General features: G+C 34.6%; 3 protein-coding genes and 1 long non-coding RNA gene across 4 annotated transcripts; 2 read left to right on the plus strand and 2 right to left on the minus strand.

The window, feature by feature from the left end:
- The first annotated feature begins 23760 nt into the window (after nucleotides 1–23760).
- On the plus strand, nucleotides 23761–25365 carry LOC139855132 (large ribosomal subunit protein eL37x). Its single transcript, XM_071844378.1, has 4 exons — nucleotides 23761–23835; nucleotides 23980–24115; nucleotides 25059–25160; nucleotides 25257–25365. Exons 1-4 carry the CDS (start codon nucleotides 23833–23835, stop codon nucleotides 25301–25303), a joined length of 288 nt encoding a protein of 95 aa, XP_071700479.1. The 5' UTR covers nucleotides 23761–23832; the 3' UTR covers nucleotides 25304–25365.
- A 986-nt stretch (nucleotides 25366–26351) lies between these two features.
- Nucleotides 26352–28481, minus strand: LOC139853065 (GTP-binding protein At2g22870). The gene is made up of 4 exons (XM_071842433.1): nucleotides 27839–28481; nucleotides 27197–27266; nucleotides 26889–27051; nucleotides 26352–26604 (listed from the first exon to the last, which is right to left on the minus strand). The coding sequence occupies exons 1-4, from the start codon at nucleotides 28293–28295 to the stop codon at nucleotides 26386–26388; spliced, it is 909 nt and encodes a 302-aa protein (XP_071698534.1). The 5' UTR covers nucleotides 28296–28481; the 3' UTR covers nucleotides 26352–26385.
- Nucleotides 28482–65664: 37183 nt separating this feature from the next.
- LOC139855004 (uncharacterized mitochondrial protein AtMg00310-like) lies at nucleotides 65665–66012 on the plus strand. Its single transcript, XM_071844268.1, has one exon. It carries the CDS (start codon nucleotides 65665–65667, stop codon nucleotides 66010–66012), a length of 348 nt encoding a protein of 115 aa, XP_071700369.1.
- A 1210-nt stretch (nucleotides 66013–67222) lies between these two features.
- Nucleotides 67223–69851, minus strand: LOC139855844 (uncharacterized). Its single transcript, XR_011761579.1, has 2 exons — nucleotides 69658–69851; nucleotides 67223–67559 (listed from the first exon to the last, which is right to left on the minus strand). It is a non-coding gene; the product is annotated as an uncharacterized lncRNA (long non-coding RNA).
- Between the last annotated feature and the right edge of the window lie 2238 nt (nucleotides 69852–72089).

Raw genomic sequence — 72089 nt, forward strand, 5'->3', positions numbered from 1 at the left:
ACTCCATTCTTGTCCGTTTTTGTAGGAAAGGATTTAATGGTACGACGGTAAGCCTCGAGGATCCAAATCTACAAATAATTTGTTTTAACAATATCAATATATATATTATCTTTAAATAATAAAAGTATTTGAAATCAAACATGTCGTTACCTTAAATGCCCACATAAATCCCGCCAAAGTGTATGCCTTGCCGCTCTCTAATTGGCTTTTCCGAACACCAAACCCTTCACTAACCGCTTCGTAAGTCGGTTCCCATATACGAGACCCCCATGGGTACTTATTAACACTTGAAAAATCTTCAACTAAATATAAGAACTTCTTGTTCACCACATGGGCAGATTGTTTACCCATAAAAGCTCTCTCTACAACTAATATGATTGCTAGTCAAACCACATCATCGTCCGAAACACCAACCCGACTACTTTTTAGAAGCTTCTTTTCAATATCACCAATCAAAATGTTTGTGCTCTCTTTAATGGACGGAAATAAACGTTTTCTAATTGGAGCCGTCTCTTTTTCATAATCTTTAGGGATGTAATGTGCCATATCCGTACGGGTACCGAACAAAAACCCCGTTACTAGACAAAACTCTCAGCGACAAATCTAATAGAAAAATTAGGCTTAAATCTAAACCATATGTCATCTTCCTCCTCTGGGTACTTAGCATCATCAATTCTTTCCGGCCGTACAGTTTTACGTTGGAGCATTGCATGTACAAGTCCGGGATCGTTTCCCATGTATTCAAGATCTAACCATACACCAAAACACGTTTCTTTAAATATTTTAATTTGATTTCCAGTCATTACTTTCTTCACATCACCTATAATACTTATTTTATTCTTCATCGTCAGTTTACCTTCAACCCATCCCTGTAAAATTAACAATAACAACATCAGCATAGGATACGCAAAGGCGCAAGATTGGTTTTGCGTGTTAAACCATTGGTACACAAGGTCGCAAATTTGGTCTTGTGACCAAATTGTGTCCGGAACGCAAAGACGCAAAATGATCCTTGTGCCTGGACAGTCAAACTAATTTGACGAGCAACAAATTGTTGTTTCACCAAATAACTATACAAACCAAGAGATAATATACCCCATTATTAAAAAAAGAAGAAGCAAGAATACGGTTAAATAATGATGATTATCATAGAGACATTTCATCGAACAATAGGTGTGCACGTTTTCACATTTATATATGAACATATGAAATTTATATACAACTCCCATATAACTAACATTATAGTGAAGGAAGAACTAACCTGCGGATTTGCCATTGTTATTAGGTTGATTTCTTGATTTCTTTCTTAGTAAAAATGAAGCAGACGAAGACGATGGTGAGGTAGTTGGTGACGTAGACGCTGGTACGTGGTGGTGTTGGTGAATACGATGAACTGGGGGTAGTGCAGGTGGTGATGGTGGTTACGATCTACTGTTCGAACGAGAGAGAAGATGATGGAGCTTTGCGTATTTGCGTTTGACTAGGTTTGACGTATTTTGCTTCTCTACGTCTGGGGATGTGTGTGTGTGTCAAGTGAATGCTGAAAATAGGTTTATAACCTAATAACAACAAGCGCAAGACGCAAAGACGCAAGGTCGCGAGAACCACAGACTTTGCGTCTTGCGTCCAGTTGCAAGGTTTGATTTGCGTCTGTGCGTATAGTATGATTAATATTTTATGTTGCTGCTGTTTGAGTTTTTTTTTATTTGTTTAACTTCTGTTAATGTATATGTCCATCTATGTTTACAAATATTTATCTAGTGCTCAAGTGCAAGTTTATAAAAGTTATTGACCAAATTACTCCCGTCGTCCTTGAACTTGTACTGAAATTAAAATAAGCAATAAAACAGATAGGCTAAAATTAAAATACCATTAGGATATTTCATTAACCCGAAAGTAGTACAAAAGGCCCTACGACCTAGTTTATTACATGATCAACCCAATTATAAAATTTAAGCAGCATACATAATCTCAGCATTCAACACCTCCCGATCAGAGGGATACACCAACTCATCTTCATCAGCAAAGAAGTTGTTCAACAACATGCCATAGGGCAATCCTCTCCCACCAGCTGCAGGCAATCCCGCCATCCGATTAGCTGTAGTGACCCGAACTTTTCCATGTTTATAAATATATTAAATGAAATTGTTATTTACATGATTAAGTGTTTCCAACATGTTAAGCAATCAAACTTGTTAAGACTTGATTAATTGAAATAGGTTTCATATAGACAATTGACCACCAAAGTTGACCGGTGATTCACGAACGTTAAAAACTTGTAAAAACTATATGATGACATATATATGGATATATATATAGTTAACATGATATTATGATAAGTAAACATATCATTAAGTATATTAACAATGAACTACATATGTAAAAACAAGACTACTAACTTAATGATTTTGAAACGAGACATATATGTAACGATTATCGTTGTAACGACATTTAAATGTATATATATCATATTAAGATATATTAATATATCATAATATCATGATAATATAATAATTTAACATCTCATTAGATATAATAAACATTGAGTTAACAACATTTAACAAGATCGTTAACTTAAAGGTTTCAAATCAACATTTACATGTAACGACTAACGATGACTTAACGACTCAGTTAAATTGTATATACATGTAGTGTTTTAGTATGTATTCATACACTTTTGAAAAACTTCAAGACACTTATCAAAATACTTCTACTTAACAAAACTGCTTACAATTACATCCTCGTTCAGTTTCATCAACAATTCTACTCGTATGCACCCGTATTCGTACTCGTACAATACACAGCTTTTAGATGTATGTACTATTGGTATATACACTCCAATGATCAGCTCTTAGTAGCCCATTTGAGTCACCTAACATATGTGGGAACCATCATTTGGCAACTAGCATGAAATATCTCATAAAATTACAAAAATATGAGTAATCATTCATGACTTATTTACATGAAAACAAAATTACATATCCTTTATATCTAATCCATACACCAACGACCAAAAACACCTACAAACACTTTCATTCTTCAATTTTCTTCATCTAATTGATCTCTCTCAAGTTCTATCTTCAAGTTCTAAGTGTTCTTCATAAATTCTACAAGTTCTAGTTTCATAAAATCAAGAATACTTCCAAGTTTGCTAGCTTACTTCCAATCTTGTAGAGTGATCATCCAACCTCAAGAAATCTTTCTTATTTACAGTAAGATATCTTTCTAATACAAGTTAATACTCATATTCAAACTTTGATTCAATTTCTATAACTATAACAATCTTATTTCGAGTGGAAATCTTACTTGAACTTGTTTTCGTGTCATGATTCTACTTCAAGAACTTTCAAGCCATCTAAGATCCTTTGAAGCTAGATCCATTTTTCTCTTTTCCAGTAGGTTTATCCACAAAACTTGAGGTAGTAATGATGTTCATAACATCATTCGATTCATACATATAAAGCTATCTTATTCGAAGGTTTAAACTTGAAATCACTAGAACATAGTTTAGTTAATTCTAAACTTGGTCGCAAACAAAAGTTAATCCTTCTAACTTGACTTTTAAAATCAACTAAACACATGTTTTATATCTATATGATATGCTAACTTAATGATTTAAAACTTGGAAACACGAAAAACACCGTAAAACCGGACATACGCCGTCGTAGTAACACCGCGGGCTGTTTTGGGTTTGATAATTAAAAACTATGATAAACTTTGATTTAAAAGTTGTTCTTATGGGAAAATAATTTTTCTTATGAACATGAAACTATATCCAAAAATCATGGTTAAACTCAAAGTGGAAGTATGTTTTTCAAAATGGTCATCAAGACGTCGTTCTTTCGACTGAAATGACTACCTCTTACCAAAACGACTTGTAACTTATATTTCCGACTATAAACCTATACTTTTTCTGTTTAGATTCATAAAATAGAGTTCAATATAAAACCATAGCAATTTGATTTACTCAAAACGGATTTAAAATGAAGAAGTTATGGGTAAAACAAGATTAGATATTTTTTGATTTTTGTAGCTACGGGAAATATTAACAATTCTATACAAATCATATCCTAGCTAACTTATATTGTATTATACATGTATTCTAATATATTATGTAATCTTAAGATACCATAGATACGTATGCAAATGTTTTGACATATCATATCGACCCATGTATATATATTATTTGGAACAACCATAGACACTCTATATGCAGTAATGTTGGAGTTAGCTATATAGGGTTGAGGTTGATTCCAAAAATATATATACTTTGAGTTGTGATCTAGCCTGAGACGTGTATACACTGGGTCGTGGATTGATTCAAGATAATATATATCGATTTATTTCTGTACATCTAACTGTGGACAACTAGTTGTAGGTTACTAACGAGGACAGCTGACTTAATAAACTTAAAACATCAAAATATATTAAAAGTGTTGTAAATATATTTTGAACATACTTTGATATATATATACATATTTGTTATAGGTTCGTGAATCGACCAGTGGCCAAGTCTTACTTCCTGACGAAGTAAAAATATGTGAAAGTGAGTTATAGTCCCACTTTTAAAATCTAATATTTTGGGATGAGAATACATGCAGTTTTATAAATGTTTTACGAAATAGACACAAGTAATTGAAACTACATTATATGAGTGAATGATCGAAGCCGAATATGCCCCTTTTGCTTGGTAGCCTAAGAATTAGTAAACCGATCTACTAATTGACGTGAATTCTAAAGATAGATCCATTGGGCCTAACGAACCCCATCCAAAGTACCGGATGTTTTAGTACTTCGAATTCGTTTTTATCATGTCCGAAGGATTTCCCGGAATGATAGGGGATATTCTTATATGCATCTTGTTAATGTCGGTTACCATGTGTTCACCATATGAATGAATTTTATCTCTATGTATGGGATGTATATTGAATTATGAAATCTTGTGGTCTATTATTATGATTTGATAATATATAGGTTAAACCTATAATTCAGCAATATTTTTGTTGACGTTTTAAGCATGTTTATTCTCAGGTGATTATTAAGAGCTTCCGCTGTTGCATACTAAAATAAGGACAAGATTTGGAGTCCATGCTTGTATGATATTATGTAAAAACTGCATTCAAGAAACTTATTTTTGATGTAATATATTCTTATTGTAAACCATTATGTAATGGTCGTGTGTAAACGGTATATTTTAGATTATCATTATTTGATAATCTACATAATGCTTTTTAAACCTTTATCGATAAAATAAAGGTTATGGTTGTTTTAAAAATGAATGCAGTCTTTGAAAAACGTCTCATATAGAGGTCAAAACCTCGCGACGAAATCAATTAATATGGAACGTTTATAATCAATATGAACGGGACATTTCATTAGCAAACACATATGCCAGATTAATTGGGATTTGTTCGAGCAAACACATCAAAAATCAAAACTTCGGTTACATATAGCTCCACATCAGCATCATCTCGAAACATGACATTCCTCTTGATGACCGTCATCATCTGTTGATACTGGTCCTAAATATGTTCTTCCCTGACAATGACATGACCACTGTTTGGCATGTCAAAATCAGGTTTACATAGTCCCAAAACAAACCCAGAAGATGAGAATGAATTTCCTGTAGCTGACCTCCTCGGGGCATTTTTCACATCCTTGCTAAGACTGAAAAACTTGAAATCTCCATCTGGAATATCCAGAATCTCAGCAAACTCCTCCAAAGTCCAATCGCAGGAATAACCAAACATGTTCACGTGAACACATTTCAATTTACGTGGATCAAACACATAGTTTGCATAGAATTCCCTAACAAGTCTGGGATAGTACTCATTATCTCGATAGAGAAAAGCTCCAGCATATATTCCCCGCCAGTACGCAGAAAAACTACCTTGAGCAGCAACGTAAAGACCAGTAAGAATAGGACGTTCGGCTAATAGTCATCGTCTTTCAGCAACTTGTTGTTCTGACTCTCCTTGTGAAACTCCGTGTGAAGCTCTAGCTCTTCTGTCCATGAATATTAACTGAGATTAACTGTAAATAACAAAATAATTAAAAATAATCATCATTAACACAAATAATAAATATTAAAATTAGTGAAGAAAATGCTTAAATTAGTACCTTAAAGTGCCTTTAATCAATGAATTGCACAAGGTTGGAATTGTTATGAGACTGTGAAATCGAAGTTCCAGGGTCATACTATAAATAGGGTAAAAATCTTATCCGACAAAAATCTAGGAAATCTTACTAAATCTTATCTGAAAATTCAACATCTGATCAGATAAGGTCGCAAGCTCGCAAGGCGCAAGGACGCATGCTTGCGCCTTGCGAGGGCAAAACGCAAGTCTTCTTGCATCTTGCGAGGGCAACCTGATAATTTTTTTTTTGGGCTCCAGCGCAAGACTTTGTTTGGGAATGGGCATTTTGGCTATAATCCCTAATAGTTATGCCTTTTTTTTTTTTTTTTTTTTTTGAAAAGCAAGAATATATTGATATAATAACAACATACAATTCATGTGTGGGAGATGGCCTGTGAAATGACTAAACCGCCTGTTGGAAAATTTGGATAAAAACAAGTGTGTGTTTTCACCAATTTTAGACACAAATAATTATATGGTCGAGTGACATATATTGATAACAATTTAGTGGGTTTTGTAGTCCTTGACGAGGGCTTTGAAACGAGCTAAGGAGTGTCCAAAATAGATTAAAGGTGAATGAGATATTGAATCTCAAAGTTGATTGTTTGGTGCAAACTCTAGAAAGTTTTGGTATTTGTCGCACATCGGAAGTGGGAGTTTGGCCTTTGTAGAAAATACACCAAAAATTTAAAGCATAAGCACAATTAGTTTTTCCTCTAAGCCGCAATAAGGTCTCCCCGTGTTCAAGTCCGGCATTAAGCTGCTTCGGACTGGTGTACCCTGGGAACAGACGGAGAATCTGTTTATAGGAATTGTGTCAAACACAAGCCCGGTGCAACCTAATTTTTTTTAACGGAAAATTTTCGCATCGAATACTCTCATTTGCGACACACACACGCTAGGTAGGAAACTCCAAGGATTGACCTGGGTTGCTTGGCAACTAATCGCGGGTTATGGGTTGCATGGCAACTAATCGCGGAAGTATTCCTGGAAAAAACCTCCCCTTATCGGAATTGAACCCGGGTTGCTTGACAACTAATCGCGGGGCCCCCTACTAAGGCTTGGAAATCACTCAGGCAATACCTCGGTGGTAGTTCAACCTAATATCGGTTAGATCGTTCTTAACTTTCTCTTTTTGATTATTTATTAGTAATCTGATTATTACGTTTGTGATAATATGTTTAATTGTTTTAGTTTCGTATATATGTTACTAACAAAACCCACCCAAATTAGCACATGATCACGAGATATTACTGGTTTGCGAGTATAACAAACCCAAATTACAACACAAAATCATGACCATTCATATTCGATATTGCCTACCACGTTAGAACATGATAGGAAATCGTACTTTCATGGAGAGTTTTGATTGGTATATATACTCTAATTACAATGTAGCTAGAGTACACCAATTATTTAATTATTTACAGATTAAGAATGTTAAACTTACTACTTAATTAGCGCTACATTTAAACTTACTGCATTAGTTAAATTAATTGTAAGGTATGATTATTCAATTTTAATGTAAATTTTTCTTATTTAAATTTGATATCAGTATTCTTTATATATAATTTCAAGTTATATATAAACTTACTGCATTAGTTAAATTAATTGTAAGGTATGATTATTCAATTTTAATGTTAATTTTTCTTATTTAAATTTGATATCAGTATTCTTTATATATAATTTCAAGTTATATATAATGAATTAGGTTAGTATCTAGGCTTCGGTCCGGACTGATGCAAGCTTGCCTTTCAAAAAAAAAAAAAAAAAGTATCTAATAAAGTTAAACGTACGTAGCTCTAAGAATTACGTTTAGCATTCTTTCTTCTTTATATATTAATAAGGTTAATGATCATCTAAATCATCATATGAATTAATGGGAAGTAAAAAATTAATTGGAAGCTTCAATTTGAAACACTACAAACGCTTTATGTACTTGCTATACGTTCCAATTTCAACTACTACCATACTACCTACTAGTGTATAATACAGTTAATTTTTAATGATACAAGCTAATCGTACGTAGAAACTGAACTACGGAGTAATAGATGTTTATTGACTCGGTTACGTTGATCTTTGGTTACATAAGCATCATATCGATCGTGTTTCATAAAAAAACCAATGAATTTTGCTTTGATTTCATACTTTTAACATAATGTGCAAGTAATTAACGACTGATTGTCCAGTAATTTATAGTAAACGACACAAAGGGGTACAAAATATAGTATGGATTCCAGATGTTGTTGTTAAGACGTGAGGGAAATTAAGAAGATGAAAATGAAAGGAGATATGAACATTTATTTGGACGTTGGACTTTTGACTCATAATACTAATTACCAAATACATAAATTTATTGTGGTTGTTGATACTTCATATCACTCCAACTAAAAGATACGGAGTAACAATCTTTTTACTATCTACATCCTATACATCTTAAGTGAATTTTTTTTTTGAACATCAAAATTTATTAATAAACTACCCACCTATCAAGCAGCTAGATGGATAAAACACCAAAGATTACACAGACTTTATAAGTCAATCGTTCCAAGAAACATTACATTTACTTCTACTAGAAAACATAAAAACGACATAGAACAAATAGAATCAAATAACTCGTCTTTCCTCATGTTGTCGGCGGGAAAAACGATGCTATTTCTGAACCTCCAAAGAAACCAAAGCAAGGCTGCTACTATCGCGTACGTCTTGCACTTCGACTCTTCGTTCGACTCTTCGTACATCTTAAGTGAATTGATTCTTGAATCGTGTTTTCACTTTCTTTATAAAGTATTTCAATCCAACGATTGTCTCGGTTTCACGAAATCTTTATAGAAATAAGAAAAGAACACAATTTGTGTTTTTGGCAACGAAATCACAAATCAGATTATTAGAGGAAGGAGAATTATGTGTGTCGTGTGTGTAAGCAAAAGTGCCAAAAAACGAAATCAGATAATTTGTTAATTTGGCAGTTACAAATGAAAGGGTGCAACCCTTCATATATTTTTAGCGGGAAAAAACTGTTACACGAAATAATGCAACTTTTGACAGAAAACCCTTGGCAGACACCTTTTCAACATAACATATAGTGTCATTTCAGTTGAGGTTTCGAGGCGCTGCCCCTTGGACCCCGCAAGAGGGCACAACCCCCTTGACCCCGCTATTTATCGCCGCATTATTGAGTCAACGCTTACGGGTGTGCACTCCACACTCACGTTATTAAGTATGACTCAATAGCCTTTACTTACATGTAAATTGCAATAACCTAAATTAACCGTTGGATGACATTAAAATCACCAACATCTTACACACCTTATCTCGTCAGGATTGAATATTGTTCTTGATATAAAAAGATGGGTGATGATATTTTCACATAATTTTTTGATAAATCCACTCATATCTGTGCATTACAGTTTGCACAGTACAATCAAAAGATGCATTAATTTAGTGAATTTATCAAAAACTCATGTGGAAATATCATTAGACAATTGTAATAATTTTATATTTGCTTATTGTTATAAAGCGCCACTTTTCTAAAATTATACAACTAATTTATTACGCAAACTATGAACTAATTTAGTGTATTGGATTACCATTTTAGTTACCAATTGGCCTTGCAAATAAGGTTCTAATGATTACGAGGAGGGTGGAGACGAGATTTGAAGTTAATAATATTATACGATAACTCTATGATTATACTGGTATAGGTATAGTTCATAATATCTCGTGATTGTTAATACATTTTTTAATCATGACATACTTTCTCACTAGCTGCTACATCATCATCACATCAATACTTCATCACTACGACTAACCGAGAACTAATTCACTCTCAACCACCACATATTTCTTCATTAATTTTAATTATATTTATCGAGATGAGTTTGTTTATATATAGTATATAAATATAAATAAAAAATAATTAATGACAGCTTTAGCTTTTAGGACGGGATTATAGCCAAAATGCCCATTCCCAGCAAATTTCTTGCGCTGGAGCCCAAAAAAAAAAAATGTCAGGTTGCCCTCGCAAGACGCAAGGTGCCTTGCGAGTTGCCCTCGCAAGGCGCAAGCTTGCGTCCTTGCGTCTTGCGAACTTGCGACCTTATCTGATCAGATGTTGGATTTTCAGATAAGATTTAGTAAGATTTCTTAGATTTTTGTCGGATAAGATTTTACCCTATTTATAGTATGACCCTGGAAATTTGATTTCACAGTCTCATAAAAATTCCATCCTTGTGCAATTCATTGATTAAAGGCACTTTAAGGTACTAATTTAAGCATTTTTCTTCACTAATTATAGTATTTATTATTTATTTGTATGATGATTATTTTTAATTAGTTTGTTATTTACAGTTAATCTCAGTTAATATCCATGGACAGAAGAGCTAGAGCTTCACACCGACCATCACAAGGAGAGTCATCACAACAAGTTGCTGAAAGACGACGACTATTAGCCGACCGTCCCATTCTTCCTGGTATTAACGTTGTTGCTCAAGGTGGTTTTTTCGCGTACTGGCGGGGAATAGATGCTGGAGCTTTTCTATATCGTCAAGTTAATGAGTACTATCCCAGACTTGTTAGGGAATTCTATGCTAACTATGTGTTTGATCCACGTAAATTGAAATGTGTTCACGTGAACATGTTTGGTTATTCCTACGATTGGACGTTGGAGGAGTTTGGTGAGATTCTGGATATTCCAGATGAAGATTTCAAGTTTTTCAGTCTTAGCAAGGATGTGAAAAAGGCCCCGAGGAGGTCAGCTACAGGAAATTCATTCTCAGCTTCTGGGTTTGTTTCGGGACTATGTAAACCTGGTTTTGACATGCCAAACAGTGGTCCTGTCATTATCAGGGAGGAAGATATTCAGGACCAGTATCAACAGATGATGAATGTCATCAAGAAGAATGTCATGTTTCGAGATGATGCTGATGTGGAGCTATCTATAACTGAAGTTTTGATTTTGATGTGTTTGCTCGAACAAATCTCAATTAATCTGGCATATGTGGTTGCTAATCAGATGGCCGGAATGCCTGCAGCTGGTGGGAGTGGATTGCCCTATGACATGTTGTTGAACAACTTCTTTGCTGATGAAGACGAGTTGGTGTATCCTTCTGATCGAGAGGTGTTGAATGCTCAGATTATGTATGCTGCTCCAATTTAATTAATCTTGGTTGATCATGTAATAAAGTAGGTCGTTGGGCCTTTTGTACTACTTAGTTTGTGTGTTTGTAGTATGTCATTCTGGCTAATGAAATGGTATTTTAATTTTAGCCTATCTGTTTTATTGGTCATTTTAATTTCAGTACAAGTTCAAGGACGACGGGAGTAATTTGGTCAATAACTTTTATAAACTTACACTTAAGCAGTAACAAATAAAAAAAACTCAAATTTAATTGAGTACCAAAAACTTTTATAGATGGACATATACATTAACAGAAGTTAAACAAATAAAAAAAACTCAAACAGCAGCAACAAAAAAATATTAATCATACCATACACAAAGACGCAAATTAAACCTTGCGACTGGACGCAAGACGCAAAGTTTTTGGATCTTGCGTGCTTGCGTCTTTGCGTCTTGCGTTTGTTATTATTAGGTTATAAACCTGATAATAACATTCCCTTGACACACACACACTTACCCAGACGTTGAGAAGCAAATTACGTGAAACCTAGCCAAACGCAAATACGCAAACCTCCATCATCTTCTCTCTCGTTCGAACAGTAGATCGTAACCACCATCACCACCTGCACTACCACCAGTTCATCCATCGTATTCACCACAACCACCACGTACCAGCGCCTACGTCACCAACTACGTCACCATCGTCTTCGTCTGCTTCATTTTAACTACGAAAGAAATCAAAAAATCAACCTAATAACAATGGAAAATCCTCAGGTTAGTTCTTCTTTCACTATATATGTTAGTTATATGGGAGTTGTATATCAATTTCATATGTTCATATATAAATGTAAAAATATGCACACCAACGGTTCGATGAAATGTCTCTATGATAATCATCATTATTTAACCGTATTCTTGCTTTTTTTTTCTTAATAATGGGGTATATTATCTCTTGTTTTGTATAGTTTTTTGGTGAAAAAACAATTTGTTGCTGGTCAAAATAACTTTACTGTCTAGGCGCAAGGGTCATTTTGCGTCCTTGCGTTCCGGTTTGTATATGGTCGCAAGACCAAATTTGCGACCTTGCGTACCTGTAGTTTAGGACGCAAGACCAATCTTGCGTATTTGCGTATCATATGCTGATGTTGTTATTGTTAATCTTACAGGGATTGGCTGAAGGTAAACTGACGATGAAGAATAAAATAAGTATTATAGGTGATGTGAAGAAAGTAATGACCGAAGATCAAATAAAAATATTTAAAGAAACGTGTTTTGGTGTATGGTTAGATCTTGAATACATGGGAAACGATCCCGGACTTGTACATGCAATGCTCCAACGTAAAACTGTACGGCCGGAAAGAATTGATGATGATAAGTACCCAGAGGAGCAAGATGACATATGGTTTAGATTCAAGCCTAATTTTTCTATTAGATTTGGTCGCCTTGAATTTTGTCTAGTAACGGGGTTTTTGTTTGGTACCCGTACGGATATGGCACATTACATCCCTAAAAATTATGAAAAGGAGACGGCTCCAATTAGACAACATTTATTTCCGTCCATTAAAGAGAGCACAAACAATTTGATTGGTGATATTGAAAAGAAGCTACTAAAAAGTAGTCGGGTTGGTGTTTCGGACGATGATGTGGTTCGACTAGCAATCATATTAGTTGTAGAGAGAGCTTTTATGGGTAAACAATCTGCCCATGTGGTGAACAAGAAGTTCTTATTTTTAGTTGAAGATTTTTTCAAGTGTTAATAAGTACCCATGGGGGTCTCGTATATGGGAACCGACTTACGAAGCGGTTAGTGAAGGGTTTGGTGTTCGGGAAAGCCAATTAGAGAGCGACAAGGCGTACACTTTGGCGGGATTTATGTGGGCATTTAAGGTAACGACATGTTTGATTTCAAATACTTTTATTATTTAAAGATAATATATATATATTGATATTGTTAAAACAAATGATTTGTAGATTTGGATCCTCGAGGCTTAACGTCGTACCATTAAATCCTTTGCTACAAAAACGGACAAGAATGGAGTACCGAGGGCTCTTTTTTCGAAGCGTACAACAGCGGAGACTTTTGGAATCTCTGATTACATTAAACTCTTAGATATTCAGGTCAGTTGCATTTAATATTTGGAATTACCATTGATTGGTAATTGACTATTGAAACAGAGAGGAAATGGCAAGGACGCAAGACCATTCCTGCGTCTTTGCGTCTTTCTTAAGCTTGGACGCAAGGTTGTACTTGCGAATTTGCGTACGTGCTACATTGGAGACGCAAAGCTTTGTTTGCGTCCTTGCGTCTGTTTGACCAGAAAAGTTCCAAGTATTTTTTGTTATCTTGTGTATAAAGTCGTGTTTGATTATGCAGGATGATTGTCCCAAGAACAAGAAACCTCTACGTGGTCTCTTCCCCACTGATACTGTGATGACCCAGAAATTTCGACTAAATTTAAACTTAATCTTTGTATGATTAACATTTCCGACACGATAAGCAAAGTCTGTAAAACTGAATCTCAAAATTTTTGAATTACTTTTATATATTTAAATACCTTCGGTTGTTTTCGACGATTCGCGAACAATTATATGTAAAAAGATACATATATACTATAACATGAAAAGGTAACAATGTATTAATTGTTTGATACCGTACATTAAACTTATTGGTTTAAATATCTATTTGAATGTATATGATAAGTTGAAATATTTATTATTAAAATTTATTTATAAATAACGTCCAATGTGTATTTAAAAACTGATTTATGTATATTAAAAAGATATATACATATATATAATAAACGATAGTAACATTCGTTTATTGATTCAATTGATATTTAGATAAGTTAACTAAAGCGTTTAAGATGAACCAGTTAAACACTAATTTGCTACAGTGTTTTCAAATTGCCACATTACTCAAAATGCTACAGTGTTTTCGAAAATCACTATTTGCTACAGTGAAATTTGACTTTGCTACAGTAACTTTGCTACAGTAAAACACTATTTTAAAATGTATTTTTTACAAATAACGAGACGATGATTTATAGAAGTAAATGACCAAAATACTCGAAAGTTTAAGATATACTATGAGTGGTATAGTTTATGGATAACTTAAGGCTATATCTTGACAAAGGTACGTGTCACGAAACGTAAAATGCAAGTTTTCTCAGCGTACGAAAGGACATTCGAAAAACCAGAACCGGGACATAAGTCGAGTGATGACGTACGACTTATCGGAACAAAAATTACAAGTCAACTATGCACGTGAATTTAATATAATATATAATTAATTATTTAAATTATATATATTATATTAATATTTAATTATGTCGACAAGCTAGGAGCCAAAACAATGTGAGCTGTCCCTGGTCCTCATGCGAGTCGCATGGCCAGAAGGCCATTTCCATGCGAGTCGCATGACTCCAGATTTCAGGCCACATCTATAAATTTCAGTGTTTTCGCTCGATTTAAATCACACACATACACAAATATATATATACTCCGTAATATTATTTATTATTTATTATTATTATTATTATTATTATTATTATTAATAAGATTATTATTAATCTTATTATTTTTTTATTATTATTAGTGTTATTATTTTTGCGATACAAAAATAATAATGTACAAAAAAATATTACGACGGAGTGCTGTCCAAGTAATTTTCAAAATATGTTTTCGAGCGGGAAAGAGCTAAGGAAAATATGAGTTATTGCCAAGGAAATTATGGGTAATGTTCGGGGGTATTTTTGTGAATCAAACCTCGTGTTTATCATCTCCGATGCGTCTACGTGCTTTCCTGCAATATTGTATATCAATATTAAACTGTGAGTTTCATATGATCCCTTTTACTCAATATATTTTTGGGCTGAGAATACATGCGACTGTTTATAAATACTAAAAATACTAAATTTATATGCGTGAGTTTCATAAGATCCCTTTTACTCTCTACATTTTTGGGCTGAGAATACATGCAAATGCTTTATTAACCGATATACAATATTTATATGCGTGAGTTCAATTGATCCCTTTTTATACATATTTTCGGGCTGAGAATACATGCGCAGTTTTATAAACTGTTTTAATAAATGGATACAAATACTAAAACTGATTTTGTGTGAGTTTCATTTGCTCCCTTTTTAATTGCTTTTGCAATCTATATTTTTGGGCTGAGAATACATGCAATTTATTTTAAACTCAATGGATACAAGTACATACTAAATTCTACACTGAGTTTGAACCGAAAATCCCTTAGCTTTGGTAACTAGTAACTGCCAGTTATAAGAACTGGTGGGCGCGAGTAGTAGTATATGGATCCATAGGGCTTGATATCCCCGTCCGAGCTAGAGCACTAGCCTTTTAACGAACGTATGCTATTTGAGAAGCGTACACGTTGGTTTGCGTGTATTATTAAGATGATTATACAAAGGGTACAAATTATATAAACGTTAAAGTTTAGTTACCAGGGTGCTCAATTTTGTAGAACCGATTGATAAACATTTCGAATGAAACAACTGAAATCTTGTGATCCACCTTTTATGTAAAACCTATTGATAAACGTTTTGAATAAAACAACTGAACTTTTGTAATCCACATTGATATACGGATTATGTGTAATATTAAAACTATGAACTCACCAACCTTTGTGTTGACACTTGTTAGCATGTTTATTCTCAGGTTTCTAGAAGTCTTCCGCTGTTTGCTCATACGTGATACAAGTTATGTGCTTGGAGTCATACATGCTATATACAAGAAACTTGCATTCATCAAACCATTACCATGTATCTTATTTTGACTGTATTGTCAACAGATGTATTATTGTAAACCATTTAAATGGTGAATGTCTATACGTAGGAATCATCAGATGTAAAAAAAAAACTGGAATTTATATATTCATTTATGAAATACCTTTTTAAACGAATGCAATGTTACAAAACGTATCACATAGAGGTCAAATACCTCGCAATGAAATCAATGAATGACGTGTTCGTCCATATGGATTTGGAGCGATCGTCACAGATACAGAGAAGGAGTGTCAATGGTGGATTGATAGTGACGCGTTATTTCTTGGAACTTTAGTTGAACAGGAGATCCAACAAGAAGAAACCCCAATAATTCCAGAAACTGTAGAGCAGACACAGATACAGACACCAACACATCAAAATACCCGAGGTACAAGAATTACATCGTGTGGTAGCGTTGTTGACCGAGCGGGTAGACAAAAGTGAAAAAGAATTTAAAGAGCGGTTGGACAAAGTTGAAAATGAATTAAGTGAATGTAAAAGGAAATTGTCAGAATACGAAGAAAACCCTTTTCCAGAGCAAGAGTATCCGGTATATTAAAATTTATTAATTATTTTTATTTTTTACATTTGAATATTTGTTCTCATCTGAATTTATATAATATATGTTTTTTATTTGTTATTTGCTTAGGACGATACGTATTATGAGAAATCTTTCTCTGACAATGAGATTGTCAACTCTTCTCCGATGCAAATACGACGTGGAATTAGAGAAAGACGGCCCACGCGTGCATTAAGGTCCCCGTTTACTTCACCTGGATATAGAAAACCAATTGAGAAGGTAAATTGCTGCATTATAATATTATAATTGTGTTTTTTTTGTAAAAAAAAAAATCATAAATATTTGTTTTTCTTGCTTCACTGATGTGGACGCAAGGTTAATCTTGCGACCTTGCGCTTAGTGGACGCAAAGTTAGTCTTGCGTCCTTGTGCTATATGGACGCAAGGTTATTATTGCGTCCTTGCGTCTGTGTTTTTTACTAACCAGATTTCCTGTTTTGCACAGTTGTCCAGACATGTCATTGAGAAAGTGGAAAACATGAATGTGGTCAACCTAGATACAGATGAGCAATTTGTTGATGAGCAAATGTTTGATCAGAAAGTTGTTGATGGACAACCTGATGCTATGGTAGTTGATAACGTTGCACCTGTTGAAACAGAAGGACCAAAGAATGTAAGTGGTAAGGATGTGAAGGTGTGTTTTAAGAGAAAAAGGAAGGAAAAGGACTGGGCTACTGAAGAAGAAATCTGGGCCATGATCGACAGACTTATCAATGATCAAGGTTGTCTTAAACCACCACCCACTGGAGCATGGAGAGATCAGAGAATGCATGCACCCCCTGCAAAAGATCCCACGACAATTATACAGAGCAAGCAAGAGACCCATTGCATGTTCATCTTTCAAAGTGATCAGTTCATTTACCTTAGTACGGAGTTTTGGATTCGCTTGCTGGGGTTAGGAAAGGCAGGATATTTGGAGAACTTGGTGAGTGATCTCCTTAATGTTTTGTTTATGACATGAATTAATTTGTGTTAATATCCTAACCTGTCTTCTTAATTTGTAGCAAGCCAGATGTTTAACACTCCTGAGTTTACACATGAGGTGGTTAAAGCAAGTTCTCGATGGACAATTATGCCATCTGGATTCCTGGCTCAGCTTGCAAACTTTAAAGAATTTTAGGGATTAAGTCAGAAGGAGAAGGAGGAGAGGTTGAAGCAAAAGGAGGAGAAGTTGAAGCAGGCCAAGGCCAATGATCCTAATTTCAAAGATAATGAAGGAATCACTGTCGTTAGGGAACCAAATTACACGTATATAATTGCTCTTGGGGATGGTAGTGATGAAATGTATCCAGCTTGATCTTCATGTGGTCAGGTAAACATTCTAATTATCACTCTGGTGTTGTTTATAATTAGTAAGCAAAATGGTAGTGATGTTTTTTGTAAACTGGAACAGGCGCAAGGTACATATTGCGACCTTGCGTCTGCAAATGTACTTGGACGCAAGGTTAGTCTTGCGATCGTGCGTCTAGTAATGTTCTTGGACGCAAGGTAAGTCTTGCGACCTTGCATCTTCATGTAATTTGGACGCAAGGTTCTTTTTGCGTCCTTGCGTATGGATGGTTTTCTGACTAAACATTCTTTCTGTTTCAGATTTTGATCCCAGTACACTTTAAACAACCAGAACATTTCTTGTTGCTATCATTAAAGTTAGAAGAAATGAAAGTTTATGTGTACGACAGTTTACCCGGTCTTGCAAGTGAACAGCTACAACATGTTGTCACAATGTTGTGTGAAAACTTGCCCGTCTACTTGCACGCGATTGACTACTATAACAAGACGCCAGAATCACAGCTTGAAGATTACTACAAAAACAATGAGAGTATGGAGTTGATGATTGAAACTGGGCGTAATGTGCCAGTGCAGGCAGGTGAAACCGGTGACTGTGGTGTTTGGGTGTGCATCCATATAGAGAGACTGGTGTTTGCACAGGAGGGGCTTGATGACATTGGAGATCCAAAAAAGGCTGCACAGGAATATAGGAACAGAATGGCAAGGGCATTCTTCCGTGCACGTTTTGATACACTACCGCCACCACCAGAGGAAAAAGATGCGACAAAGGATGCTAAAAAGGCTGCACAGGTTGTATGACTGTACCCTTGTTGATATGTATATGTGTTGTTGAACTTGTTTTATGAAATTCTGCTATTTTGAAGGTTGTAATTATATGATACAAGTACTTACTAGTAGGTCTATATAAATGTGACTCGGATTGGAAAGAATAGCAGAGTAGCAGCGCTTAGAAGAAAGATGGACTATCTTGCGACCTTGCGTATGTGTTGATTAGGTCGCAGGGTCTATCTTGCGACCTTGCGTATGTGTTAATGAAGTCGCAAGATCTATCTTGCTCCCTTGCGTATGTGTTAATGAAGTCGCACGGTCTATCTTGCGACCTTGAGTACGTGTTAATGAGGTCGCAAGGTCTATCTTGCGACCTTGCGTACGTGTACATGGTTGGACTCAAGGTTTAATGATACCATAGATAAACCAAAATATAGATTATCACACATAACATAGATAAACTTCGAGAATTTATTACAACCATCGATATGACATAAAAAAAATACAATAGGAAAAGAAAATAAACAGAAACTTGGAGATTGGTTTACTAATTATCGCTCGCTAGATTACACGTTGCATAAAACTGAGACTGATAAGCATGAAACGCTTCTTTGTCAGTGAGTTTCTCCTTACCCTTTTTCGACTTTGAAGTTGAGGCCGATGTTTTTACTACCCTTTTCGTGGTTGGTTCACCAGTTCGATCAACTGAAGATTTGAACGTATCCCTACCATGACCTGGTTCTTTGCAACGAGTACATGTTCTTACTGTTTTTTCAGTGTCTTCACCCGTTGACGGATGACGTTTTGTTGATTTTGGGCGTCCGGGAGCTCTTTTCGGCTTAATGGGAGGGTTTACAATTGGTAGGACGTTGGGCCCCGGATCCGACCATTCAGACCGATGGGGCAAAGGATGGATGTGTTCCATATGCGTACTTATATAAGTTTCTATCGTGAACCAATGAGATACAAATTGAGTAACATCAGCTACTTCAAACAGTCGTGCTGCTGCAATAACATGTCCGCAAGGTATGCCTGATCCCTGCCACTGCCCACATGAACAAACTTTATCTGCTAGATTAACAAGGCCATTTTTTCGTCCAACGCGCACATCTACTAGATTGTTTGTCGATGGAATTGCTTGCCATCTTCTTGACTTTTTCGTCCTCTTAGCTAGTTTATGTTCAGCATATGGAGTAACAGTTGAAGTAAGACTAACCAATTGGTTGCGATGTTTGAAATACCAATCTTGTACCGAAGCGCGAAAAAATTCCAATAACATGCAAACAGGTAGTTTTCGAGCATGTACGGATAGTGCATTAACAGACTCTACACTGTTGCTAGTAAGGTATGAATACCTAACATGTTCCGCTCTACTTCTAGACCATTTGTGGAACCCGACATCACTTAATATTTCGTAAGACGCTTTCAATCTTCTTCTAAATACATTAAGATGATCCTCAAAATCCAACGCACGATAAGCTTTGACCATTTTCCAATAATGTCATTCAAAATATTTGAATTTGTTGGATTTACTTTTAATGCTTGCAAACAAATAGCGAGCGCAGAAACAGTGAAACGCTTCGGGGAACACGGTTGAAACACCATGTGCTATTGGCAAACCTCGATCTGAAATAAAAGTAAGCTCTGACATACGATCACCCATTCCCCAAGTCATCAAATGGTCTCGTAGGTTGCCCAAAAACCAATCCAAAGACTCATTTGTCTCGCCGCCAGCAATTCCATAAGCTAATGGCAAAATTTCATTATTGCCATCGATCGCAACAGCAACTAAATTCGTACCCAAATATCCTGCCTTCAAATGCGCTCCATCGACGATGATTATCGGGCGACAATGTTGAACAAATGATTGAATCTGCAGGAATGAACAATGTTAAAACAAATATGTTTTAAATTTTTTAATCGATACACAAGGAACGCAAACATTAAAATTGTTATTAAATGGTAATAGTGATACTTACAACTACGCTAAGGGAATAATAACACATCAGAAATCTATTTTCTTTGTCTGTGATCAAATTCATTACGCTTCCGGGGTTGTGAATCTTAATGTTATGTAGGTAAATTGGAAGCATTTGGTACGACTCTTCACTACTCCCACGAAGCATCTGTAATGTATGACATTTTGCCCTTCATGCTTGATTGTAAGATATGCTGACACCGAATCGGCTGCCTATATCCGCAAGTATATCGTTTGCTTTATATTCCCGGTTTGCAGATTTGAATGAATCCACAAACATACTACCCAACACCTTTTTGGTTGCATGTTTATTGTTTCCCATAATTAGTGTGCGTGAGCATGTGTGTACGTCATGCAGTTTCTTTACCATAAAGTTTTCAGTGAATCGTATTCTGTAAGCACTACATTTCCACTCACAGTTTGGCAACACACATTTAGCGGTGTATCGAGATTTGTCTGACTTTACAGGCTTTATTTGGAAGTTTTCTTCAAGACATTTTGTAAATAGGGTGTTTATAAACTCTTCTTTGTTCAAGAAAGTTTGACAGACTTTAATTAAATCTGACACCCTATACGTAGTTGGTATTTCAGTCGTCTGTTCGCGCTCTTCCTCATGCTGACTCAAAAGAGTTGGCATATTCCAGAACGGATCTTGCTTTTCTTCTTCATATTGGAATTCTGCGTCTCGGTCTTTTCCTCCATCTGAATCACTATCTTCGACAAGAGGTACCTCAAACGGGTGGTCTAATTCTTTAATTTTACATACGTTTTCAAGACCATAGTTATGCAAATCAAACTCTTCTGTGTTTGATAGTGGCAATTCAGGTTCTTCCACTTCCAAATTGTTACTTGCGAGGTTTTCTTCGGTATCATGTTGTAGTAAGAATTGTTGTGGTTGGTGTTTTGGTGGTTTTGGTGATTTTGGTTTTTTTGGTACCTCTTTTTCTTGGTTTTGTTGTAGTAGTGGCTGGTTTGTCGAGTATTTTGTTTCTGAATTTCGTTGTGGCTGATGCATTATTACTCTATCGACAATATAAATATCAATAGGACCATTTACAATTGCATATTGTAAAAACTCTTGAAAGTCTTCATCATCATCAGTAATATCAAAAACTTGATTATTAAAAATGTATCTCATTGAAACAGCTGCATTGGGTGGAAAGTCAATCTTTTTAAGAACATTTTTTAACAATATTCTCTGATTCATTGGTTTTACGGGCGCAATTGGGAGTCTTAACCGAATTCTAAAACAATCTCGTGGCATATATATGGGCATGTTGTTAATGTACTCAAAAGAACCCCCACAACATATATTAACAACAAATTTATCATCATTAACACAATTCATAATGACAAAAATTAGTGAAAAAATGGTTTAAATAGTACCTTAACGTGGGTATAAGCTCTGCATTGAAAACTTTTGAAATTTTTATGAGACTATGATTTCAAAGTCTCAGGGTCAATCTATATATAGGGACAAAATATTATCCGTAAAAATCTAGGATATCTGACGAAATCTTATCCACAAAATCGTATTTCTGATCAGATAAGGTCGCAAGTTCGCAAGACGCAAGGACGCAAGCTTGCGCCTTGCGAGGGCAACTCGCAAGACACCTTGCGTCTTGCGAGGGCAACCTGGCAAATTTTTTTTTTTTGGCTCCAGCGCAAGAAACTTGCTGGGAATGGGCATTTTGGCTATAATCCCCTTTTAGGACTGTCATTAAAAATAAAAAAAAATATGCATAAAGTAGTTCTACATTATGGCGGTTAAAGGGAGTTATTTTTAGGAAATGGATGACTATTTTTAAAGTACACGCATTTTATACATGTCTTAATGACAACTCTAAGGGTTGTCATTAAAAATATCCTAATTAAAATAAATAAGAATTGAAAAGAACTACCAAGTTTTTAAGTTTTTATTGTGGGAAATTGATCAAAATACATCTTTTTAAGGCTTCAAATAAAATACATTTTTTTTTAAATTGTCTTTTTACACCATTCGGTAGACGGGATTCCGTCTACCACCTTTATCTGTCGTCTACTACCATTTTTACAAAGTAGTCGACGGTGAGATAAAGGTGGTAGACGAATTCACGTCTACTGGCAGGGTTAGTAGACAGCGAGAACAAAGCAGTAGACAGACATTTACAAAGTAGTCGACCGTCTACTGCCTTGTTGTTGCTGTAGACTGCCTTGTTGTTGCTGTCTACTGCCTTGTTAGTGTCTACAAGGCAGTAGACAGCAACAACAAGGCAGTAGACAGCAACAACAAGGCAGTACCACCTTTATCTGTCGTCTACTACCATTTTTACAAAGTAGTCGACGGTGAGATAAAGGTGGTAGACAGAATTTACAAAGTAGTCGACCGTCTACTGCCTTGTTGTTGCTGTCTACTGCCTTGTAGACACTAACAAGGCAGTAGACAGCAACAACAAGGCAGTAGACAGCAACAACAAGGCAGTAGACGGTCGACTACTTTGTAAATGTCTGTCTACTGCTTTGTTCTCGCTGTCTACTAACCCTGCCAGTAGACGGGAATTCTGTCTACCACCTTTATCTCACCGTCGACTACTTTGTAAAAATGGTAGTAGACGACAGATAAAGGTGGTAGACGGAATCCCGTCTACCGAATGGTGTAAAAAGACAATTTTTTTTTAAAAAAAAGTGTATTTTGTTTGAAGCCTAAAAAAAGTGTATTTTGAACAATTTTCCTTTTATTGTTTTTAAATTTTGATCCAAAACGATTATTTTCTGACGTATATATCGCCTTCAATTATGACGTATATCTCGCCTTCAATTATGCTGGAACATGACGAAATGCAGAGCGGAGAGCCCCAAGGTGGACTAGGGCGAGTTGAATGCTAACGCCGCCCTTGAGGGCGCGAGTGAGGGTGGTGTGAGGACGAGCCAACGTTAGAAAAACTCTAAGCAGATTATACATTATCCATGATTACATGCTATGATTTGAAGTTACAGATCGACGAAGTTGTAATTGACCCAATATAACTCTTAAGCCCAAAAAGTCAATAGTTAGCCCAATACTCAAATCCGTGAAGCCCAACTTAACACAAACCCTAATTACACCCGATAACATAACAACCTAATTATACTCTGTTACCCGCTTTTCTTATACGCGAGATCTGCTAGGTTTTTTTTTCATCTGCATCTTGAGCCATGGTACAACCCTAATACAAATCAATCTAGCGTTTCTTTTATATAATTATATATTATATATTATATATGTATATATATATATGTATTATTTATGTATAAATCTGTACTTGATTGCTGTATAAATTTTGGTTGTTATGTAATAATTAGGGTAAGGGAACAGGAAGTTTCGGAAAGAGAAGGAACAAAACACACACACTGTGTGTAAGGTGTGGTCGCCGGAGTTTTCACTTGCAGAAGAGTCGATGCTCCGCTTGTGCTTATCCTGCTGCTCGTGTCAGGAAATGTAAGTCACTTTTAGGGTTCTGTAATCAACTCTGTTTTTGATCTGATATTATCATGTATTTGTGTGCGTACAATTCTATGATTGGGGGTTTGGGTACTTAGAATCATTAGTATTGTTGAATGATTCTAGTATTGTTTGATGTTGTATTTGATTAAGTTAATCGTTGATTTTAACATTGATTTGACTTTGGATGTTGCCATTATTATGTTGTATTGGATAAATTAGGGTTTTATTGTTGGTTTGATTGGTCAAATATTAGTAGATGATGCATGTCCAATTGTAGTAGCAGTAGATTGCTATATATGGGACAATATGTTTGATGATTATGATGGATTTTTTATAAAGTAAATTTTACTACTAACAATTGATGTTTATGACCAAAAGTTATTTGACATTTAACATTTTGCCATGTCGATTCAACATTTTTCATTTTGCTACTACTCAGTGTTGGTTTTATTTTGTAGCTTTGACTTGTTCGCTTTGAATTCAATAAATGGTTGTTTAAAAGGGGGCCTAAAGTATGTCCTAAAGTATTGATATCACTAGCTTGATTGGATTCATTTGGATTCATGGTGCTGCCTAAATAGTTCCGGCATAAGAATAACGTTTTGTTAGGTACATCTTACCTCCTTGTACCTCTGGGATTGGGAACTGTTATTGTTGTATTGTTAGTTACATACAAGAACTGATAGTCTGACTACGGGTTTGAAATGAGTAATAAAGTGATCTAGATTAAATGCATCATTTTTATGCATTTGATTGGATTGAACAAATAGAACTGGTTCACAATAAGGGTTCTATAATCCAAGATGAATATGTATGCTTTATCTGTTGGTGATGGAATAGATTATTTCTCTGTTGAAAATATGCGCGAGGATCAACAAAAAGTATTATTTTACTCTATAAATATAATTATATATTTTTCGTATATGTCTTCATTCAGACAACTGGAGTGAGAAGGCAATCAGAAGAAAGACTACAGGAACTGGCCGGATGAGGTACCTTCGTAATGTTCCTCGTAGGTTTAAGAGCGGTTTCAGAGAAGGTAAGCCTGTTTTGCCTTTACTAGCAAAATCTTGTTATGAAAATATCTATTTTCTTGTAGAGAGTTTGTGTTGATCTTGTTTATATTTGAAAACAGGGACTCAAGCCACCCCAAGGAGCAAAGGAGCTGCTCCCAGTGCTTAGATTTGAAGACATCTGATGTATTCGTGAATCAGTTTATTTAAGTAAAACAAGGTTTTGGATTTTTTATGTTGTGTGCTTCTTATATGTAGAATGTGAACTAAAATGTGCTTCTTTACTTTTGATATGAGATAGAAAGCAGATACTTTCTAATGAAATCCAGGTTCTTTTATGCTATGCTTTATGCACTTCGATTTGCTCCGTCGTCTCTCAACCAACTTAAAGTTGATGTTAGTGAGCTAAAATGTGAACTATTGTTTTTTTTTTCCTTTTGAAGAGAACTACAAAATATTGCATCTTTATGAACTGTGTGGAAGCTGATTTTTGTATTCCTTGGAACCAAAAACTTGTGATATGAAATTTGTTATGTATCCAAGTACCTTTTACATAATCAGCTGGTGTCAAATTAGTAATGAACTTCTACATAAATGTGGCGCTTGAGTCTAGATGTTTGATGTATATATTACATGTCTTACAAGTTTGGCCCTGTATGTAAGCTTGTGGTTTCCGGTTTTCGGACACTTCAATGAGAATGTTGTTGCCTATGTAAAGACTAAAGGAGGTTTTATCCTAAACTCCTAAAAAGGGAGCTTAAAGATATATTAGGTACTTTGTATAGTTTTAAAAGGATAGTATGTTATACAAGTTGTTATTTTTGCATGAAGATTATATTTATATCTATTTGCTGTTTCACATAGCATACAATAGCTGTCAGTACAGAGTTAGAGTGGGGTTCATTTGCGTATGAAACATTTTCATTTTCAGGATTTAGGTCATATAATCTTTTGAGATTTGATTGTTCAAGTATCCCATTGTTAGCTTTTGTTCGAAGAACAAATTGATGATAGATCATATCATCAAAGCCATTTCATAGAACCAATCAGTTGAAAACATGATCTCATTTGCACTTCAAAGCTGATCCTTTTGGTATTTTAAACAAAAAAAATAAAGCACATATTAAACAAAGCTAAGAAACAAGTCTTGTAAAAACCCCTTCCGTACGGAAAAGGAAAATACAAAAGTATACAAATTGTATATGAACCTAAAAAGTACTCGTAGTATGTAAACCAAAGTCGGTGCGCAATCTAATGCTTGAGCCAGTAGTTTCGAAGCTGAGACATGTGCAACAATATTTCATCTCGACCTTGATTCGTAAGGCTGCTAGTCATAATCCATGGTGGTACAGTGTCAAAGTATTCACTAATTAAATCTTGAAAGTCTTGCACATTTTCTTCTGGATGCTTTCCTCCATTCTTTTTCTTTTTCCGTTTATCGCATTTCGTAAATATTATCGTCATCGGGACCTTACAAGGAGAGAAAACAAGGATCATCAGTCTTAGTTACTCCGTATATAACTAAGGGTGTGTGGGCACATTTCAATAAGGCAAAAAGCAAACAAACGGGATAAAAAGAATAGAATTTGTAAAAGAAATTAGAAAATGTGAAATTACTATAATAAACCCGTGCTTATACAAATGTGAACGTTACTGTCACGGTGAACAATTACTATAGGTCACAATCATGTTGAATAACAAAAAGGCTGGTTAAAAAACAGTGAATGACATGAGTTTTCTAGATTTAACGGTACCTGATTCTGACCCAGCCAACTAGCATATTCAAGGTCAATTTTTTTAGCGGGAATACTCGCATCAATAAGAAGGAAGACCGAGACTAATGTTGACCGGTTCAGAAAATAGTCTTTGGTGAACTTGTTCCAATCTTTTCGAAGTTCCCCTGGTGCTGAGGCATATCTGTCAAGAGCATTCGTGTACTATTAAAAAACTGGATTGATACAAACTTAAAGGGCAAGCAGTGATTACTTTAACTTATTGACATAGTAGTATATATGTTCCAGGTGTAAGTACTGAGATGATTAATTTTAAATCTTAATCGTACCCGTATCCTGGCAAGTCCACTAAGTACCAACTATCATTAATTCGAAAGTGGTTGATGCACTGTGTTTTCCCTGTAAAAAAAAAAAGAAAAAAAAAAAGAGAGAAAATGGTTAGATAAGAAAACTAGTTATTACGTCGTAATATTATTATCGGAAAGCAGAGGTGTAACACGAAAACAGTGACCGAAGTTGATGGTCTTGGATTCAACAACTAAGCACAGTCTCACAATGAAGCATCAAACTATTTAACAACCATGTTATGAAGAGGTGCCAACTCATCAAAAGAAACTCAAGTTTCGAGCTTTTTCCAAATAAACTGAAATTATACTGTTAAGATTCGCTTCTCACAGACTATGAGACCCTCAATTCAATTCCACAGACACTTATAACAAGCAATTCGTTTTCAATCAAAAGGTCATCGCTTTATTACAGGATTCTATAAGTCAGAAATTGAAGCCATGGTAACATAACAATGTTAATAACCATATTCAAGACTATAACATATATAAATTCTGGTGGGATCCAAGTATGAAATGCATTTCTTCTCCTATTAATGTCTAAAATAACATAAAGTATAAATTTGTACATTTCCAACATTTAAACTCTCACAGAGGCATTTCATCAAACACATGGTATGCATATACCTGGTTTCTTAGAAGTAAGAGCAAGTTTCTTCCTTTTAACAATGGAATTAAGCAACGAAGATTTGCCAACATTCGAGCGTCCAACAAGAGCAAATTCAGGCCACCCATCATTCGGACAAGCATCCGTTTCAACACTACTTTTCACAAACTCAGCTGAAATTATCTGAGCATCTCTTGCATATTTACTCAGCACAATGTTAGACCCTTTCAGGATTCTTGGTGGTTTTTCAGTTAATATTTCAGTTTCTGGTGGAATGAATAGTTTATCTTGTGAAATCTGTTGTAATGGGGGTTCTTCTGAGATTGATATAGTGGATGTTAAAGATGAGAAGGTTCTGACTTTTGGGGATGGTGATGATAGGAAGATTAGGGTTTTGGGTTTAGTGGAAAGGAAGAATTTTGTGAAGAGAGATAAGGAGTGATGGTGAATTGGGGAGTGAGTGAGGAAGAAGGCCATTGTTGATTTTGATCGTTCTCTTGTTTTTGTTTATGTATCATGATTTTAGGCAGGGGGACAAATATCTTCAAGTTGAATATATATGAAATAAATCAATAATATTTTTTTGTTATCCAGATTTAATATAATTTTTGTTATAATTTAAGAGTTTTATAACTACCTTTAGTGGTCTGACTCTTGGCTATGGACTATTGATATTTAAAGAGAAAGGAGAGAGTAATAAATCTTATTGAAATGAATGGTGCAAAAACTGATTACATTCGAACTTATATTTATACTATAAATTTTACTGTGCAATTAACTATTCAAATGCATGCGTAACTATTATTCAAATTGACATCCACAGCCATTCTTGACTTTTGATTTCATAACACTCCCTCTTGGATGACAATTTGTTTTCATTAGAGATCAACCAGTACTCGTTGTATTAATAATAATTTTAATTTTTTTTAGTATAAATACGATTACTATAAATGCATATAGTATAAATACGTTTAGTATAAATACGAAGATTAAGAGAATATACATATTATGCATAAATAATAAATTTTAAGAATAAACATTAGTATGTATGAAATAAATAATGATTAATTGCATAAGTAATCATAAATGTTAGATAACATAAATATAATTGTTAGTAAAGTTAATAAGAGTTAGATTACAGAAATATAATTCAGGCAGTATAACCGACCATATATAACTTAAATAACATAAAAATAAATGTTAGTGAAGTTAATAAAAATTATATTACATAAATATAATTCAGGCGGTATAACCGACCATATATAACTTAAATAACATAAAAATAAATGTCAGTGAAGTTAATAAAAGTTAGATTACATAAATATAATTCAGGCGGTATAACCGACCATATATATAACCTAAATAACATAATATAAATGTTAGTGAAGTTAATAAGAGTTATATTACAGAAATATAATTTTACTTATGATGATAATAATATTTACTTTACTAATAAATAAAAGAAGATATCGTTAAAGAATTTCTTACCTTGATAAGTGACTTGTGCTTGCTTAGATAAACCTTGATTATACGGAGCACTTCGTGCTGATAACGTGTCATAATTTAAGAGTTTATAACTACCTTTAATGGTCTGACTCTTTGTGATGACCCGAAAATTTCCGACCAAATTTAAACTTAATCCTTAAATGATTTAATATTTCCGACACGATAAGCAAAGTCTGATAAGTTAAATCTCAAACATTTTGAACTGTGTTCATGTATTCATTTAATCTCGACCAAATTTCGACGAGTCACGAACGATTGTAAACATAAGATATGTATATATATGTATATATTATAACTTGAAAACGTTAACAAAGTATTAAGTGTATAATACTTTACATTAAACGTGTTTGTCTCAATATATGTTTTATATGTTTATCGACGGAATTAAAGGATATTATCAAACGATCGAAGTAGAAGATATTTTGATAGCATCTAACAATCACATAGCTATTACGATTGTTACGGGTCTCTGTTGTGAGGTCCACTTCGATTTAGAAAATCTTTCTCTTTTGATTATATTTGGATTTAGATATATAAAATAACTTGCAACGTGTTTATATTGTATATATATATATATATATATATATATATATATATATATATATATATATATATATATATATATATATATGGGTTCGAAATATATAATTTATTTTTTAAAAAAAAGGTTTATAGCACTCGTTTATTGTTTCATAATTAATTAAATATTTCAAAATAATATATATTTTATGATGTGATAATATATAATAGTAATTTAGATATAAAACGTTTTGATATTATTATTTATATTTTAATTGATAACGAGATGTTGATTTAAGGAAGCAAATGACCAAAACACTCAAATGATTAAGTTATACTTCGGGTAATATAGTTTATCATTGATTAAGTCTAATTATTGATAAATGTACACGTCGCGAAACGTAAAGTACAGGTTTTCTAAGTGTACGAAAGGACGTTCGAAAAACCGGAACCGGGACAAAAGTCGAACGTAAATGTACAAGACATCGGGACAAAAATTACAAGTCAACCATGCACGTGAATATAATATAATATATAATTAATTAATATAAATTAAATATATTATATATATTATATAATAATATGTCGACGAGGAAAATAACAAAACATGTGTGATCTGGCAGACCACCCCATGCGATCGCATGGGAAATGGCCTGGAAAGCCATGCGATCACATGGCCACCAGGTACAGACCACACTATAAAAGCTCGATCATTTCTGCTCGTTACACACACATATACCCCTCTGTAATATTATTATTATTTATTTATTTATTTATTTATTATTATTATTATTATTATTATTATTATTAAGATTAATATTATTATTAATCTTATTATTATTAGTAGTATTTGTATTATTATTATTAGTATTATACATAAAATACTACGACGAGGTTATGTCCAAACAATTCCAAAAATGGTTTTCGAGTGAGTCAAAGCTAAGGAAGTTATGGGTTATTGCTATGGAGGTTATGGGTATTACTCGGGGGTTTTGATCATGAATCTAAGGCTAACCTTTCATTTGTCATCTCCGTTGTGTCTACATACTTTCCTACAATATTGAATCACAATATTGATACGTAAGCATTTATATCTTATCTTTTATATATTAATAGTGTATCCATGTCTAGTGCTCGAGTATATACGTTTATGTATGCTTGTATGCTTTAATTTTGTCGTTAGATAGTTTTTGATGAATCACGAATTTGATACATATGTTATTGATAAAAGGTATATGATATACATGTCATTGGAAAGCTGTCGAAAAATTAATAACTTTTCATTTAGAAATCGTGTGTTTTCGAGAAACGGATTAAAAGTTATGGTCAACTGAATTATGATTAACATTAATTGAAATTGGTTTTGAATCTGCAATTGATATTTAAACAACTTGTTTATAAGATTGATAAATTGGAATTTCAAATATTACTAATCGAGTAAATGAATTTCTATAAGGCACGTCTAGTCTTATTGAACAATTGTCAAAGTTGACTGTCTTATCATGTTTTAAAGCTTTATAAACACTATAATCTGATTTTCAAGTATTGAAAAACTATATGAAAATCATGTTCGATTGCCATAAAAATTCAAGTATAATATAGCTCCTGAAATAAATAATATTTTGAGTTTGATAAACTATAAATTCGTTCAATTATCAAGACTTATACTATGTTAATAAACATGTATAGATTTAAAGATCATATTGGATCAGGTTGACTTTTGAGATGAATTTTGTTAACCTTTGCATGTCGGTCTCGAGCATTAGGATTGTGATACACTATGACCCGACCTAGCTTGTTAGACATGTATTGACCAACATATGTTCTCTAGGTTGAGATCTACGGTTATTTTGCATTCCGAGTTTCGGTCACATTTCAGTGAAAGACCTTATGTGCTGCTTAGGTGAGTTTCATTTGCTCCCTTTTTAATTGCTTTTACAATATATATATTTGGGCTGAGAATACATGCACTTTATTTTAAACGCAATGGATACAAGTACATACTAAATTCTACACCGAGTTTGAACCAAAAATTCCTTAGCTTTGGTAACTAGTAACTTCCGGTTATAAGAACTGGTGGGCACGAATAGTGGTATATGGATCCAGAGGGCTTGACATCCCCATCTGTTCCAGGTATAGAAACCCTAGCCTGAACTATAAAACAGACGTATAATTAGGGATGGCAATGGATCTAAAAAAATCCGAGATCCGCGGGTACCCGCGCCCGTGATGGGCGGATAAAATCAAAAATCTTTACCTGCGGGTGGGCGATGGATTTAATCTTCTACCCGTTAGCGGGTCGCGGGAGGGTGATGGATGTATTACATCTGTCGCGTGTAAAATCTGATCCGCGGATCCGATACACCCGTTTGAAGAATCCGCGGATATACCCGTTAAATATCCGAGATCCTTACATTATTGTAATATTCATTGACTTTAAAAAAAATCATACAATAACATAGAAATTTGGTGATAGATCACTATTAAATTCCAGTAGTTTGATGCGTGCAAGTAGTACTAGACTACTAGTATAACGTATTTTGAGTAATTTAACTTATATTGGTGTAGCTTCTAATAGAACCGGAGTTGGCTAAGTCATTAAAATGTGTCAGGCTCGTGTTTTAATCTCTTTTCTGCATTCTTCATTTTCCAGTATTAGCCTAAATGTAATTTAAGGGCCTGTTTGTATGTAATGCGCATCATACGTTGTAAATATTGTTTATCTTTATAAAATTTATAGTTTTTTTAAAAAAAAATTTAGATACAAATGTAGTACTAATTTATGAAAAAGATCCGCGGATAAATCCGTAGCCCGCGGATATCCGCGGGTACGGGCGATGGATCCAAAATTAAATCAGATAATGAAGATCCGCGGGTTGACGGGTTGACAAAAAATCTGCGGGTACGGGCGATGGATCCAATGGATCCGCATCCGCGACCCGCGGGTGCCATCCCTACGTATACTATTTGAGTTTAGTACACGTTGGTTTGCGTGTATTGTACATGTTGGTTGCATGTATGTTAAAACAGGGGTACTTATTATATAGACGTTAAAGCTTAGTTACCAGGGTGCTCAATCTTGTAGAATATTTTGATAAACGTTTCTGGATGAAACAACTGAAATCTTGTGATCCACCTTTATATACAGATTATGCGCAACATTAAAACTATGAACTCACCAACCTTTGTGTTGACACTTTTAAGCATGTTTATTCTCAGGTTCCTAGAAGTCTTCCGATGTTTGCTTATACGTTATACAAGCTATGTGCATGGAGTCATACATGCTTTATTCGAGAAAACTTTGCATTCACAAAATCATCACCATGTATCTTATTTGACTGTATTGTCAACGGATGTATTGTTAGAAACTATTATATACAATGATTGTCTATACGTAGAAATCATCAGATGTCGAAAACTTTGGATTTATATATTCATTTATGGTGTACCTTTTCAAAAGAATGCAATGTTTACAAAACGTATCATATAGAGGTCAAAACCTCACTATGAAATCAATGAATGATGTATTCGTCCAAAGGGATTTAGAAGGATCATCACAGTTGGTATCAGAGCTTGAGGTCATAGGGAACCAGAATTTGCATTAGTGTGTTTAACTGGTAATTGTTAGGATGCATTAGTGAGTCTGGACTATGACCGTATCTGTTTTTACCGAGTTTTACTTATCATTTCTTGTCAGAAATTACATGCTTATCATTCTTCAGTCTAGACACATCTTACTGCATTGATTGCATGAATAGTGTATAGACAAAATTCATATCTTAGCGTATCTGCTAATTCATATCTTAGCATATCTGTTACTGTAACTTTGCTTGACATCTTCCGAAAATTTCTCCGTGATTTATGGAATTTTGGTATTATATATACATATGTAAATTATGTATTGAAAAGTACCAATCTAAATTCTATAATCTATTTCATATCAAAAATCATCTACCTAATTATACAAGATGGATCTCGTATCTAGTTCAAATTCCTTAAACTCCGACAGCTATTCCGATATGGATATTCACCTGAACTCAGAAGACAGTGTAACCGGAATGGATCAACCAATCAGCCATCACCTATTCTAGATGAATTGGGATGGGTTCGTAGCCTGCTTAGTCATTGGAGACAAGAAGAAGGTGATCCCTTCCATCCACCATATTTCCCTCTTGGGGAAGAACCTGAAGCACTTACCGGCGAACCTGTTCAAGACACCATTTCTCTCTCATTTCCAGAGTATCTCGTTACGATAATATACTATCTCAAATTCTGAATCTTATTCATCCGCTCGTCCGAACTAACAATCATCCCGGTGTAATAGAAGAAGTCAACGAGCTTCGCGCTCGGGTAGTGGCTTTGGAGAATATGGTGCAAAGGTTACAAGTACCAGCAGCATCACCGGCATTAACAGTACCACAGACAACAACACCAACAGTACCATTACCACCACTAACAACAATCGCATCGCAAACCTCAACTTCACAATCAGTCCCACGAGCATCAACGTCATACGCCCTGTAGATACCAAGGAATATCAACAACAACAAACGATGAAGTATTGATTCATAACTTAATCGAAGAAATATTCTGCAGAGAATATGTAGTTTCTAAAAGTTTTAGAGATTATATATTCTAGTGCAAATTGTAAATTAGATGAGTGGGAGGATAGAAATAATGAAGTGAAACCCTGACAGGAATAGTGCGCGATTTACAAGCTAGAGTCGTTATACAAGCAACATCAACAGTACCGTCAGCATCACCAGCACGTCAGTACTATCAGCATCATCAGCACTAGCAGCACCTATAAAATCACAAGCTCCGCCAGTTCCATAATCACCAACATCATCACAAATCAACAACGCGTATATTGTATCAACGAGTTATGAAGTATTAACTCATTTCCACTGAAGAAATTATATGTATATTTTATATATATATATGAATTTTGAAATCAAAATAAATCTTTTCGTACTAAGCTATTACGTATGAATCTTAACTGGTAGGTACTACTCGGTTAGTTCATGTTACTAATATGCCATGATGTACATCTTTCATTAATGACTTAACAATCGTTAACTATAATCTCTGCTTCGACCTAATAGATTCCATTTCATAATAAATCAAGTGTATTATTCAAATACATGTTTGATTTTACACTTTCATTTTCTATGTACTTGAAACTTTCCAGGAAACATCATTCGTACCTTGCGAAACTCACAAGAATTCCACGAGCACCAACATCATTCACTGAGGAAATATCAATAAAACTGAATAACGAAGTATTGATTACATTAATGAAATACTCCACGAAGATTATTAAATCCTTAATGTTTTAGAGATTATTCATTTCTAATCCAGCCGAAAATCAAATGAGCTTAATATGATATTAACTCATTAAATCTGTATTACATCTGAAGAAAATATACATACATATATTTTCATAAAGACTGTAATAAAATTTTCTGGTACAAAATATTACTTGTGAAACTTTTAACGGGTAGGTAATACCCAAAAGATATATAAATTCACAATTAATATGTTACATTCTTCAATTCTGATTCAGCAAATCATCAACTATACTCACTACTTTCACAACGATATACATTCTTTCCTAGAAATTGAAACAACCATTCGCATCCAAATTTGATTACATATTCTGATTTTGAAAAATCAGAATCCAAGCCAAGATTTAACAGAAAACATCACTCTTAGATTCTTACATCTTTCAAATGCCATACTTTGATTTCAAAACTGTGCTAGAACATAACTTCTATTCATAAAACCCAGAAAAATATTTGTATCATTCAAAATTCTAGAACATCATATGTATCTTGACAATAACAATCTTCATGCAAACCCTTCAAACTTTTGAAAATACCTCGGATTGATAACCGAAGATTCGGTTATGATAACTTTGAATGCTGATGAAGCAGCAAAAACTATAAACGACCTTAACAGCTAAAAGTTTGATAATAAAGAAAAATGTGTTGGCAAAGCTCAGAAAAAGAGAAGGTTTGGAACTGGAAAACGGATTGAGCAAACCATGAATGAGGCTGTGAACAAATCATAAAGACTAAACCTGCCTTCAAAGAATCCAAATGATTCAGTATCTGCTGAAGTCATTAACGAATACCTTGCTCCTGACTCTAAACCTTTACGGAAAAATCTTCTTTATCATCTTTCGATATTAGAAACTCTAGGATATCATCGTATCTTTCATTATAAATATCCTCGATATTTCTGAAGATATTTTCATAACTATTCTTATCTGAAATTGAGACGACCCGTCTTAATCCATAAGGACGAATACAATAACATATGATTACATCGCGAGGTATTTGACATCTATATGATACATTTTTCAAACATTGCATTCGTTTTTAAAAGACAAACTTTATTTACATCGAAAGTTGACGGCATGCATCCCATTTCATAATATATCCAACTATAATTGACTTAGTAATAATCTTGATGAACTCGATGACTCGAATGCAACGTCTTTTGAAATATGTCATGAATGACTCCAAGTAATATCTCTAATATGAGCAAATGCACATCGGAAGATTTCTTTAATATCTGAGAATAAACATGCTTTCAAGTGTCAACCAAAATGTTGGTGAGTTCATTAGTTTATCATAAATAATCATTTCATAATTTTAATGGACCACAAGATTTCATATTTCCAATTCTCATAAACATACGTCCCATGCATAGAGACAAAAATCATTCATATGGATCGAACACCTGGTAACTGACCTTAACAAGATGCATATAGAATATCCCCATCATTCCGGGACACCCATCGGACATGATAATATCGAAGTACTAAAGCATTCCAAATTCCAGAATGGGGCTTGTTGGGCCCAATAGATCTATCTTTAGGATTCGCGTCAATTAGGGGGTCTGTTCCCTAATTCTTAGGCTACCAAGCTAAAAGGGGCATATTCGGCTTCGATCCATTCAACCATATAATGTAGTTTCAATTATTTGTGTCTATTTCGTAAAACAGCTATAAAAATAGCGCATGTATTCTCAGTCCCTAAAATATATATTGCAAAAGCATTTAAAAAGGGAGCAAATGAAACTCACAATACGATATTTTGTAGTAAAAATATGCATACGACAGAACTGAACAATGTAGGGTTGGCCTCGGATTCACGAACCTATAATATTTATATATATATTAAAACATATAATCGTATTTGAATAAGTTTATGTATATATTATTATTAAATTATGTGTTTTATAGATAAATTTAATATATTTAACGTATATATTTTATATCATTAATACTTATTATGACTTATTAATAATACCAATTTATATTAAGGTTTATATATATATAATAAAAGAAAATATACATATATTTATATTTTAATTGATATATTGTACATATAGTTTAGTTAATATCATTTAATAACAAAATACAGTGATATGTAGTACTAATATTATTATAATATATAAAAATATCTATTCGTAATAATACTAACCTAATAAGAATGTTAATACTAATGATAGTAATATTGATAACAATAATAGTGTTAATTTATTACTGATAAAGATAACATCTTTACTAGTTTTTGATAAAGATAATAGTTTTAAATTAAAAAAAATAGCTTTGATAATTTTAATATTTTTAATAATAAAAATAATAATAATGGTAGTAATAATAATAACTATAATAATTATAAAAATAGTAATTTTTCTAATAATGATAATAATAATAATAATATTAATAATAATCATAATTTTAATAATAATAATACTAATACTAATAATAATAATAATTAAAATCATGACAATATTTTAGTAATAATAACATTAATAATACTAAAGATTTTTGGTTTTGCAAAGCTACCTCAAAAGTGTTAAAAAAAACAATTGCCATAAGCCAGGCTTGAACTCAAGACCTCCCGCTGATCTTGCAACACCCCACACCACTCCTCCAATTCTGTGTTTCTAATATATAACACAAACTTAATTTACTAATCCTGTAAACTGTTTCAGCCCATCCGAATAATCCATAGATCATGGCCCAACAGGAAATGAAGGACCTCGGCCCAACAACAAATAAACCTCAGCCCAACAACAAATATGATGTTATGCGAGGTATATATGAAATAGTGTATATTTTACTAGGAAAAAATATTAAATACGATACATTTTTACACAAGTTATTTATTTATTTACAGATGGGATATACCTAAACCTTGCTACAACACTATAGGCAGTTTACCTAATCATAGAGTAGTATAGTTTTTAGTAAGTCCGGTTCGTTCCACAGGGAGACGACTTATTCTACACTATATTTTTAAACAATTATATTTGTACAAAATATATATAATTATATATAGTAATAATATAAAAAGGGGGTTTACCGTTTAATGACCGGTTTGTCGAATTTATATTTTAAGTCACAATTAAAACCTAATGAAAAATATAAATGACTATAATTTAAGTGCGATAATTAAAAGTGCAATAAATAAAATGATAGTAAATAAAAATGCGATAATTAAAAGTGCAATTAAATATGAAATAAAGGAATTATGCTTATTTAAACTTCCGTAATCATGATGTTTGACGTGTTGATTTTAGTTTATTCCCATGGGTTAATTGTCCTTTGTCCTGGATTATTTAATATGTCCGTCTGGTTTTTGTCCACAACAGTCCATCAGTCATAAATATAAAATGCGAGTGTCCTCGTCAAATTATCCTTATACCCGAAGTCAAATATTCCAACTAATTGGGGACTTAAACTGTAACAAGGTCTTAATACTTTGTTTAATAATTACACCAGGATATCGACTGCGTGTAACCCAAGGTTTTAATACTTTGTTAACAATTACGCCAAGTGTCCTTGTTCATAATTTACCCCTGTTTTAATAAGTCTATTAACTATTAATCCATTCCCGTGTCCGGTTAAATGAACGATTATTCGTACATATAAATATCCCGCCCATCGTGTCCGATCGAGTATATATGGTTATCTATAGGTACGTCCAATTGTAAATCTTTATATTAAAATTAATAAACTATCATGTAGTTAAACAAATATAAAGTCCATTAATAGCCCATAGTCTAATTTCCACAAGTGTCGTTCTTTTGTCCAAACCCCAATTATGGTACAAAGCCCAATTACCCAATTTTAGTATTTTAGCCCAACATCATGATTACTTCGTCTTAAATAAGCATAATAATAACTTAAGTACGAGACATTAATTTAAAAAGGAGAACATAGCTTACATTGATTATTTATCGCGTAGTGTTACACGGACAGAGCTTCGACTTTAAAACCCGTAAAATAACCTTTGCATAACCCAAAACTAATCTAATATAAAACTACACTATACTATATATATAATATATATATATTTATTATTATTACAGAGGAGTATTATTATTATTATGTTTTTTATGGCCAAAACTCGTTGCCTTTTATAGATGTGGTCTGATCTTGAGGCCCATGCGATCGCATGGGTTCTCAGTGTTAATCTCATGCGATCGCATGGCCAGTCTGGCCATGCCCAATTGCTTTGTTTTCTAGCTTGTCGACGTTATATTTAATTATATAATATAATATATATAATTTTATATAATTATATATATATATATTATATTATATTCTTGTGCATAGTAGACTCATAATTTTTGGTCCGTTGCGTCGGGCGTTGATAGTTGGCTCAGGTCCCGGCTCCGGATTTTTGAACGTCCTTTCGTATAATTTAATATCTTGTACTTTGCGTTCCGCAACTTGTACTTTTGTCATTTTTAGACGTTTTTCATCAATAAATTGAACCACTTGGATTTGTATCTTGTACATTTGAGCTTTTTGGTCATTTGCGTCTTCAAATCGTCGTTTTCGCCTTTTATCTTAGCACTTATTTAATAATAACGATTACAACTTACAATAGGACAATTACAACTAAATAATTTACATATTGGGAGGATATTGCTACTAAATATATGTTCATTTGGAGCACTATCAAATATCACCACACTTGAACGTTGCTTGTCCTCAAGCAATACAAAACTTGAAATTAAATCACACGAATCACTTCTTTATTCTTCACACTTTATACATTAGTGATTTTGATACGGCGGTATACACATGACTATAAAAATTTAGATCCTTAAGGAAATTGGATCTTTATGAAAACATTTGATCTTTTGAAAATTCATTCTAGCTTTTACCCTAGATAAGTTTTCCGGAATAACCCTTCACCAGTGTTTGCAAAATATATTTTTGTGGGTTTTGTGGGTTTCAGATTTTAAAATTTTAGCTCAAAACTTGCGGTTTTGTGTCACCCACTTGCTAACCTTGTATTAGGAAAGCACACGTCCAGTATACTTGCTTCGTATATTACCTTTCGTTAAACTACCGTCCGGTTGTAAAGGAAATCGTTGAACAAGCAACTGTTAAGGCAATGTCTAATGACATGCAGATGTTCATGGTCTACAACGTGTCGGATGCAATTACTATCCTTTGTAGGAGCAATAGTAAAGATCACCCTATAATTTTTCGGCCTGGCACAAGGTCCTGTCTTCGACCATGCTATGCAACCACCGTTCTTACGGTTGACACCCGAATTGGTTCAGGTGACCTAATGAATTCCAGGTGAATTCCTAGGATTTTACGTTCAATGGTAATGAACGCATTGAAAATGGGTTTTCAGAAAACAAATCGGTTTTAATTTGATCAAAATATTTTCTCGTTCAAGCTCGAGTTTAGATATCATCGAATTCCATGAGTTTGTAATTCTTAATCTTTAAAGTCAATCTCAAGGATTGAGTAATATCAGTCTTAAAAGCTAATTTTTAATCTTTAAGGAGATTATCCTTTCTGGGGGTCTGATTCATTAGTCTTATCAAGCTAATTTGCACGGCGCCCTCCCCATTTTACGAGACAGATCCTCTCATGGTTAGGATAAGTCTAACCACATGGTGACCTTGCTTGATGCTGAGGTCCGTGGATTTCCTGCTGATTTTAGAGATGACTTTTCTAGGTTTTTCGTCAACCTACAGCTGGTCTGGACGACAACTTCATGACCTAAATTAAGAAGCGCGTTTCTTTTTCGGAAGACTTTACTTCCTTTTAATGATGAAATTGATTCATCGTGTAGATCCATCTATTCTTTCAAAAGTATTACAATAAATCGGGTAAAACAATTAATTTAGTCCAAAACAAAAGCACCTGCAATAAACTTTACAGAAACATGTGATAGATAGTTTTTAATTGAATAACTTGGTATATTCTCCCCACACTTGGTTTTTTTCATGCGTCTTTTTATTTCTAATAAATAAATTCAAGCGTTTTAGTTGTTTCTCAATTTATGTCCTTTCCGAGGTAACGATAATTTCGGTATTAACACCTAGTTTTCATCGTTTATAAATATGTATAAACATGATTTTGAATTCATTTAGTTGAAAATTTTTCAAATTTTCACAAAATTTGGCAATTAAATCAAGTGTAAACCTGAGAGAATTTATAACCCTTCCCCACACTTGAGATCATGCAATGCCCTCATTTGCATGAAATCAGACTATAATTATAAATTCACGAGGGTGATAAGTGTAGAAAAGTGATTAAAAATACCCAGTTTGTAATTACAAAGCTCGTCGAATGATAGATGGCGCGCCTCATCGTTCATTCCTTCTTGTTTTATCACACATGTTTTTCTACAAAAATGGTTGCTTTTCTGGACTGTTTGCTAATATTTGAAAATGTGTCTTTTACCCTAACTCATCATGCATTTTTATTAACGAGTTATGCACTAACCCGAACCCCTAATTTAACGTTAAGTGGGGTTAGACTTCCCCACACTTAGCTGACAACATGTGAAGTCGGTAGAATAAGTTTCACGAATTAAAATAGTGAGCCAGTTATTTACATCTCGGGTGGTATAAAATATATCAATGGGTTTAAAGTTTAAACCCACCCGATCGTCACTACTTAATTCTTTTTTAAGTGTAGCTTTTAGTAAATGGATATGTCTCTTTTCTGGTTCTTGGTCAAATGGATCGATATACACCGACATACATACTATAGGGTGGAAAATTCCTAACATTTTCTTCCTTTTATTCTCGGGATCAAAGGTTTCACCTCTATTACCCAATTGGGTGAAATCCGAGGTGTCATTATCTATTACAGCCCGTAGTTCATCTTCAGTAGATGACTCGTCTATTGAGAATATTGGGTTGGAAGGTTGTGGAATGGTGAATTTCGGGATCGAAGTAGATTCTTCTTCTTTAACGGTACTTATCGGTTCCACCACTTTGGTCTTGGGGGTAAAATTTTCAACGTTATCGTTTTCCCAAGAGTACCAATTTGTCACCCTTACTTCTTCTTCATTCATTGATTGATCGATGATTTCGTCGGTAGAGGCTAATGTGTCGATATGTTGTGAAATTGGTAAAGCTGAATAAAAAGTATCATCGGGATAGTTGGTGATTTCAGAGCTCTCGAATTCATCAAAATTTGATGATATGAGATTTTCTTGCACAATATTCCTCAGATCAACAGGTGTGTAATCTGATAGAGTTTCAGCTTGCCTATTTACAAATTCTCTCATTTGTTCATTTTGAGCATCAAGTTCTTCGAGTTTGATTTTCATATAATCTAAAGAATTTTCAGACACATAATTTTCCTCGTCTTCTGGTTGTTGAGTTTGGATATATTCTTGGGAATAATCCCAATTAGAATTGTATTCCTCATAATCATTCCATTCAGGTTCCATGGGTGCATAATTTTCTATAGGAACGTAATAATAACATTCCCATGTTGAGTGATAATCTCCACAGATTTCACAACCAGTTATTGTTTCGTCATTCGTGATCCAAGATTGACCGAACAAATTGTCATCAATACCCGTTTGAGAGTATTGATTAAATTGATTTCGGATGTCATAAAGAGTTTCCAAAATATTCTCGATATTTTCCATAATGCGCTTATTACCAAATTTTAGCTACAATGTGGTGCATTTACTTAATTATCCTATTAGTTATAAAAATAAAAATTATATAAGTTATCAAATTAATAGACTTTTCTGATTTTGCCCACGTTTCGAATAGCCAATAGATGCAGCAGGGAGCCATAACCCTTTAAATCGGAAGCTCACAACTCAGCCACTAACAAATCCAACTATTACTACGAACCAGAAAATTTGGATGTCTATCAATTTAACCGCTTAAAATAATTTTTTCGTTTTTGAAATTTTAGAGAAGAAATAGAAAATTTTATGTCCTAAAAACTAGATCGTCGAGAAATAAGAAAGAAAAAGAAGCGCGTCGAAAAACGTCGAAAAATAAAAATAAGAAAGAAAAACATCGAAACTTAAAAGGTACTAAAATTTATAAACAGCGTCGCAAAATTCTAAAGCACATAAATCTTAATCTAAAGAAAAGGCACTTAAGGGATTTTACGGCAAAACCTAAAAATCTAGAAATATAAAATAAGCTACGGCAAAATACTAGTCTTAAAACTAATTACGAACGATAAAAATACAAATAGTACGAATAAACGATAAAAATACAAATTGTAATTAAAATGATAAAAATATAAATTTTATAAAAATATTATTTTTATATTATATATTTTATAAAAGTATTAATTTTTTTATAATTATAAAACTAATTAAAACTTATATTACAAATTAAATTAAAACTAAAACTAAATATTATTATAAATAACCCTAAATAATAATAATAATAATAATAAAAAATACCCCGTAATAAATGCTGAAATAGGGTTTCTGGCGTGTCAGATCAGGCCATGCGATCGCATGGGTCTGGGTTCCAGGTTTTTTTTTTTATTGTTTTTTATTGTTTTTCTAAAAATGATATATAAATATATGTATACAAATATATATTAAAAATATAGCGTTTCGCCGAGTCCCCGGCAACGGCGCCAAAAACTTGATGTTATGCGAGGTATATATAAAATAGTGTATATTTTACTAGGAAAAACTATTAAATACGATACATTTTTACACAAGTTATTTATTTATTTACAGATGGGATATACCTAAACCTTGCTACAACACTATAGGCAGTGTACCTAATCATAGAGTAGTATAGTTTTTAGCAAGTCCGGTTCGATCCACAGGGAGACGACTTATTCTACACTATATTTTTAAACAATTATATTTGTACAAAATATATATAATTATATATAGTAATAATATAAAAAGGGGGTTTACCGTTTAATGACCGGTTTGTCGAATTTATATTTTAAGTCACAATTAAAACCTAATGAAAAATATAAATGACTATAATTTAAGTGCGATAATTAAAAGTGCAATAAATAAAATGATAGTAAATAAAAATGCGATAATTAAAAGTGCAATTAAATATAAAATAAAGGAATTATGCTTATTTAAACTTCCGTAATCATGATGTTTGACGTGTTGATTTTAGTTTATTCCCATGGGTTAATTGTCCTTTGTCCTGGATTATTTAATATGTCCGTCTGGTTTTTGTCCACAACAGTCCATCAGTCATAAATATAAAATGCGAGTGTCCTCGTCAAATTATCCTTATACCCGAAGTCAAATATTCCAACTAATTGGGGACTTAAACTGTAACAAGGTCTTAATACTTTGTTTAATAATTACACCAGGATATCGACTGCGTGTAACCCAAGGTTTTAATACTTTGTTAACAATTACGCCAAGTGTCCTTGTTCATAATTTACCCCTGTTTTAATAAGTCTATTAACTATTAATCCATTCCCGTGTCCGGTTAAATGAACGATTATTCGTACATATAAATATCCCGCCCATCGTGTCCGATCGAGTGTATATGGTTATTTATAGGTACGTCCAATTATAAATCTTTATATTAAAATTAACAAACTATCATTTAGTTAAACAAATATAAAGCCCATTAATAGCCCATAGTCTAATTTCCACATGTGTCGTTCTTTTGTCCAAACCCCAATTATGGTACAAAGCCCAATTACCCAATTTTAGTATTTTAGCCCAACATCATGATTACTTCGTCTTAAATAAGCATAATAATAACTTAAGTACGAGACATTAATTTATAAAGGAGAACATAGCTTACATTGATTATTTATCGCGTAGTGTTACACGGACAGAGCTTCGACTTTAAAACCCGTAAAATAACCTTTGCATAACCCAAAACTAATCTAATATAAAACTACACTATACTATATATATAATATATATATCTATTATTATTACAGAGGAGTATTATTATTATTATGTTTTTTTATGGCCAAAACTCGTTGCCTTTTATAGATGTGGTCTGATCCTGAGGCCCATGCGATCGCATGGGTTCTCAGTGTTAATCTCATGCGATCGCATGGCCAGTCTGGCCATGCCCAATTGCTTTGTTTTCTAGCTTGTCGACGTTATATTTAATTATATAATTTAATATATATAATTTTATATAATTATATATATATATTATATTATATTCTTGTGCATAGTAGACTCATAATTTTTGGTCCGTTGCGTCGGGCGTTGATAGTTGGCTCAGGTCCCGGCTCCAGATTTTTGAACGTCCTTTCGTATAATTTAATATCTTGTACTTTGCGTTCCGCAACTTGTACTTTTGTCATTTTTAGACGTTTTTCATCAATAAATTGAACCAGTTGGATTTGTATCTTGTACATTTGAGCTTTTTGGTCATTTGCGTCTTCAAATCGTCGTTTTTGCCTTTTATCTTCGCACTTATTTAATAATAACGATTACAACTTACAATAGGACAATTACAACTAAATAATTTACATATTGGGAGGATATTGCTACTAAATATATGTTCATTTAGAGCACTATCAAAATACAAGCCCAAGATTAATTTTTTTTAAGCCTACTAACAAGAAGTCCATTACCACTAATTTGTAAACTTCGTTGGCAAGGAGAGTATATAAAAAAATATCCGACATTAGCAACCCTACCACTTAGCATCAATCATAATTATATCAGTCCTCATCAACGCGTTCTCCTTTTACCAACATAATTATCATTACCCATCGATATAAGTTCGAAATTAAAACAACAAACAGCAGCGGTTGCAGTCCTTCGAACAGAAAACAAAATTTGTAGCATTCGATCACCATCTTTCAAATCATCATTTTCTTCATTGTTAAAACAGAATTAGATGTGGAGAGAAATAGTAATGGTATCAAAATCATGATGACGAATGGTTGTTTGTTGGGTGACGGTTATGATAGAACAGGAAAAAGAACAACAGCGTGGCTGTAGCAGTTGAAATATAGCGACGAGAAAGATAAAAAAAATAACATGGCGGTTATGGTTTGGGTTTACAGTGAATAATAAGTATTGCAGTAGTAGAGGTTCACTATGTAGTGGTGGGTTTACAGGTTCACGAATAAGAAAAAAAAACATAATTGATAACAGCTGCAGTTTGAATGATTGGTCTTTTAGGGTTTTCTTCGACAGAAAAAGGGGAATTAAGTAGCGAGCAGTAGCAGGCTTAATAGGTGGGTGTGTGGTGGTGTTGTGGTGGAGATGGGTGGTTATAGTAGGTGATCGATAAAGGCGAACAAGATGGTGCGTTATTCCTGCTTGAACGAATAGAAACAGAAACTAGTATTTGGTAGCAGCAGCAGTAGGAAACAAGGATGTTGGTGGTTGTTTCATGGTGGTTGTAGGGTGTCGATATGGTTATCAACGATGAAGATTGATATAAGTACAAGTGGTCGTTGGTATTGGGTGGTTTATGGTGATCATGAACCGAATAACAAAATAGTTTTTGGGTTGGATCTTCATGACATAAAACGGGACCAGAAACAGTAATGATGAATGTTCGAGTTGTGATGGTATTATGGTAACAACAATTGATTTTCGGGTGGTTCTTGATGGTGGGTTTTGGTTTGAAGTTATGATCAGAGAAAGAGGGGAGAATTATTGTTGCAATTCGTGGGGCTCTTTGATGTGTAATTGTTCGATCACGAAACAAGTTGGTGTTGGTTCTTAGTGAAGGTGGTGAGTTCTTGATTGTAGACAGAGACGAAAAGAGTTGATGGTGGATAGTTGCTCTCGAATGTGTTATGGGGATTTGACGATTTCATTTGAGTTGCAAAATAGGATATAAAATTAGTAGGGTGAAGGTGATGAAGAAGGTGGTGTACAAGTGTGTTTTCACTCTCCATATATAAGTAATATATATACAAAATTATATTAATCATTATAGTCATTCGGTTACAGAATAAGAAAAGAGAGAAAGAAATGTGATCAATTAAGCACAGTGAATTCCAATTATGCATAGTGTCAAAATAGTAATCTTTAATTAATTGATAGAATTGAGAGTTGGTTTCGTTGATCCTATTCTCTACCGGATGAATACATATATGTAAGTTAAAGATATCATAATAATTAAAGTTATAATATAACTATAATAAGAATCTTAAACAGTGTGTTAAAGAGGGCATCAAATATTTTGAATTTTAATCTACCGACACTTTGCACGGAATATTATATCGTGGTCCGTTGTTAATCAATGGCGGGTAACGCGTCTTCGGAAAAATCCCAAAATTTTAAATTAAGTATCTTTATTTATTTTGATCGTTATGGTATAAAATTCGATCCTTAATTTGTTAGATAAAAATTACATCAACTGTCCCTCTCATTTATGGGTAAAATATTAAAAATGTTAAAATTAAATAATTAGATCCTAAATATACTTTTAATAAGCCTATAACTTATATAACTCATTTTCGGATCACCTTTTATTTTAAAATTACATATGTCCGAATTTAACTTGCTTAATATCAATCGGATCATCAAACGAGTATTACAAGCATTTAATATTTATTTTTAATATACTTTATTTATATATAGAGATATATTTTAAATAATAATTATTATAATATCCTATTTTTTATTTTATAAATTTTTAATAACAACAACATATAATACTTCAAATTATATTTCGAATTATTATATTTCGGACCGTAGGTCGATTTTAGAGAAATACGTTGCACCTTGGAGTTGGTCAAACAAATCGTCAATCCTAGGCAAAGGATAACGATTCTTGATCGTCACTTTATTCAACTCCCGGTAATCGATGCACGTCCGCTATTTCGACTTCTTCCGGATGACTTAACTTAGCTAACGGTCTAATAAGTTTAGGCACAAATTTAGGAGACACAAACGACAAATTTGCACCGCTATCGAAAAGAATCCTTGCCGGATTAGAATTGACCATGAAAGTACCTGAGACAACTTCGTTCAATTGTTTGGCTTCATCATTGGTCATCAAATAGTTGCGACCCCTCGCCGTACCCGCCGCCTTCTCTAACCGCTTAACATTATCATTGCGCAACTCGGGACACTCGGGCCTTTTGTGCCCTTCTTTACCACAATTGAAACAAGTAAATTTGGGTGTGGAAGGTGAGTTGGGGCAATCACGAGAGATGTGACCTTTTTGCCCACAAGTATAGCAAGTGGGTACATGACCACCGGAGCCACCTTTCTTCACACTATTAACACTTTCGGAGCCCTTCTTGTTCTTTTTGTTGGAAAAGCTCGATTGACTCGAATTCTCGAACTTCCTCTTACCAAAAGTAAAACTACTCTTTCTCAACACAAGCGCTTCAAAACCCTTCGCCATATTGAACAATTCATCAAAGCTCTTCACCACGTTCACACTAATTTTCTCTTGATAGTTATCATTCAAGATTCGATAGAAATCTTCTTTCAACATTTTATCATTCCCGACATACTCCGGGCAAAATTGGGTCTTGGACAAAAACACGGATTTGAGTGTTCAAATCCATCGACCCTTGCCTCAAGGAACGTAGTTCATCCTTAAGCCTAGTAAGATCGGCCGAAGTTCGGTACTCATCGAAAAACTCCGCCTTGAATTCATCCCATGTGAACTCCATACATTGTTCTTCGCCATATACTTGGATTTTCGCGTCCCACCATAACTTAGCATCGCCCCTTAACATACTACACCCGTACCTTGTCTTCTTATCAAGAGGACATTCGCAAGTACGGAAAGCCCCCTCCATATCGGAGATCCAACGGGCACTTTTAAGAGGATCTCTTTCGCCATCAAAAGTGGGAGGTTGAGAATTTTTGAAATTCTTATAGAAAAAGTCTCGTCTTCCCGCATTATCTTCGTGAAAAATGGCCTTAACTTGTTCCTTTACCACCCCGACTAGTTGATCGTCGATTGAGTCTAGAAACATCTTCTTGATCTCCATAAGATACTCCGCCTTTTGACTTTTAAGAATGGCCTCAATCTTGGCCGTCAACTCGGCGTCCTCACTTGTATCCCCATTACCATTATCGGGTCCATTTCTCATCTTCATTCTATAAAACGAAATGGATTAAACGACGAAACAAAAGAACATAACACGCATGCATATACGTATACACCACACTACTCCATCTTACTCAACAATCGTCGTACATTACTTGTTTGACACGATTTGCACCCGTAACAATGGTAGCTAATCATTGTTACGCGAGCACGTCGCATTAACTTGCTAGTACAACATCCATCTCGCTTGATGATTTCAACTACAACACAAAACAATTGGTGCAAGGTTAAATCACATAAACCTAAGCACTAACAATTCCCGATCCGACTCGTAGTCCTACAAGTCCCGCTTAAAGCGCATACACATAATAGTCTAAGTCTAGGTACCTATCTCAAGTCGCCTAAATCCCTTAGACCATGCTCTGATACCACTTGAAACAACCCAACCCGTATTCCATTCGATAATTATTTTTTAAATAATACACATTCACGCGCCAATTAAATATGTAAACCATTCCACAAGTTCCATTTAAACATACAACAATTTAAATGTTTACAGAAGGCACGCAGTCTATTAATTAATGTTTAATACAAGTTTGACCCACTACAATGATAGTTTATAATCCAAACGACACTCGAGCATGGTTTGGGACTAAACTACCCAAAACGTTAGGCCAACTTCCAAGCTTCAACAAAACATCATCAAGGGCCACCTAATGCCCGATAACCCCTTTGCCCTTATCCGCACCTGCGACTAAAAAGATAAACAACGAGAGGGGTAAGCTAGTGCTTAGTGAGTGTAATAATTATACATGTTCATATATAACCTACTCATTTGCAAACACTTACACAACACCGCATACAAGCTAGCAATACGACAACCATGCAAACCTCATGCATAAACTACTATCCACAATTTATAAGAAGCTAGCAACACCAATATCATATAGTTCAATATTAAATATGCTAACACCAAATTCACACAACCATGGTTAACCAATAGCAAAAAGGAATGGTACTCAAACTTCCCATCGGTGTTCATAACAACCGTTAGTGCACAACACATATATCACCAACCCTTGGACAACACATATCCGCTCATAAGATCATTAGTGTACAACACATATATCACCAACTTGGACAACACATATCCATTTAATAAACCGTTAGCGTACAACACATATATCACCAACCCTTGGACAACACATATCCGCTCATAAGATCATTAGTGTACAACACATATATCACCAACTTGGACAACACATATCCATTTAATAAACCGTTAGCGTACAACACATATGTTGCTAGATTAGACAACACATATCTGTTCGTAAATCGTTAGTGTACAACACATATAGCACTAACTAGGACAACGCATATCCTTACGTACAAATAAGCACATCATATACGTACAAGAATACTTATTCCACTCAGCTTAACACCTCGGTGGTGATTTAATGCTTCCGAAGACTTCAAAGCAAAGTACCTATTTACATAAGTACACATTCAATTACACACTAGTGGAATTAACCACATTACACAATACTTGAGCATTTAATGACTCAATTCGCATTAAATGACTCAACCACACCAAAACCGCCCTTAAATGGCCAAGACCCGACTTTAACCACTAAAGCTAGTGAATTAAAGTCTTCTAACCTCGACTAACACAAACTTAGGGTAATTCATACCCATTTCACCCAAACTAGGTCAACTAGTACATTTTGACCCATTTTAATTACTTAGCCTCACAATCAAGTCAAACTTACCCATTAACACTTCTTTCATAAATCCAAAAGTGTATTAGTGACTAGCAATACCATTTGACACTTACAACCTCAATCACAAGACCAAAACCCTATTTTGTGGCTATTAGGGTTTCATTACAACAACATAACCCAATTTCACCCATTTTACCCTCAAATGGGTCATACAAGTCTCTAGTCACCAAAACCCTAGCCATTAACCAATTAGAACTTAAAACATAAAGTTAGAACTTACTGAAACTATCAACGTGTAGCTAGAGACACAAGGAACAACTTTAATTCTTGCTCCAAAGATCAACCCTCAATCCTTCACTCTCCAATCTCACTTTTAATTCAAATGGGTTTTAAGTTTTGGGAGAGAAAATGAAAGAAAATAGAAAAAGGAAATGAATTAAATGAACAAGTGGTGGAGATTTAATGCTCCCATCAGATCTACACGTTAAATTATTAATTTGCCCCTTAAAATCCCTTAAAAAGAGCAAAGTCCGGAATCTGTCCAGCAGGACTGCCGCGGCGCGGCTAATTCGTCGCGGCGCGACGTATAAAGGGAAATTAGACCCTTCATAACTCATTCTTTGATCCAGGTTTGCTTGCTATGCCGCGGCGCGGACCACTTTGTCGCGGCGCGGTTTAAAGCTGCACCTGAACAGCTCGACCACCTTAAGCAAATTTTGATTTTTTATTTAATTGTACACTCCCTTCCCGATTCATATATTCGCCTAACCCTCAACAATATTCTCACAAGACTTAACGCTATCAAAACTCATGTATAAACTTGTATATGCGCATATTGTCAAGCATATCTACGTATATACACATATCTACACACATATCTATACATTTCCACATAAACTAACGAGTTATAAATGTACAAATGATTAAGTAAGTACCTTTCGATACGTACGGGAAAACATGATGTTACAACTCTCCCCCACTTGAATCGGAGTGCGTCCTCGCGATCCAAGCCGCATGAAAAGAAGGAAGATAAACCAACACAAACTCTTCAGGCTCCCAAGTAAACTCGGAACCCTTACTACGACGCCATTGAACTTTAAAAGTCCTAACCTCTTTATGCCTCAACCTTTTAACCTTCTCATCAAGTATGGCAATCGGTTCCTCGATATATTCTAACTTATTGTTTAGCTCAATCTCGTCTAAAGGCACCCAAGATGAATCATCCGCAAGACACTTACAGAGATGGGAAACATGAAATGTATTATGGATCCCCGCAAGCTCTTCGGGTAATTTCAAACGATACGCGACTTCACCAACACGGGCTAAAACCTTAAACGGTCCAATAAACCGAGGAGCTAACTTTCTCCGTTTTCGAAATCGAATAATACCTTTCCATGGCGAAACCTTAAGCATCACCATGTCACCTTCTTGAAATTCGATCGTTCGTCTACGTTTGTCGGCATACGACTTTTGCCTATCTTGAGCCTTTTTCAAATGCTCTCGAATCGTATCGATCTTGCTTTCGTCTCTAAAACCAAATTGGTACTCCCGATCTCCTTTTGTCCCACTTCACCCCAACAAATCGGGGTTCGACACCTATGCCCATAAAGCATCTCATAAGGTGGCATCCCGATACTAGTGTGATAACTATTATTGTACGAGAATTCCACCAAAGGCAAATGCTCATCCCAACTACCACCGAAATCAATAATACACGCTCATAACATATCCTCCAATGTTTGATTTGTACGTTCGGTTTGACCGTCCGTTTGAGGATGATACGCCGTGCTCAATTTCAATTGCGTACCCATATCTTCGTGAAACTTTTCCCAAAACCGAGATGTAAAACGAGTATCTCTATCTGAAACAATAGATATAGGAACCCCGTGTCTCGATACTACTTCCTTGACAAACAACTTAGCCAAGGCCTCTGACGATATTGCTTCTTTAATGGGAAGAAACAAAGCACTTTTCGTCAATCGATCAACTATTACCCAAATCGAATCAAATTGGGTTCTCGCCATTTTAGGTAACTTTGTAATGAAATCCATGGTAATGTGCTCCCATTTCCACTTTGGGATTTCTAACGGTTGTAACTTACCATACGGCTTTTGGTGTTTGGCCTTAACTTGCAAACACGTGACGCATTGCTCGACATACTTCACAACATCACGTTTCATGCCCGGCCACCAATAATCCTTCCTCAAATCATGATACATTTTCGTCGCGCCCGGATGAATGGAATACTTTGACTTATGTGCTTCATCAAGTAGCACTTATCGATAATCACCCATCTTAGGCACCCACACTCTTCCTTGAAAAGACAACAACCCACGTGAACCCATAGTAATGAATTCCGATTGTCCCACAATTTGTTCCGCATGTTTTTTGTGAACATAAGCCTCTATTTGAATCACACCAAGTTTTTCAAGAAAATCGTTAGTAATAATCATACGTAACAATCCCAATCGTAACGCCGGGTGATGACTCTTTCGACTTAACGCATCCGCGACCACATTCGCCTAGCCCGGATGATAAAGTATCTCACAATCATAGTCTTTTACCACATCCATCCACCTACGTTGACGATAATTCAAATCTCGTTGATTAAAGAGATGTTTCAAACTCTTATGATCCGAATAAATCGTACTTTTGACACCATACAAGTAATGGCGCCAAATTTTCAACGCATGTACAACCGCCGCCAACTCAAGATCATGAGTCGGATATCTCGTCTCGTGTTCCTTTAATTGTCGAGAGGCATAAGCGATGACTTTACCCCTTTGCATCAAAACACACCCGAGCCCATTTAAAGAAGCATCACAATAAACCGTCATATCTTCTACCCCTTCCGGCAACACTAACACCGGAGCTTGACACAACTTCTCTTTTAACAATTGAAAAGCAATTTCTTGTTCGTTCTCCCAAACAAACCTCGCGTTCTTCCTCGTCAATTTCGCCAACGAAGAAGCGATCTTAGAAAAGTCTTGGATAAACCGACGATAATAACCGGCCAATCCGAGAAAGCTTCAGATTTCCGTTGGCGTATTCAGTTGTCTCCAACTCTTCACCGTCTCTATCTTCCCCGGATCTACTTGAATACCGTCTTTGTTCACAATGTGGCCAAGGAATTGAACCTCCCTTAGCCAAAATTCACATTTGGAGAACTTAGCATACAACTTCTCCTTTCGTAACATCTTCAATACTTCGCGCAAATGACGTTCATGTTCGTTCATACTCTTCGAATAAACAAGTATATCGTCGATGGACACAATTACCGACTTATCCAACATAGGTTGGCACACTCGGTTCATAAGGTCCATGAATGCCGCCGGTGCATTCGTAAGACCAAAAGGCATAACTACAAACTCAAAATGCCCATAACGCGTTCGAAAAGCCGTTTTCTCGATATCTTCCTCACGGACCCGCATTTAGTGATAGCCAGACCGTAGGTCGATTTTAGAGAAATACGTTGCACCTTGGAGTTGGTCAAACAAATCGTCAATCCTAGGCAAAGGATAACGATTCTTGATCGTCACTTTATTTAACTCCCGGTAATCGATGCACATCCGCATACTACCATCCTTCTTTTTCACGAATAAAACCGGAGCGCCCCATGGCGAAGCACTCGGTCGAATAAAACCCTTTTCAAGCAACTCTTGGGTTTGATTTAATAACTCTTGCATTTCCGTTGGTGCTAAACGATAAGGAGTTTTAGCAATGGGAGTAGCCCCCAGAACCAACTCAATGCGAAATTCAACTTGTCTTTTCGCCGGAACACCCGGTAACTCATCCGGAAAAACGTCTTCAAATTCACTAACCACCGGAATTTCATGAATGGGTGGGAGCTCATCACGAGTATCAACAACATGGGAAAGAAAAGCCATGCCACCACTAACAAGAAAATGACGTACCCGTGCAAAAGAACATATCGGCACAAGTTTTCTTCATTTATCGCCTTGAATAATTAACTCTCCCCCACATGGGGTCTTCACACGAATAAATTTTTCATGGCATGCAATATCGGCTCTATTATGATCGAGCCAATCCATACCCACAACAATATCGAAATCGCCCAAGGTCATCGGAATGAGATCTATCTTAAAGTTTTCGGCACCAAACACAACATCACAATTTTTACACACGTCGACCACTAGCACCGTCTTGCCGTCCGCTATTTCGACTTCTATCGGATGACTTAACTTAGCTAACGGTCTATTAAGTTTAGACACAAATTTAGGAGACACAAACGACAAATTTGCACCGCTATCGAAAAGAATCCTTGCCGGATTAGAATTGACCATGAAAGTACCTGAGACAACTTCGTTCGATTGTTTGGCTTCATCATTGGTCATCAAATAGTTGCGACCCCTCGCCGTACCCGCCGCCTTCTCTAACCGCTTAACATTATCATTGCGCAACTCGGGACACTCGGGCCTTTTGTGCCCTTCTTTACCACAATTGAAACAAGTAAATTTGGGTGTGGAAGGTGAGTTGGGGCAATCACGAGAGATGTGACCTTTTTGTCCACAAGTATAGCAAGTGGGTACATGACCACCGGAGCCACCTTTCTTCACACTATTAACACTTTCGGAGCCCTTCTTGTTCTTTTTGTTGGAAAAGCTCGATTGACTCGAATTCTCGAACTTCCTCTTACCAAAAGTAAAACTACTCTTTCTCAACACAAGCGCTTCAAAACCCTTCGCCATATTGAACAATTCATCAAAGCTCTTCACCACGTTCACACTAATTTTCTCTTGATAGTTATCATTCAAGAATCGATAGAAATCTTCTTTCAATATTTTATCATTCCCGACATACTCCGGGCAAAATTGGGTCTTAGACAAAAACACGGATTTGAGAGTGTTCAAATCCATCGACCCTTGCCTCAAGGAATGTAGTTCATCCTTAAGCCTGGTAAGATCGACCGAAGTTCGGTACTCATCGAAAAACTCCGCCTTGAATTCATCCCATGTGAACTCCATACATTGTTCTTCGCCATATACTTGGATTTTTGAGTCCCACCATAACTTAGCATCGCCCCTTAACATACTACACCCGTACCTTGTCTTCTTATCAAGAGGACATTCACAAGTACGGAAAGCCCCCTCCATATCGGAGATCCAACGGGCACTTTTAAGAGGATCTCTTTCGCCATCAAAAGTGGGAGGTTGAGAATCCTTGAAGTTCTTATAGAAAAAGTCTCATCTTCCCGCATTATCTTCGTGAAGAACGACCTTAACTTGTTCCTTTACCACCCCGACTAGTTGATCGTCAATTGAGTCTAGAAACATCTTCTTGATCTCCACAAGATACTCCGCCTTTTGACTTTTAAGAATGGCCTTAATCTTGGCCGTCAACTCGGCGTCCTCACTTGTATCCCCGTTATCATTATCGGGTCCATTTCTCGTCTTCATTCTATAAAACGAAATGGATTAAACGACGAAACAAAAGAACATAACACGCATGCATATACGTATACACCACACTACTCCATCTTACTCAACAATCGTCGTACATTACTTGTTTGACATGATTTGCACCCGTAACAATGGTAGCTAATCATTGTTACGCGAGCACGTCGCATTAACTTGCTAGTACAACGTCTATCTCGCTTGATGATTTCAACTACAACACAAAACAATTGGTGCAAGGTTAAATCACATAAACCTAAGCACTAACAATTCCCGATCCGACCCGTAGTCCTACAAGTCCCGCTTAAAGTGCATACACATAAAAGTCTAAGTCTAGGCACCTATCTCAAGTCGCCTAAATCCCTTAGACCATGCTCTGATACCACTTGAAACAACCCAACCCGTATTCCATTCGGTAATTTTTTTTTAAATAATACACATTCACGCGCCAATTAAATATGTAAACCATTCCACAAGTTCCATTTAAACATACAACAATTTAAATGTTTACAAAAGGCACGAAGTCCATTAATTAATGTTTAATACAAGTTTGACCCACTACAATGATAGTTTATAATCCAAACGACACTCGAGCATGGTTTGGGACTAAACTACCCAAAACGTTAGGCCAACTTCCAAGCTTCAACAAAACATCATCAAGGGCCACCTAATGCTCGATAACCCTTTTGCCCTTATCCGCACCTGCGACTAAAAAGTTAAACAACGAGAGGGGTAAGCTAATGCTTAGTGAGTGTAATAATTATACATGTTCATATAGAACCTACTCATTTGCAAACACTTACACAATACCGCATACAAGCTAGCAATACGACAACCATGCAAACCTCATGCATAAACTACTATCCACAATTTATAAGAAGCTAGCAACACCAATAGCATATAGTTCAATATTAAATATGCTAACACCAAATTCACACAACCATGGTTAACCAATAGCAAAAAGGAATGGTACTCAAACTTCCCATCGGTGTTCATAACAACCGTTAGTGCACAACACATATATCACCAACCCTTGGACAACACATATCCGCTCATAAGATCATTAGTGTACAACACATATATCACTAACTTGGACAACACATATCCATTTAATAAACCGTTAGCGTACAACACATATATCACCAACCCTTGGACAACACATTTTCGCTCATAAGATCATTAGTGTACAACACATATATCATCAACTTGGACAACACATATCCATTTAATAAACCGTTAGCGTATAACACATATGTTGCTAGATTAGACAACACATATCCGTTCGTAAATCGTTAGTGTACAACACATATATCACTAACTAGGACAACGCATATCCTTACGTACAAATAAGCACATCATATACGTACAAGAATACTTATTCCACTCACCTTAACACCTCGGTGGTGATTTAATGCTTCCGAAGACTTCAAAGCAAAGTACCTATTTATATAAGTACACATTCAATTACACACTAGTGGAATTAACCACATTACACAATACTTGAGCATTTAATGACTCAATTCGCATTAAATGACTCAACCACACCAAAACCGCCCTTAAATGGCCAAGACCCGACTTTAACCACTAAAGCTAGTGAATTAAAGTCTTCTAACCTCGACTAACACAAACTTAGGGTAATTCATACCCATTTCACCCAAACTAGGTCAACTAGTACATTTTGACCCATTTTAATTACTTAGCCTCACAATCAAGTTAAACGTACCCATTAACACTTCTTTCATAAATCCAAAAGTGTATTAGTGACTAGCAATACCATTTGACACTTACAACCTCAATCACAAGACCAAAACCCTAGTTTGTGGCTATTAGGGTTTCATTACAACAACATAACCCAATTTTACCCATTTTACCCTCAAATGGGTCATACAAGTCTCTAGTCACCAAAACCCTAGCCATTAACCAATTAGAACTTAAAACATAAAGTTAGAACTTGCCGAGACTATCAACGTGTAGCTAGAGACACAAGGAACAACTTTAATTCTTGCTCCAAAGATCAACCCTCAATCCTTCACTCTCCAATCTCACTTTTAATTCAAATGGGTTTTAAGTTTTGGGAGAGAAAATGAAAGAAAATAGAAAAAGGAAATGAATTAAATGAACAAGTGGTGGAGATTTAATGCTCCCATCAGATCTACACATTAAATTACCAATTTGCCCATTGAAATCCCTTAAAAAGAGCAAAGTCCGGAATCTGTCCAGCAGGACTGCCGCGGCGCTGCTAATTCGTCGCGGCGTGACATATAAAGGGAAAACAGACCCTTCATAACTCATTCTCTGATCCAGGTTTGCTTGCTATGCCGTGGCGCGGACCACTTTGTCGCGGCGCGGCTTAAAGCTGCACCTGAACAGCTCGACCACCTTAAGCAAATTTTGATTTTTTATTTAATTGTACACTCCCTTCCTGCTTCATATATTTGCCTAACCCTCAACAATAGTCTCACAAGACTTAACGCTATCAAAACTCATGTATAAACTTGTATATGCGCATATTGTCAAGCATATCTACGTATATACACATATCTACACACATATCTATACATTTCCACATAAACTAACGAGTTATAAACGTACAAATGATTAAGTAAGTACCTTTCGATACGTACGGGAAAACGGGATGTTACACTCTATTTATTCATTTCACTCTTTTGTGATAACTTCACTCGTACTCTTCACAAAATCGAATTGTTTTATCTATATTACTCAATGATGATAAAACTCTAATTTTCAGCTCGTATGCGTCATGATAACATATTTATTGTCAGCCATAACCATTCCAATGAAATTTCGGGACGAAATTTCTTTAACGGGTAGGTACTGTGATGACCCGAAAATTTCCGACCAAATTTAAACTTAATCCTTAAATGATTTAATATTTTTGACAAGATAAGCAAATTCTGATAAGTTAAATCTCAAACATTTTGAACTGTGTTCATGTATTCATTTAACCTCGACCAAATTTCGACGAGTCACGAACGATTGTAAACATAAGATATGTATATTTATGTATATATTATAACTTGAAAACGTTAACAAAGTATTAAGTGTATAATACTTTACATTAAACGTATTTGTCTCAATATATGTTTTATATGTTTATCGACGGAATTAAAGGATATTATCAAACGATCGAAGTAGAAGATATTTTGATAGCATCTAACAATCACATAACTATTACGATTGTTACGGGTCTCTGTTGTGAGGTCCACTTCGATTTAGAAAATCTTTCCCTTTTGATTATAGTTGGATTTAGATATATAAAATAACTTGCAACGTGTTTATATTGTATATGTATATATATATATATATATATATATATATATGGGTTCGAAATATATAATTTATTTAAAAAAAAGGTTTATAGCACTCGTTTATTGTTTCATAATTAATTAAATATTTCAAAATAATATATATTTTATGATGTGATAATATATAATAGTAATTTAGATATAAAACGTTTTGATATTATTATTTATATTTTAATTGATAACGAGATGTTGATTTAAGGAAGCAAATGACCAAAACACTCAAATGATTAAGTTATACTTCGGGTAATATAGTTTATCATTGATTAAGTCTAATTATTGATAAATGTACACGTCGCGAAACGTAAAGTACAGGTTTTCTAAGTGTACGAAAGGACGTTCGAAAAATCAGAACCGGGACAAAAGTCGAACGTAAACGTACAAGACATCGGGACGAAAATTACAAGTCAACCATGCATGTGAATATAATATAATATATAATTAATTAATATAAATTAAATATATTATATATATTATATAATAATATGTCGACGAGGAAAATAACAAAACATGTGTGATCTGGCAGACCACCCCATGCGATCGCATGGGAAATGGCCTGGAAAGCCATGCGATCGCATGGCCACCAGGTACAGACCACACTATAAAAGCTCGATCATTTCTGCTCGTTACACACACATATACCCCTCTGTAATAATATTATTTATTTATTTATTTATTTATTATTATTATTATTATTATTATTATTATTATTATTATTATTATTATTATTATTATTATTATTATTATTATTATTATTATTATTATTATTATTATTAAGATTAATATTATTATTAATCTTATTATTATTAGTAGTATTTGTATTATTATTAGTATTATACATAAAATACTACGACGGTGTTATGTCCAAACAATTCCAAAAATGGTTTTCGAGTGAGTCAAAGCTAAGGAAGTTATGGGTTATTGATATGGAGGTTATGGGCATTACTCGGGGGTTTTGATCAGGAATCTAAGGCTAACCTTTCATTTCTCATCTTCATTGTGTCTACATACTTTCCTACAATATTGAATCACAATATTGATACGTAAGCATTCATATCTTATCTTTTATATATTAATAGTGTATCCATATCTAGTGCTCGAGTATATACGTTTATGTATGCTTGTATGCTTTAATTTTTTCGTTAGATAGTTTTTGATGAATCACGAATTTGATACATATGTTATTGATAAAAGTTATATGATATGCATGTCATTGGAAAGCTGTCGAAAAATTAATAACTTTTCATTTAGAAATCGTGTGTTTTCGAGGAACGGATTAAAAGTTATGGTCAACTGAATTATGATTAACATTAATTGAAATTGATTTTGAATCTGCAATTGATATTTAAACAACTAGTTTATAAGATTGATAAATTGGAATTTCAAATATTACTAATCGAGTAAATGAATTTCTATAAGGCACGTCTCGTCTTATTGAACAATTGTCAAAGTTGACTGTCTTATCATGTTTTAAAGCTTTATAAACTCTATAATATGATTTTCAAGTATTGGAAAACTATATGAAAATCATGTTCGATTGCCATAATAATTCAAGTATAATATAGCTCCTGAAATAAATAATATTTTGAGTTTGATAAACAATAAATTCGTTCAATTATCAAGACTTATACTATGTTAATAAACATGTATAGATTTAAAGATCATATTGGATCAGGTTGACTTTTGAGATGACTTTTGTTAACCTTTGCATGTCGGTCTCGAGCATTAGGATTGTGATACACTATGACCCGACCTAGCTTGTTAGACATGTATTGACCAACATATGTTCTCTAGGTTGAGATCTACGGTTATTTTGCATTCCGAGTTTCGGTCACATTTCGGTGAATGACCTTATGTGCTGCTAAGGTGAGTTTTATTTGCTCCCTTTTTAATTTCTTTTGCAATATATATTTTTGGGTTGAGAATACATGCACTTTATTTTAAACGCAATGGATACAAGTACATACTAAATTCTACACCGAGTTTGAACCGAAAATCCCTTAGCTTTGGTAACTAGTAACTGCCGGTTATAAGAACTGGTGGGCGCGAATAGTGGTATATGGATCCATAGGGCTTGACATCCCCGTCTGTTCCAGGTATAGAAACCCTAGCCTGAACTATAAAACAGACGTATACTATTTGAGTTTAGTACACGTTGGTTTACGTGTATTGTACATGTTGGTTGCATTTATGTTAAAACAGGGGTACTTATTATATAGACGTTAAAGCTTAGTTACCAGGGTGCTCAATCTTGTAGAATATTTTGATAAACGTTTCTGGATGAAACAACTGAAATCTTGTGATCCACCTTTATATACAGATTATGCGCAACATTAAAACTATGAACTCACCAACCTTTGTGTTGACACTTTTAAGCATGTTTATTCTCAGGTTCCTAGAAGTCTTTCGCTGTTTGTTTATACGTTATACAAGCTGTGTGCATGGAGTCATACATGCTTTATTCGAGAAAACTTTGCATTCACAAAATCATCACCATGTATCTTATTTGACTGTATTGTCAACGGATGTATTGTTAAAAACTATTATATACGATGATTGTCTATACGTAGAAATCATCAGATGTCGAAAACTTTGGATTTATATATTCATTTATGGTGTACCTTTTCAAAAGAATGCAATGTTTACAAAACGTATCATATAGAGGTCAAAACCTCACTATGAAATCAATGAATGATGTATTCGTCCAAAGGGATTTGGAAGGATCATCACACTCTTGGCTATGGACTATTGATATTTAAAGAGAAAGAAGAGAGTAATAAATCTTATTGAAATGAATGGTGCAAAAACTGATTACATTCGAACCTATATTTATACTATAAATTTTACTGTGCAATTAACTATTCAAATGCATGTGTAACTATTATTCAAATTGACATCCAAAGCCATTCTTGACTTTTGATTTCATAACAATTTTGACATATTTTTCGAAAATTATTTTTACTTATTAATTAATACTAGTAGGGTTGCAAAGGGTGGTTGCGGCAATCGTTGCGATCATTTGGTGACAAATCTTTTCGCTCGGAATCGTTTCTGTAAACGCTAATAGTCAGGTCAATATCGTGAAAAATTGGTAAATATTTGTCAAAAAGTTGCGATCATTTGGTGACAAATCTTTTCGCTCGGAATCGTTTCTGTAAACGCTAATAGTCAGGTCAATATCGTGAAAAATTGGTAAATATTTGTCAAAAAGTTGATATTTATCCAGTTTCGTTTTAGTGTAAACAAAAAATACTTTTGACAAAATAATTTTGCAATCCAATTTTCGCAAGTTCGGCTTGACCCGATCGTATATCAATATATATTCGATATAAATCTATAATCTTTGTAGTTGTTTTTGTTTGCAAATGATAATGATATGAATATGAATATTCAGATACGTGTTCCAATTTGAAATCAATTGGTGTTGAAAAAGTCATCAACAATAACAGCTGAATTTGGTGTTTTAATGGAGAAAGAGAGAAAATGACTAAAAATACATTTTTTCCTGCCAAGTAATGTGAATTTGAATAGTTAGATTTAACAGCATTTTAACTATATGTAATGTTTTATGAAGATCGTATCTTTAAATGTGCGTGGTTTCGGGGTTGAGGATAAATTCGGGTGGGTGAAAAATATTTGCTTCAATGAACATCCTAATATCGTGGCTTTACAAGAAACGAAGTGTAAACTAGTTGATGATAGTTGGGTTCATGGTCTATGGGGTTCTAATGATTTCGGGTTTGTTCAAATGGAGGCTCTTGGGAATTCGGGGGGTTTGATGCTTATTTGGGATAAAAATTCTTTTGCGGTTACTAGTGCGGTAGGAAATAAGTACTTCCTTGCAATTCGTGGTAATTGGTGTGGGTCGGGTCAGGAATCAATTATTGTTAATGTGCACGGGCCTCACAATGATGTGGAGAAAAAAATTCTTTGGGACTCTCTTGGTAATCTCCTAAATAGTGTTGACACGGCGTGGGCACTTTGTGGCGATTTTAACGAGGTTAGGAAAGAATCGGATAGGTTAAATTGTACCTTTCATCAAAGACGTGCTAGGAGATTTAATGATTTTATTGTTGGAAACAATCTTATTGAGGTTAACTTAAGTGGTAGGAAATTCACCCGGATAAGTGACGATGGTAGGAAGTTTAGCAAACTAGATAGGTTCTTTGTTACGGATAAGTTCATTAATTTGTGGGATGATCTTTCGGTTATCCCTTTGAAAAGAAAAGATTCCGATAATTGCCCTATAGTTCTTAGAGATAAAATTGTTGATTTTGGGCCTAAACCTTTTAAAGTGTTTGATGAATGGCTCACCAAAAAAGGAGTTGAGGTCATTATTGGTAAAGCTTGGGCTAAAGGGGTGCATGGGTCAAGGAAAGATTGCCTCTTTAGAGATAGGCTTAAAAATATCAAAAGTGCACTAAAAGAATGGAGTAACAAAGAATTTGGCAATTTAGACAAAGAGATTTCAAAGCTTAAATGTGAAGCGGAAGATTGGGAAAAGAAAGCCGAAAACGGGGCTCTAAATGATGTGGAAAGAGAGGCATGGCTTAATTCTAGAAAAGGTTGGCTCGAGAAAGAAAGATGCAAGTCCAATATGTTAAAACAAAAAGCTAGAACGAGGTGGATTTTAGAAGGTGACGAAAACTCAAAATATTTCCACTCGTCTATTCGACGGAAATATAATAAATGCAACATTCGTGGCCTTAATATCAACGGGAATTGGAACGAAAACCCGAGCGAGGTCAAATCCGTTATTTTCGAGCACTACAAAAATATTTTTTGTAAGCCTGCAGGCCATCGTCCACAGCTTATGACCTGGGCTGACCAAAATGGGTCTGTTGGGTCAGGTTCACGGCTATCTGTTGACCAAGCATGTGAGCTTGAATCGCCTTTTTGTGAAAATGAAATTTTGGAGGCCATAAGGAACTGCGGGAGCTCCAAGGCCCCGGGACCGGATGGTTTCAACTTGAACTTCTATAAGAAGTTTTGGCCCATTATTAAAAGTGATCTTGTCTTGGCAATACATTCCTTTTGGGAAAATGGTGACATCTCCCGGGGATGTAATGCATCTTTTGTTACGCTTGTCCCCAAAAAATCCAATCCTATCACCTTGAATGAATATCGACCAATTAGCCTTATCGGAAGCTACTACAAGATTATCGCAAAACTTCTCTCAAACCTCCTTAGAAAAGTTGTCCCTAATTTGGTTAGTTTCGACCAAAACGCGTTTATTAAAGGTAGAAACATTCTAGATGGGGCTTTAATTGCGAACGAAACTATAGACTACCTAAAGAAAAAGCATGAAAAGAGTCTAATTTTCAAAGTGGACTTTGAAAAAGCGTTCGATTGTTTGAGTTGGGAATTTCTAATGGAAGTGATGGAGCACATGGGTTTCGGGTTAAAATGGAGAAATTGGATTATGGCTTGTCTCAAAACGGCCTCCATTTCTATTCTTGTTAATGGGTCGCCCACACGAGAGTTCACAATTGAGAGAGGGGTTAGGCAAGGTGACCCGCTCTCACCCTTTCTCTTCATCCTTGGGGCGGAGGGTCTAAACATACTTACCAAGGCGGCGGTGCATCGAAATCTTTTCTCGGGGGTTGAAATTGGTCACGATAAGATTCCCATTTCCCACCTCCAATACGCGGATGACACCATCTTTTTTGGTTCTTGGGAAGAAAGCAACATTATGAATCTTGTGAAAATCCTAAAGTGTTTCGAACTCTCTTCGGGCCTCAAAGTGAACTATAATAAAAGCAACATCCTTGTTGTTGGGGTTCATATCCATGAGGTAGAGGTAATGGCTAACAAATTTGGGTGTAAGATTGGAACACTCCCGTTTTCTTATCTTGGTCTTCCGGTGGGTGCGAATATGAAAAAATTGGAAAGTTGGGCGCCGGTCATCTCTAAAATTGAAAAAAGACTTTCGAATTGGAAAGCCCGTGCGGTGTCTTTTGGTGGTCGAGTTACCCTTGTTAAATCGGTTCTAAATAGTATCCCGTTGTATTATTTCTCAATTTTCCGTGCCCCGACGTGCGTAGTGAAAAAAACTTGAGAGTGTAAGGCGTTCCTTTTTTGGGGTGGGTCGGGGTTCGGGAAAAAAATGTGTTGGGTTAAATGGGAGGATATTCTTCTCCCTTATGGGTCGGGCGGGTTAAACTTGGGGTCACTAAAATGTAAAAACCTTGCTTTAATTGCCAAGTGGTGGTGGAGGTTTCATACTGAACCCACCGCCTTGTGGGTCAAAGTAATTAAAAGCATTTTTGGGAGTTCGGGGGGTATTGGCTCGGGTACCAGATTTATCTCTAACACATCGGCTTGGTCTTGTATTATTAACACTGTTGAGCATCTTGATTCTTTTGGAGTTCCTTTCAGGGATTCTTTTTCTAAAGTAATAGGCGACGGTGTATCTACGTCTTTCTGGAACGACAAGTGGCTTGGTGACGATTGATTTAAAAACAAATTCAAGAGACTCGCACGGTTTGAATCCAACCTAAACGCTACGGTCCATGATCGCATTGTTTGGAATGGTTCAAAGTGTTCGGGTCAATGGCTCTGGTCTCGCCCACCCTTCGGTAGAGCTGCTACAGAATTAAGCGAGCTGTGCAGAATCATTTCGGCTGCTTCACTTCATCATGAAAAATCATACTCATGGCGGTGGAATGGTTGCCCTTCGGGCAGGTTCAAGACAAAACAGCTCACGGGGATCAGTTCCAAAGTTATTCAGGTGGGTCCGAACGCTTCAGAGACTTTTCGCAATCCTCTAGTCCCAAAAAAAGGTAGAAGTTTTTGTGTGGCGCGCTAGAAAAGGTCGGTTACCCGTTTTAACAGAGTTAGACAAAAGAGGCGTCGATCTTCGCTCGACCCGATGCCCAATATGTGATGACAACGTGGAAATGGTGGACCATTCTCTCATCTTGTGTAAAGTTGCTTTTGACATTTGGTCCAAAGTTTTCGATTGGTGGGGCTTAGGGTGCGTTTCAAACTTAAGTGTCGGTGAACTATTTCGTGGTGCATCGAATCTTAATATGACGGATGAGGGTACTAGCATTTGGCAAGCGGTGGAATGGGCGTGTGGTTATCTAATTTGGAAGAATCGAAACCAAAAGGTTTTCAACAATAAATGTTGGTCCATTCCGAACGCTTTGAACGAGATACAATTATTATCTTTCGAGTGGATCGCGAAGAGATTTAAATCCAAATCGATTGATTGGCATACGTGGCTACATAGTCCTCGGTCACTCGTTACTTAGGTTGCTGTTTTTTTGCGTATGTTATCTGTTTTTTTTCTCCTCTAATATGCTTCCTTAGCATCCTTGTCTGTTAGTGTGTATTTGTGAACATTCTGTGTTGTGGGTGGCCTTTTGTTCATTGTGCAGGCCATGCTGCTGTTGTGTATCCATTCTGTTTATATTGTTCTCTAATAAATGATGCTTTTCAAAAAAAAAAAAAAAAAAAAAAAAAAAAAAAAAAAAAAAAAAACTATATGTAATGTAAATAGTTAGATTTAACAGCATTTTAACGAGCATTAAAAGCATCGATGCATGATGTGCATTTACTTATGTTTCAGAGATCATCAATATAATTTTCAAGAAATAAGAATATTTGACGTAAAGCACAAGTACAAAAAACGAAAGTATAATTTGACAGTAAAGCACAAATACGATTCATATAGTTTGTTCTTTTTATTATGATTTTTAGTTTTATATAATTGACAAGGAAAGGATTCATTTGAGAAAGGTCACTTCCTGGTACAACAGGCTGTCAACAAAATGACCACAAATCCATGGTGAATATTTTCTAACTAAAATAAAACACAAAAAACTCAAATTATTGCTTCACATTATTCATAACAAAAACTGTCTACAGTTTTCTCATCAGCAGAAAGGAAACAAATGGCTAAACCAATATTCGGGCCATTAGAGATGGACGCCACACCTCTATTTAATTTTCTGGCTCTGCTTTCTCAAAGAAAGTCTTCCTCACCCAATCAAATGGCTGCAATACCACATAAACCACAAGACAAATGTTAAAATGAATCCCAGTTTATGTAAATATTGGTAAAATTCTCTCATAACAAACCACAAAGGCACAAACTAACAAGAAAGTCGATGCGTTGTTTGATTTGGACTAAATGAGCTTAATAGAATGAAACTTAGTATGGAGACTAATAAAAAAGTGTGTGTTTTAAACTTATTAAATAAGACGCGTCTTAATACAAAAAACTCAAATAAATGTGAAATCATATTTTTGTCACAATATTTTAAAATTTATGAGCAAGTGTTTTTATAACTACCCCACATAAAGGTTAATTTAGTAATTTCAATTATTCAGACGGTTATTTAGCACAAAAAACAAACAAAAATTATTTATCTATCACTTCTTCCTCAAAGACATCTTATTAAAATTAAGACAATATGACTTGATAAGAAAATAAACAAAACAAAACAAAACAAAAAGACTAAATCCTGAGGCACTCACTATCTAGTGAAAACCTTTGTGATTTCTCGACGATAATAATTAACTCGAGCATCCATAGGAAATATACAATTACTACTATCCAGCTTGCCTTCAAAGATACAAATGAGAGTAGTTGATGGACATTACCCAATACCAGTTTCTGAGTATCATATTTCAGGTTGAAAAACTAAATGCTATCTAGTTGCGGTTAATTTGTTTTCAAGCTGAAATCTATTTTCCATCCCCGTGTGACTTCTATATGACACTTAATGGCTAATGTTTGTTCTATGATGTAATTTATGCACTATGCTACAAGACACATGTAGGATGTCAAGTAGTGATTATCATTAGGGTTAAATTTTATAATGCAAGTCACCACAACTGTAAAATCTTAATTTGGTACAATTCCATTTTTCCTCTAGTAAAAGTTCCATAAAAGATTAACGAAAACATGCATGTTGGCTTGGATTAACTAGTGAAGTAGGAAGTGAAAAATAACGCCTATAATTAAACCAGATTATCCAACTTATCAAGTATAACTAAAACGGTTGAAAGGGTTTGCATCAACTGCTAAAGAGGTTATAGTTGGGAGTGTTTCAACAAAACTCACAACACGTTGAAATCATAAAAATTTAATGACTTTTCGGTGATGGAGGGTGATGAGGGTGTAGGTCCCACTTTTTTAATTTATTTTTCCTCTAGATTGGTTCTCAAAAATGGCTTCTCAAATTTGATTGGGTCCCTCATTCATCCCGCCCGCAATCCAAATCGTGATGCTATCAATCACGCCCAATATTTTTTAGCCCAGCACCCTGCGTTACAGGCGTGATAGGGGCGTCATGATGTCGCTGCACTAATAATGGTCTTAGTAAACTACTCCCATGTTTTATTAATCTGACAATCGGGCTTATGTACAAGTGTACAACTTAAGAAACAATCATCAGAAGTCATTAATCTTGTATCACTTGTACCAATATCTTCAATGTCTTATACAAATAACTGAACTAACGAAGACAGCTGATACTCCAACTACTTTTAACATATATTTTCTACTCTACCCATATATGAAGCAAATTGACGAACTTATTTTTCACACAAGGCTACTACTTTTCATCATCGTGTATTTCCTAGACGAATCTAACCTCACCACTAGTTTCGCAGCTCCATTGTAACCCAAAACAAGCCCATATAAGTACATGCTCCTGATGCTAGCTAGACCTATATAAGCAATTAAATTAGACACATAACCTAAGAGCATAGGTATTCTTACAACATCAAACTCTTAAAAATTAATCGATCCATATTAAATAACTTGAACACAATAAAGTAATTCAACACTTTTAAAGCGGACAAATTTTTCTTAAATTCCTATTAATCTTTATCGAAACCTAATTATGACCAAAAAAATTATGATATAAATTAAAAATTATCATCCAGGTATAGCCTGACCATAAAAACCAAAGTTCTTTCAGAGAGGTTAGGTTCATGAAATCGAAATCCAGATCTACATCAACCATTTCATAAAGCTAATAACAATCAAATGCGAGAACAAGTTTCCATTATAATTAAGTAACGATCAATCGATCCAGCAGATGATTATATATGTTCATAAAAATTGGGGGAAAATGACGTGGACCTGAACGAGCCAAACCGCACCGGTGAAAGCAGCGACGCCCCAAGCAGCGGCGGCTTGAATATCGGTGGCTTGAGGACGAGCGTTTGGCTTGATGAACTTTAGTGCGTTTCCGGCCATTGTTTTCGATCTTCTTTTTTCGTTTATTTTTCAACCCTAATTTTTGTCTGTAAAACGGATTGCCAATTTCTTAGATCCTTCCCTCTATATTTTTATCTTTATGCCTGAAAAGTATAAATTTAGACAAAACTAGTTTTCGAACTCTCACATCGCGCCGAAGATTCGGTTTTCAATGTATTTTATTGCGTTTGGTTTGTAAAATTATTTCGTGGCTAACGATGATGTCGTTGAAGCGCAACTCGAGTCGAACTAAAAGGTATAACCCGTAAAAGATTTAAATGTTATTTTAAATTAACAATATATGTGCATCTCCGCGTTTCGCTATGGAATTGTCGACTTTAAAAATTTAAAGCAAAATCAACGTGTATGAAAAGTAACCCAAATATTTAGCGTTTTCTAAAAAGCGTCCGTTTTGCGTATAGTTAGTGACATTGTGTTCCTAAAATTATTTCGAGTTTAACGATGGTATCCGAAAAATTTAACTCATTGCGAGCGACAAGATATGACCCGTTGAATATTTGGGTGGAGTTTATTTAAGATTTTTTATGAAAATGGTTATTTAACACTTTACCCCTGTTTGGGGGTCGATTTGAATTTTTGAAAAAAGTGTAGGGGCTTTGTTGGTGCAATGAAATTTGGTTAAAATTAAAAAAAAAGGTAAAAAGTCGAAAATTTGTTGGTGCAATGAAATTTGGTTAAAGTTAAAAAAAAAGGTAAAAAGTCGAAAATACCCTTGGTTACTATTCATAATTTATTTCTATTAGATAGTATAGTAATTACTCTCGTCATCCTCGAATCATACGCGTCGTCCTCAAAGTTTAATTTTTATTTTTAATTTTTTTTGCGTTCGTCGTCATTGAACTTGCATTTTATAACGTATGTTGTCCTTCTGTCATTTTCTCTCTTTGAAAGTTTAGGGACGACCGACGTAACTTTGTCTTTTTCTCTTAAATAATTTAATTTATTTTTTCTTTTCATTTTTCAATTTTCTTTTCTTATCACCTTACCTACTTTACCGCTAATGAATAATTAATTATTTGTTATGTATTTTTTATTTAGATTATGTAATTTTATGTTTTAGTAATTTAAATTAATGTATTTTATATTTAATAATGTGACTAAGATGTGTGATTTTTTTGTGTGGAGTAGTGGTGGTGTTGGTTTTTGGTGTGGGTTGTTAGTGGAATGATGATGTAGCATTTTATTTTTAATTTTGTTGTATTTTATTAATTTGTTTTATATTATTGCTAGTTTTTAACAAATAAAAATAATAAGAATAATAATAACGTTTTTTCAAAAACAAAAAAAAATTGATAAACGGCTATTTTTTTTTAAAATTGACCAACGGCTATATTACTCTTGTTGCCGACAAGATTGATAATTCATCACTTCCCGATCAAATTCACATCCATAATTAACTTGTAAACCAACATTCAACGGACTCATTTTGAACAATTGAGAGAGTTTAGAAGTTTAGAATTTGTTGAAAATGTGAAGTGTGAATTGAAGTATTTATAGAAAAAAATATAGCCGTTGGTCGATTTTAAAAAAATATAGCCGTTGGTCGATTTTAAAAAAATGTTATTATTATTCTTATTATTTTTATTTTTTTTTTGTTAAAAACTATCAATAATATAAAACAAATTAATAAAACACAACAAAAATAAAAATAGAATGCTACATCAGCATTCCACTAACAACCCACACCAAAAATCAACACCACCACTATTCTACACAAAAAACCCACACGTCCTAGTCACATTATTAAACATAAAGTACATTAATTTAAATTACTAAAACATAAAATTACATAATTTAAATAAAAAATACATAACAAATAATTAATTATTCATTAACAGTAAAGTAAGTATGGTGATAAGAAAAGAAAAGAAAAAAGAAAAAATAAAAGAAAAGAAAAAATAAAAATGAAAAGAAAAAGAAAAAATAAATTAACTTATTTAATGGAAAAAGACAAAATTACGTCGGTCGTCCCTAAACTTTCAAAGAGACAAAATGACAGAATTGCCTTCACATGTTTGGCACATGCCGAAGGTTAACAGAGGAAAGAGACGGGCAATGTAACACCGTCCATATTTTTTTTTAAATACACAGCGGAAACATTATACATATAATAATTACATAACCATAATTATGTTTTACGATATCACACGGTTATTATAAATCATCTGGTGTTACGTTAAACAACTATTCTTATGTTATACAAAAGACAGCAGAGTTTGATCTTCAAACATATCCAGCAAAACAAGCTCCTCCCAAAACCCTAGCGTATAAGCCTACTTGCAGGGAGGAAGTGG

This window comes from Rutidosis leptorrhynchoides, chromosome 6 (assembly GCF_046630445.1).
Source record: "Rutidosis leptorrhynchoides isolate AG116_Rl617_1_P2 chromosome 6, CSIRO_AGI_Rlap_v1, whole genome shotgun sequence".
NCBI classification, from domain to species: domain Eukaryota; kingdom Viridiplantae; phylum Streptophyta; class Magnoliopsida; order Asterales; family Asteraceae; genus Rutidosis; species Rutidosis leptorrhynchoides.

Excerpts from the sequence above, each read along its gene's own strand:
- LOC139853065 (XM_071842433.1), bottom strand. The coding sequence starts at position 28,295 with ATGGCCTTCTTCCTCACTCACTCCCCAATTCACCATCACTCCTTATCT. Across the intron at positions 27,052-27,196 it reads GTGGACTTGCCAGGATACGG|ATATGCCTCAGCACCAGGGG; the intron begins GTACGATTAAGA and ends TGCTCTTGACAG. Across the intron at positions 26,605-26,888 it reads GTTGGCTGGGTCAGAATCAG|GTCCCGATGACGATAATATT; the intron begins GTACCGTTAAAT and ends TCTCCTTGTAAG.
- LOC139855132 (XM_071844378.1), top strand. Across the intron at positions 24,116-25,058 it reads TGCTGCTCGTGTCAGGAAAT|ACAACTGGAGTGAGAAGGCA; the intron begins GTAAGTCACTTT and ends GTCTTCATTCAG. Across the intron at positions 25,161-25,256 it reads TAAGAGCGGTTTCAGAGAAG|GGACTCAAGCCACCCCAAGG; the intron begins GTAAGCCTGTTT and ends ATTTGAAAACAG.
- LOC139855004 (XM_071844268.1), top strand. The coding sequence starts at position 65,665 with ATGTGTTGGGTTAAATGGGAGGATATTCTTCTCCCTTATGGGTCGGGC.